Source organism: Panulirus ornatus, chromosome 66, assembly GCF_036320965.1.
Source record: "Panulirus ornatus isolate Po-2019 chromosome 66, ASM3632096v1, whole genome shotgun sequence".
In the NCBI taxonomy this organism is placed as follows: Eukaryota; Metazoa; Arthropoda; class Malacostraca; order Decapoda; family Palinuridae; genus Panulirus; species Panulirus ornatus.
The window spans coordinates 18,540,723-18,612,811 of record NC_092289.1 but is presented as its reverse complement, the minus strand read 5'-3'; the positions used below and the strand labels follow the sequence as shown (position 1 = coordinate 18,612,811).

The 72,089-nt window shown below is 42.2% G+C and overlaps 2 long non-coding RNA genes across 2 annotated transcripts; both read right to left on the bottom strand.

Moving 5' to 3' along the window:
- Nucleotides 1-14,058: 14,058 nt before the first annotated feature.
- Nucleotides 14,059-19,057, bottom strand: LOC139746733 (uncharacterized). Its single transcript, XR_011712210.1, has 3 exons — nt 18,904-19,057; nt 16,085-16,160; nt 14,059-14,699 (listed from the first exon to the last, which is right to left on the bottom strand). It is a non-coding gene; the product is annotated as an uncharacterized lncRNA (long non-coding RNA).
- Nucleotides 19,058-26,787: 7,730 nt separating this feature from the next.
- On the bottom strand, nt 26,788-33,286 carry LOC139746713 (uncharacterized). Its single transcript, XR_011712203.1, has 3 exons — nt 33,209-33,286; nt 29,377-29,452; nt 26,788-27,356 (listed from the first exon to the last, which is right to left on the bottom strand). It is a non-coding gene; the product is annotated as an uncharacterized lncRNA (long non-coding RNA).
- Between the last annotated feature and the right edge of the window lie 38,803 nt (nt 33,287-72,089).

Sequence of the window (72,089 nt, the reverse complement as noted above, 5' to 3'; positions counted from 1 at the left end):
GAGCAAAGCTTTACACGCCAAGGTTGAAGCTTGGCGCTAACCCCTCCTTATACACACACACACACACACACACACACACACACACACACACACCCGACGTGAGCGTGAGAGACAAGCAAGGAAAGTGTGAGAGCGCGGGTGAGAGGAGGAGGAGGAGGAGGAGGAGGGAAGGTGTGGTTGACGTGAAGGTGACACCAAAGCGTGAAGATGAGGGTGAAGGGGGTGATCGAGAAGATGAGGGAGGGGAGGGATGGGGGTTTTGAAATTGAAGGGGATGGACACACCACCGGGGGAATGACGCAGCATCGTGCTGTTCAGGAACCGTGCTGTGATGGTGACTCGGGCCGATGGAACAGCAAGCAGTGCAGCAACTAAAGGTAATGTTCTGAAGGTGACAAGGGCGAAGCATGAGGACACGGCTGCACAGGAGGGGAACAGCAGTGCAGCAACGAAGGCCACCGCTGCACAGGAGAGGGACAGCAGTGCAGCAACGAAGTACACCGCTGCACAGGAGAGGGACAGCAGTACAACGAAGTACACCACTGTGCAGGTGAAGCCCGTGCAGCAGTAGCTGTGTCAGGAAATATATATGTATATATATATATATATATATATATATATATATATATATATATATATATATATATATATATATATATACACACACACACACACACACACACACACACACACACAGCTGTTCCACTCCCGCTGAACACGTTGTTTTGGAATAAAATTTAAATCGCTTATGTTGCCGGTGCACGTGTGGTGAAATGCTCAGCGCTCTCTCTCTCTCTCTCTCTCTCTCTCTCTCTCTCTCTCTCTCTCTCTCTCTCTCTCTCTCTCTCTCTCTCTCTCTCTCTCTCTCTCCAACTCGTCTGGTCTCCTTCCATATCTCCTTCATCCTATCTTCTTTACGTTCTCGCTCCGGACCCATTTTCTACTGGGTTCGAGTCCCATTCTTTCAACCTTTCCATTCTCCTCCCACTCTCCTCTTTTCATCACTGCCTCACCAGCTCGAAGACATTCCAAAAGTCAGAAGGTAATTCCAAAATATTTTTCGGCATTTTAAAGACGTTTTAACGTTATTGTGGAGTTTGATTTATAAACTCTCGAACGTTTTTGATGGAGACGTTTTGAAACGTTTTGAGACTCGCTTGGTTAGCTGCTGTTGTTGTTTTTCTTTTTTGTAACGCTCTAACCAAATGGTGTGGCATGTAACACTGCCGGGTCATGAGACGTTACACCATCACGTGATGATAAGGCGTAACGCCATCACGTGATGATGAGACGTAACGCAATCACGTGATGATAAGACGTAACGCCATCACGTGATGATAAGACGTAACGCCATCACGTGATGATGAGACGTAACGCCATCACGTGATGGTTTGTTTACGCTGCTGGATGATATGAGGCAATAACTCCACCGCTGCCAGATGAGGCCTTGCAACACTGTCGGGCGATGCCCTGTGCAATGTGGGACGATGCGTTGCAACGCTGGTAATAAATGAGCTGCATTATAACTTGGGATGACAAGCTGTGTGCGCTTAGCGATGAAGCGTAACACAGCCAAATATTTGATCTGAGTGAGTTCTGAGTGTCGTATGATGGGTTTGTAACACTCGCAGATAACGGGGGTTGTAACAATGTCGAATGATCGGTTGTAACGTCACCAAATGGTGCCTTGCGACCGTTGGAGCGTGCGTTGTAACATCATAGAAGGATGTATTTTACCAGTGCTGGATGATAAGTTATTTTTATCTCCATTTGTTGAGTGTATGAATATATGATGATGAGTTTGCAACACTGCCGGAGAAGATCCGCTGTGATTGGACGAAGATTTGTAACACTGACGAATGCCATGTTGTGTACCATCCTAATATCAAATCATCAACAACGTACAGAAATATGTCAGGACTTCAGTATATTTCATTCCGATATAACCCAGAAATAACCAATTCCGATATAACCCAGAAATAAGTATCTTCGATGGAACCTAGAAATAACCAGTATAACCAAAATAGTAAGATGGAAGAGAAATTTGAACTCATTACCCAGGCTAGCGAGTGAACTGTACGGTTGCCGCGTCTCGCCACCGCCAACAACCATCCCGAATTGTCCGGGAACTTTCACCCTCCTTGTCCCACTGGTGCAGATTTGAAAAACTTTAGATTACAGGTCTGGTGGGTGGATTTGCAGCTTTGGTCTCGTAAGTCTCGAGGGAAAGTTGCCAACATTTATATGTAAAGTTTTGTACCTCATATCTTCACAGAATCGAGGAATCTGGGGGTATTTGGAAACTTCCAATGCATTCCACGTTATAAATCTCGTTGAGGAGTTTCATCTCTTAGTATGTCATAAGCTCTGTTGATGTTGCAGGATCGTACCTTTGAGGAGAAACGAGTAGAACTCGACTCAAGACAAAGGTATTCGATTACTTGTACTCGCTCATTCGTTACCTTATTATAAGCTCCATAATCGAGATATTAGAAGCATTTTGGGGTGCCAAAATAAGTGGCAGCGGTTCGAATCCTTGCCGTAGGAAGGCATTGTTTGTCCTATGGATGGATGAACAGCTTGCTCGACTGTGGACCCACTCCCGCAATCAGGAATCGAACCTATGCGCTCGATCTTGGGCGGCCCGCGAATGCGTCACGGTCAGGAACGCAGCTAACTTTAACGTCGCTTTATATAAAGATCTATGATGACCCTTGCTACATATTTTTTTTTAGTAACTAATTATTTTGATGAGTTATATCGAAGGGAGGAGAAGGAGGAAGGAGGAGAAGGCAGGGAGGAAGGCCTTCCCTCATGTTCCAGCATCTTGGTTACGCTGAGTGGCGGGGGGTGGGTGGTTAGGTGGTTGGTTAGGTGGTCCGGGCCAGGACCCAAGGGGGTTGGACACTGGACGAAGTGATAGTCAAATAAATCACTGTTGGCTTGAAGGGTGAAGGCGTTAACTGTGAGTGTGTGTGTGTGTGTGTGTGTGAGAGAGAGAGAGAGAGAGAGAGAGAGAGAGAGAGAGAGAGAGAGAGGCAGAGGCAAAACAGTATCTGTACGCGGAATATAGAGGGAATAATTAAAACATTAATATTCATAGTTTTTAATTGTTTTACTGTATTGTGGGGGAGGGAGGGGAGAGAGGAAGAGGAGGAGGAGGAGGAGGAAGAGGAGGGATGGGGAGGATGTGTGGTGGAGGAGTGGGGTGGGGGAGAGAGAGAGAGAGAGAGAGGGAGTAACTAATGGAGGGGATGAGTAGGGGGTAAGTCAGGGGTGAGTGTGTCTTCAGGGGAAGAGAGAGAGAGAGAGAGAGCATGAAAGAACAGACTCACGACCCGCGACTTTTCAGATCCATCCCACAGGTGTAGTACCATCCCACACACACACACACACACACACACAAACACAAACACACACACACACACACACACACACACACACCTCACTCTTTTACCTCGTACCTTGATTCTACATTAAGGTCTTCATAGGTATATATATCAAAGTCGAGGGAGATCATCATTCGATTTAGCGTAATGTGTGAATAAGATTCTTTCCTTTTTCTTTCTCCTCCTCCTCTTCCTCCCCAGCAAAGTGTCTATCACACAAGACATGGGCAGGGGGAGTGTGTGTCTCGGTCGAGGTCTGAGGACAAGGGAGGGGACACAGTGATCGGCCGAACAGGTGCCAGATTTGTGACTTCATGTCCTTCAGTGAGGCGGAGTCCGGGGGCACGTGACCACTACACACACACACACACACACACACACACACACGTACATCCGTCTTGACGAAGTCGTAATGTTTGTCGTATATTTGGGAGCGTCAGCGTCTACCAACGTTGCTTTGTCCCTCCCGTTTTACACCTACGTCAGCTGACGTCGTACACCTTCCCCTCCTGTTACACCCACATCAGCTGACGTCCTCTTCCTGACGTTAGTTACCTCTTCTGGACTACTTAGCCGCCCCATCACCCCCCCCCCCTTCCCCCTTACGTCAGCTGACGCACGCACCACCGTCCGTCCTCTTGCTCGTCGTAATGTGAAGATCAAAGGGCCAGTGTCGCCCATCCTCGTTCACCTTGACCGTCTGTACACCCAAACCCTCCCACCACATCAGACACTGAACCTATCTTGCTCTCAGGGACACGAATATTCGTGTGAATGTGATTCGTTTTAAGATTTGAACCCCCATCATATCCGACACTGATCTCGTTCTCAACATCACTGAACCTGTCTTGCTCTCAGGGACACGAATATTCGTGTGAATGTGATTCGTTTTAAGATTTGAACCCCCATCATATCCGACACTGATCTCGTTCTCAACATCACTGAACCTGTCTTGCTCTCAGGGACACGAACATTCGTGTGAATGTGATTCGTTTTAAGATTTGAACCATCAGTCAGACGCTTGCTTCGTTCTCTGATCATTTTACAATCACGTCAATAGTGTGCAAGTACTGGGAAACAGTCATTGGTATGTAGTTGTACTGCGGATTATGAACTGGTTTATCTCAGTGAATAACCAGTTGTAATTATGGGTTTTTTTTTTGTAAAGAGTTATAATTGATTTATGCCATGTGGTTTAGTGTTTCCATTATAGTGAGTTGGAATCAGCTTTGAACACCACTTATTCCAAATAGGTCAAACGTGTGATTTTATCTGGTCCATTATCTCATATATCTTATATGTAGTTATATTATTTCACATACCATATATTTAGTTAGTTCCAATAGGTCAGACATGTTGAGTTAGTATATCTGATGCATAATTTCACAGACCATATACGTAGTTATTTTCTCTTTATGAGAATTATGGGATTAGATTCTTTGTTAGTGTAAGTATATAAGAGTGAGATACTGTGGCGTTGAAGGAGTGGCAGTTTCACGTACCTCAGATGTCGTGTGCTAGAGTATCAACTGACCAATTCTCTCACTTAGATAAAGTTAGCTGAAGTTACTCTGAAGTTCTGTGATAATTTCCACATTGTAGAAATGTAGAAATAAACCCAGGATAACACAAATAGTTAGTGTGGTTGTAGGGAGAAAGTATGTGTTAGTCTTAAACTATTTGTATAGATATTTTGGCTCGTTTATGTAGTTACGAACACCACAAGAGACTTGGACAAGCCTCGCCTGCAGTTACTGTGTTGCTTTGTGACGTGGTATACCAAACTACCTTAAGTCGTCATTGTTAAATGGGTTGTATGTACAGGTGGGGGGGTAACTGCAGATGGTCGTGTTCTACAGATGGGAGAGGAGAGGGTCTTCGCTCTGGTCACCATCTGCTGCCATAGCTCCATTACCTGATGAGCAACAATCCCTCCCATTGGTCAGGCTCATGAGTTCCACCAATGAGCTGCAGTTTCAAGCTCACGACTCGCCAATCAGCGTGCAGTTTTTAAGAGTCTTAAAAGAACGGGCTGATCAGGGAGGCCATTTGTAAGGTGATATATCAAGTCTGCTTTGTTGACAGAGGCGGGACAAATCCCTCTGGGATTATCCCGGGGATCGACTTAACCGTAGGGAGTTACTCAAGGGGGGACTCTTAGATAACATCCGTCTAAGGGAGGAGGAGGAGTAGTCGAGTGGCAAGGATGGAAATGTGATTGGAAGTCTTGGTTACATAAGGCACGTCGGTACAGACGATCTTGGGGTAGATAGAGGGAGACAGAAAGACAGACAGACAGCTAGAGGTAGAAGAAGAGAGAGAGAGAGAGAGAGAGAGAGAGAGAGAGAGAGAGAGAGAGAGAGAGAGAGAGAGAGAGCATAACAAGAAAGGAAAGAAAAGGAATAGAGTAAGAATAGGGTGGTTTAGGCTAAGAAGGAGAAGAGAAAAAAAAAAAGGGAGAGAGGAAACTCTTTTAGAGGGAAGAGCACTTTGCGTCAATCGCCCTCATTCACAGGAGTTTGAATTACTACTGTCGTCAAATTTTCAGCCAGCAGGGGAGGGGCCGAGAGGCATCCACGCGCGCGTACATCTTCGTCTCCTCTGGTCTTCCACGATCCAGACACGACGCTGGAAGAGCATCACGCATCTTGTCGACCGAACTGGAAAGAAGACATTCTTTAATTTCCAGATGTGGGCATTATCTTCAACTCAGGAGGGTTAAAAGAAAAAAGAAAAGAGATTAAATGGTCTTTGGTTGGGCGTAAGGTTCGAGGTACTGTCGAAGTAGGAGGGGAGGTTTGACCGGAGCTCTGGGAAATACGCCATGGATGAAGCAAGGAGCTCGGAGCGTTTCGTGGGAGCGTAGGAGATAAAGACGATACAGAGAAACGAACGGGGGAGAATCTATGTCCTCAGGTATTCTACCAGTTTTATGTTGTAGTTATCAAAGGACAAAGAAGATAACAAGAGAAATTCTCTCCTCTGGCGAAGGCCACAGACGTAGCGCAGCTCGACAGATGTTGTGTGTGTGTGTGTGTGTGTGTGTGTGTGTATGTATGTGTTTATGTATGTGTTGGGGGGGAGGAAGGGAGACGGGAGACCACATCTTGTCAATATTTTAATTGAAGATTTCCTTTTAATGTCTTTTCCAATAGCTTCCCAATATTGTCTTGTGGATTACCTCCCACAAATATTGGAAAATAAATGAGCAATCTGACTGATAAATTTAAGGGTGTGTGTGTGTGTGTGTGTGTGTGTGTGTGTGTGTGTGTGTGTGTGTGTATGTGTGTTCGTCTAGGGTGAGGGGAGGAGGAGGAGGGTGACCGACGTAGAGTGAGGGAGGCGAGGTAGCACCTCCCTGTGTCGTAGAGTGAGGTAGGCGAGGTAGCACCTCCCTGTGTCGTAGAGTGAGGGAGGCGAGGTAGCACCTCCCTGTGTCATAGAGTGAGGGAGGCGAGGTAGCACCTCCCTGTGTCGTAGAGTGAGGGAGGCGAGGTAGCACCTCCCTGTGTCGTAGAGTGAGGGAGGCGAGGTAGCACCTCCCTGTGCCAATAGGTCAATCCAACTTTAAGTGGTCACAGCTGATGGTGGCGAATAGTGCCTCGTTACCTGGGATTATGGGAGGCGTCTCGGTGGCAGAGAGGGAGAGGTGGAGGTGGAGGAGGAGGAGGGAGGAACATTAGGGGGAAGGTGAGTGTGGTGGGTGGATGAGGGAGCAGAGAGCACAGGGTGGTGAGGGAGACGATATACTGTGGCAGGAACAGATGGTCGACGCGTCTCCCTCAGAAGATGTGCAGGAGGGCCGACTCAGGTGTGCAGGGGAGGTAGAGGTGAGTCAGGTGTACAGGTGAGGTAGAGGTGAGTCAGGTGTACAGGGGAGGTAGAGGTGAGTCAGGTGTACAGGGGAGGTAGAGGAGAGTCATGTGTACAGGGGAGGTAGAGAAGAGTCAGTTATATATATATATATATATATATATATATATATATATATATATATATATATATATATATATATATATATATATATATATATATATATATATATATATATATATATATATATATATATATATTATATTCGTGCAGTAGGGGTAACTAGGGGATATATGTAAACAGCTGTTGTTCTCATTTGGTCCCTGCCCGCCAGGCTCTCCCGCCTCCCGATGCGATCCAACCGCTTTGTTTACGTTTTGGTAGGGCGTCGGTTCCCACTGATTACTCTCGTTTGCACCGGTTCTCCTTCCATTGCTGTCGATAACTACGTCCTCTGGGTGTATCAAAAACAGCTTCCCCGGACAATGGAAGCGTGGGAAGCGTAAGAATGGGGACCCACCCTGGGCCTCAGTAATGGTCGCACTAGGTAGGTATTGAAACACTCCTGTTTTATACAATCGCATCCAAACAATTGCCCAGGACAGGTATTGAAATCCTGTGATGGTCTCGCATAATGTTTCCCAATAGAAATGGAGCCCTGGAGGATATAAAGCTTGGCAGAGCTGTTTAGAAAAGAAGTAACGAGGAATTTCTGCTGATTAAAAGGAAGTTCTCTTATGTTTAGATCTTCAGTTATGAGACGAGAAATGTACACTGCTTTACTCTCTCTCTCTCTCTCTCTCTCTCTCTCTCTCTCTCTCTCTCTCTCTCTCTCTCTCTCTCTCTCTCTCTCTCTCTCTCATACACGAGCTATACGAGAAGTTCTCATATGTTTAGATCTTCAGTTATGAGACGAGAAATGTATACTGCTTTTCACTCTCTCTCTTGGAACGGTAATTGTCCAAGACAATCAATTGTTAACCAAATGGCGTCCTAGCTACGTCTCTTCGTTGTATATCAACTGACTTATATTTCTCTCCTGTGCCTTCCCTGGTGATGTGATTATTCCACGAAAGTGCACTTGGGAACTTATCGCGTTTCATTTTCCCCGTGGACTCATCGGAATATACTTGATCATTTCGTCGTTAAGTCCGCCTCGAGTTTTTCTACCAATCCTCTTTGTCTCGCAGAGGTTCACAGACTACACAACACCTGCCTGCTGGGGGTGTTGATGGCAATAATCTGGGAGGAGGTGGAGTGTTACAAGGCTCGAATCCCCTCCCCCAGTAAGGCTCTCATTGTGTGTGTGTGTGTGTGTGTGTAATGACCTTCCCCTCCCCCCTTACCGAAAGAGCTCCCCATCCCACATCAGCTGAGGATTACCCAAAGACAGAGACACACACGAAAACATCCGCTCCTCGTGTCGTCTCGTCTCCTCCTCCTCCTTCTGCTCCTCCTCCTCCTCCTCCTCCTCAAACCCAACATCATCGACGGCCTCAGCTGGTCCCCTGGACCTGATGAGTGGAGAGGATGTTTGCCCCAGCGAGTATTACCTCACCGACCACTATGATATCTGTGCCTAGTCATCTTGGGAATCCGGAGGATACAGGTGGCTGGTTACCCATCTTGAAGCGGTGGCACCCGACGCCCTGTTCATCTATCTACCTATCTATCTATCTATGTCTATCAGTCTATCTTTCTGTGTGTGTGTATATATATATATATATATATATATATATATATATATATATATATATATATATATATATATACGAATAATGTGTATATGAACGCGCACCTTCATAGAACATACAAACCTCCAACAGCTAGGATCGAACCTGGGACCCCTTGTGCAAGAGGCAGGCATGCTAACCGCTAGGCTAAGGGACTGTATAATAGGAAACAACTATTCGAAATACTAAGTACTCGAATACCCTTCGTCTCACAATGGTGAGCAACGGGGTCTATCGGTTGTTTCCGAACAGAACACATAGCCAGCTGATAGCGTTTTACCGAACCTGACTGTACAACGCGGAGTTATATGAATACGAATAAAGTGTATATGAACGCGCACCTTCATAGAACATACATACTGTATGTTCACTGGATCATTGCAAACGTCATTAAGTTTCTACGAGGTCACTGGATCACTGTAGGATGTCACTAAATCACCTTGAGGTCACTGGTTCACTGCAGACGTCACTAGATCAAGGAGTCATCACACATCACTCAGTCACTGTCATGTCACTGGATGACCACAGACGCCAGTCAGTCCCTGTTATGTCACTGGATCACGACAGACATCACGAAGTCACTGTTATGTCACTGGATCACGACAGACATCACGAAGTCACTGTCATGTCACCGACCGTCACTGGAACACAACTGGTGCCACTGAATCACCGCAAAATCCCTCGTGGGAGGAGGTCACTCACGTCACTGGCGAGGTCCGCGCCAACTGACAGGCCACCTTACGTCCCTCCTCTTCCTTCGTCAGACATGCTTGCCTCAACCGCACACGGCACTGCAGATCACCCCCGGACGAGACTGTACCATCATCCAGGGTAACCTTAAGGCAAGCGATTGGGCTGAGAGCGACGAGGTTCGACCGGAGCAGACAGCATCCGACGGCAAATGAGGAGGAGGAGGAGGAGGAGGAGGAAGAGGAGGAGGGGCGAGCCAACAGCACCGACAGGATCCGACAGGCTGAGGTGTAAAAGGGCGTCCCTTGGCGTTTCCATGGCTCTGGGGGTAAAAACCCCACCCTCCTTCAGGCAGGCTTGCTGAAGACGGAAGCACGCCCTTAGGGCATACCTTGCGTTCTTAAGAGGGTGTCTTGGAACACTCGTTACTGCCATGTTTGAGCCAATATCGGAGAGAGACCCAAAACACAACATGGCTCCTGTGTTAGGGTAGGTTGATATTGAGTAAGACTGGCTTACGTGAAAACAAGATACCAACGCCTCCGTGCCCGTGTAGGGGGGTGGGGGGGGTTGTCACGTGATCGACCACCACCCTCGCTGGATCCAATGACTTCGAAGGACCCTACGGGCCAGACGTCTGCTATTGGCTGGTGCCCATATGGTGACCACAGAGTGACCCTTCAAAACAAAGGGAGGGAGGGTACGCAATGACGGTGAGACACGGTATCACTCACGATAGAAAAAATGTAATATAGACGAGTCACTCGTCCCTTCGAATATATAGAATCGGAGGAAACTGGCAACTAAGAAATGAATGGGAAAACCTCCCCCAAAGATGGTTTCCTGATGCCTTAAGTCCAAGACACTACTGGGTAAAGAACGATTACCCTCGTACCTCTGGATGTTCTGATTTATCAAAAAATCTTTTCTCTCTCATATTTCATTCTTGCTCCTCCTCTTCTTTGTTCTAATGTAGTCATTTCCATCGTTCTTGTATCTTTCAGATGTATCCTTTTTATCCTCTGTGTTTTGTATATAGCTTAGAGAGAGTGTGTCCGTGTTCCGTTGCTTTAATCCATCTCATAAACTCTCAGTGTTTTTCTCCACCTCAATCTCTCTTTATGCTATTCTTAGAACATAATTCTCTCTGCCTTTGATAGAGATTTAGAAGAAGAAAATAAAGGAGTCTTATGTTATCATTGTTTTACATCTAGGTTATGGGATGATTCAACCTATTAGCCATTTTCTTTCCTTCATGTATGTAGATGACCGAAGTTAATAGTCAGCTATTTTACGCTCTCTTATGTCTTGGATCGAAAACTGTTCGTCTTTAAGGACTGTTATACTCAGAAATGCATCTCAAAGATATTCATTCTTTCAAAAAGATAAAAAGAAAAGAGAAAAAAAAAAAGAGAAATGTCCAACGGTAAAGTATTCATTTCCAGATCTTCGATGCGTGATACGTAAATCCAGTTCTGATGACACATTCGCTCCTCTAGCCTCAGTGACCTTGTGAAACTTTAGTGACCCCTGGAACCTTAGTGACCTCTGGAACCTTAGCGACCTCTGGAACCTTAATGAGTTCTGGAACTTTAGTGACCTCTGGCACCTTAGTGACCTCTGGAACTTTAGTGATCCCTGGAACCTTAGTGACCTCTGGAAGCTTAGCTCTGGAACTTTAGTGATATCTGGAACTTAAGTGACCTCTGGAACCTGAGTGACCTCTGGAACCTTAGCTCTGGAACTTTAGTGATCTCTGGAACTTAAGAAGTGACCTCTGGAACCTTAGTGACCTCTGGAACTTTAGTGACCGCTGGGAGCTAAATGACTCTGGAATCTTGGTAAGCTCTGGAACTTTAGTGACCTCTGGAACTTTAGTGACCTCTGAGGAAATGATGACAAAAAAGTTCACCCTCGTGTGGATCTCAGCCATTCCAAATCTGTTTCCAGACTAGAAGTAAACACAAGCTTTGGAATGGGTGATTACAAGTCCCTGATTGGAGGTCAAATTCGAGCAAGATAAATTACGAAATGATCAATAGTAACTTGAATTATATGATCACTAATAACTTAATTATACTACTTGATGTCAACACGGTGGACAAGATGTGAAAAATACTTGCGATGACAGAGTGCTGACCAAAATGAAAGCGTATCAAGAATAATAGGAAATAGCCAGTATAAACTCAATATCAGCCTGGATGACTCAAACTGATGATTTAACCTTCATATACATCAACCACAAGGACTGTTTCCAGAATCTGGAGACGGGGAAGCGGAATTACTTAACACAACCAAATTTAACCCAAATGTGGACTTGTAACCTAGTAGTAACACCACCCCATCCACCCACCCACCCCAAAAGAAAAAAATATTTGAAGTGGGTCACAGATGGCGACCGATGCACTTCCTGTAAGCAAAATTTTTGTGAATCAAATAAAGAAAGGTGACGTATCTGTCGACGTGAGATTGGCAAAAGGGAAAACACCTCTGTCACTCTAACTATAAGGAAGGAGATAAGAAATGTGTCGTATCTTCTGTACATTTAGCCTCACGTTTGCTCTAAGAAGAACGTTGGATGAAATTTTGAGACATCTGTCTTGTTTCGTAGTCTTCTGGGTAAAATATCTTGTCTAACAAACTTAGTAATATTGTTTTTTTCTCTTAATTTCACATTTATATGATAACCAAAACTCAAAAGGATCCTCTGATCTAATAGGCGTAGAATGTCAAAAAAGGTATTTGATCTAGGACTGCATACATACATACGACTACCTTGAGATTGAAAACCACAAAAGTACAGAGAAGGAACTCCGTGCATTGTGGATGGTGGCCTGCTCACCGATGGAAACTGAGCGTCGTGCTGAAATGGAACGCCCTCATACCAAAAACTAGGCCTCGTTTCTCTGATACCTCACATCTGTAGATGCCACAAAGCTAGAAAACTGTGAAAGAAAGACTTTCGAATGATTCAGGTAGATCATAACAAAATGGCAGAGAGTGATCACATAAAAAGGCAGATGCCATTCAACGTATACACGAATGAAGACTTGTGCAACCTTTGGAGGAGATAGGTCCATATGGAAATCATAGATTGGGAATCTACCGATTGAAATACAGAAAGAGAGGGAATCTATAAGCTATCAACGGTAACAGCCAAATGTGTGCTGGTGTCCAGGTGTCTAACAAACAAGTGAAAATACAACGTAGAACACTTGAAGACCATCGTATACAAAACGTTACAGGTAGTCTATATAACTTGAAGATGCGGTCCATATTTGGTCCCCCAAACTACGAAGAAAAGAAAATTGTTAGGGAAAGCTAGAACATGTACAGAGAAGGGTGACATAACTTATTCCAACTCTCAAGAACCTAGTGTATGCGGAGAAAAGAGGATGGTGCTTTTTCTTCGGAAGTGTAAACTTGATTGTGATCCAACACAAGTTTTGAGAAATCTGAATGAATTTGACGATGTATATCACAAAGATCATCTCGAGATACAAGAAAATACAGTTACTAAGACGAACACCTTTTGAAATACGAGAAAATACAGTTACTAAGACTAACACCTTTTGAAATACAAGAAAATACAGTTACTAAGACTAACACCTTTGAAGATATAAGAAAATACAGTTACTAAGACAAACACCTTTTGAAATACAAGAAAATACAGTTACTAAGTCAAATACCTTTTGAAATACGAGAAAATACAGTTATTGAGACAGATATGAAAGTTAGAAGAGGTTACACATTACGCAGGGAAAGATTTCTTTCCAGATAAATGCCTTGAACACTCTGATAAGTTAACACTGGCCTTTGTTAATGCACAGACTAAAACATGCCTTCATAACCCAGCGAGATGTATATTGTACGAGTTACGGGAGAACTTAATGAACGCAAGAAGGAAAAAAAAAAGATATTACACATACATTAATTTCATCATATCTTGTAGTACAGGAGAGGGTAAGGTAGTAGACTTCAGAATTTGTATGAGTTTTCTCATGTCTTTTTTTTTCCTTTTCGTTCTATTTTGTTAGATTCCACACAGGCTTATTTCACAAATGCGTGGTTTATCTACTACTTTTATCTTTTTTTTTTTTCCCCTTGCCGACTGTATTCTTACTTCACATTCTTAGAAGAGAGAAAGGAACAGGTAAAGAAAATTCAAAGCAGATAACTCAAGGGCCAAAGTGGTTTCTGTTACCTTGCCACTCCCATCTATACACATAGACACGTCTCTCTCTCTCTCTCTCTCTCTCTCTCTCTCTCTCTCTCTCTCTCTCTCTCTCTCTCTCTCTCTCTCTCTCTCCCTTATTGAACCCCCCAAAAATCATCCATGTTGAAGGTTTTGCCGTAAATGACAATGATTATCATTGTTACTGGCACCATCAATTATCCTTAGCATTATCATTATCGTTACTATAGAGGCCTGAGATGGTTCCAATTTATTTCAAGAAAATTCTCGTATACAGGACGTCAGTAAGATATTTTTTTTCATCATCATTAAGCATTGAACAGGAAAAAATGCAAGCAGTTTGAATTTCTAAATAAAGTGCCGAACATCATAATATATAACTTGAGCTGTACATAGGAGCGACAGAAAACATGAGATTAAAGAAGCTTTTTGTTCTGTGAACGTAAATATGCAAAACAGATCAGACACCATGATCATCAAGTTGTCCATGTTGGGTCATCAGAGGAAGTTACCAGTACCGAGCGAAAGAGCCAAGAAGACTGTTGAGGGTTCAGAACATTCGTGGTGAACCATCTCCATGAAGAATGGCAATAATGGAACCTCACGATACAGCTGATCTGAAGCGTGTCTTCCATGACTTCAGACTTCATGAAGGATCACGAGATGTCATGATGTAACAGATCTTGGTTCGTTGATCAAGCTTTTGTTTTCTTGCTTTTTTTTAACCCCATATTTCGTGCGATGGAATTTTCTTGCAACAGTAATGATCTCTGGGGCAGGTGGCGGATCTCGGGTATCCGATGCACTTCCGAGACTTATGCACACAAGTGCCACTTTCATAGAAGCATGTGTATCTAAGTCGTCTAGGTACAGGTTCACCTGCGGAGGAAGAGAGAAAGAGTGCGGTTACCAGGCGTGCAAAGTAAGAAGAAAGGGCGTGCAAAGCATGGGGCACCTCTGGTCTCTTTTTCCCTTTTAAAGGAAAAGAAGAAAGGGAGAAAATGATGTTAAACGGTCCCTAAGATGGGGAGCCCCCCTGGCTGATTGTGCCACCTTACCTTTGGAGAGAGAGAGAGAGAGAGAGAGAGAGAGAGAGAGAGAGAGAGAGAGAGAGAGAGAGGGGTCAGGATGCCAGTGGCTGGACAATGGTTACAACAGTTTTATAATTTGCCCCTCCGTCTCTTTAAACTTTATTGACTACCATACGACTTTTCAAATTCATATAATCTTCACGTATTTATATTTTTCCCCTTTTCCACTGTCAACATAGTCTCTAAGCTGTGAATTAACTGGTTTATTTCAGGCCTAGTTCATTTCAGTCACTGACTTCGTTATCTTCTGTTGAACCGCCAGACATCAAGGGCTGTTTTTTCAAGCAGTGAGGTAACTATAACAAAACAAGAACCACTCGTTAAGTAGTTAAGGTCACTCACCATGCATAAAGAGGTATTCGTGAAGCAGTTTAAGGTCACTCACTATGCATAAAGAAGCAGTTAGCACTTAATGTCACTTACCATGCACAAAGAAGCACTCGTTAAACAGTAAGGTCATACAATGGGCACTGAGGCCACTCGTTAAACAGTAAGTACATGCAATGGGCACTGAGGCCCCTCGTTAAACAGTAAGGTCATGCAATGGGCACTGAGGTCACTCATTAACCAGTAGGGTCATGCAATGGGCACTGAGGCCACTCGTCAAGCAGTAAGGTCAATGACCAGGTGCTAAGGACCGCACGTCATGTAGTAAGGGTGACTTACTCAGCGCTGAGAAACATTTATCAAGAAATAAGGTCACACTCTAAAGTAAAGTCATTGACTAAGGACCCTTCCTCATGCAGTAAGGTCGCATTCTGTGCACGCCAATGACCTCTCGTCATGCAGTAAGGTCCCATTCTGCGTACAAAAAATGACCTCTCGTCATGCAGTAAGGTCACATTCTGCGCACAAAAAATGACCTCTCGTCATGCAGTAAGGTCACATTCTGCGCTCAAAAATGACCTCTCGTCATGCAGTAAGGTCACATTCTGCGCACAAAAAATGACCTCTCGTCATGCAGTAAGGTCACATTCTGTGCACGCCAATGACCTCTCGTCATGCAGTAAGGTCACATTCTACGCACAAAAAATGACCTCTCGTCATGCAGTAAGGTCACATTCTGCGCACAAAAAATGACCTCTCGTCATGCAGTAAGGTCACATTCTGCGCACAAAAAATGACCTCTCGTCATGCAGTATGGTCACCCAACATTCGCTTAAGGTCACTTACCTTGCACAACGGTCACCGCCACCATTGCCAGCAGCATCAGCATCACAATGACCTTGGTCCTCATCTCGGGCAAAAACTGTTGGGGCGAAAGGATCATTAATTTCCCAGTGGCTAACGCCATTACCGTCTGACAATTATCATGGGAATATCGACCTATGTGCTTCTGCCACTACTTCCAGTTACATTCCTTCGCCCAGACACACACACACACACACACACACACACACACACACGCGCGCACACAAACACGTGTATATATATATATATATATATATATATATATATATATATATATATATATATATATATATATATATATATATTCCCATGAGTCCACGGGGAAAATGAAACACAGTAAGTTCTTAAGTGCACTTTCGTGTGATAATCACATCATCAGGGGAGATTCAAGAGAGAAATATAACAGTCAGTTGATATACGACGAAGAGACGTAGCTAGGACGCCATTTGCTAAACATGTGATTGTCCAAGACAGACAACGAGTGTATCATAAACCTATTATGTGGACAAGAAGGCGAATTGTTTACAAATTTTATTAACTGTAAAGCTATCCAATTTGTATAGACCTTCACTAATGTTAAGATTATGATTCTGTGTATTTAATGATATAAGATTCAATGATATCTCTCGTGGTACTTGCGTTAGAGTTAATAACTGAGATGGCATTACTTCACTCAGTACAATGATCATAGTTTTTAACGTGATTAAACAAGGCATTGGATTTTTGTCCTGTTCTTATTCTATATTTATGTTCCTTAAGTCTAACAGAAAGATCCTAACCAGTCTGCACAACATAAAACTTATAACAATTTCTACATGGCACTTTATAGTTGCATCCAGGAGAATTTTCTGGAGAGTTCCTGATTAAGATATTCTTTATAGTATTATTCTTGCTGAAGGCAGCACTTAAATTAAAGGATTTAAGCAACATGGGAAGTAAAGTAAAATTATTATGAAAAGGGAGAACTAAAAGATTCTTGGTGTCAATGGGAGATTTGGGCTCAATGATTTCATTGCTAACCTAAGAGATTTATCAATGAAGGATCTAGGGTACTTTAACTTAGATCCAACAGAATATATCTTCTAACTCATCATCAATATACTCTGGACTGCAAATGCGTGATGCCCAAAGGGGCTTAGACTGAAATGATAATTTAACTCTGCCATATTGAGATGAGTAATAATGGATATATGAGCGTACAGTGGTAGGTTTTCTGTATATAGTAATCATATACTTGTTTCCTTGCCTTTGGATCATGCAGTCTAAGTATGGTAACATACCATTATTTTCATTTTCTACAGTAATTTTGATGGAAGGTACTAAATTGTTAAGTAAGCGGAGAAATGTCTGTAAATTTTCCTTTGTTAGCCAGACACAAAGAACATCATATCATTTAGCCAACAAATGAAAATTTACAGACATTTCCCCCTTATGTATATATATATGTGTGTGTGTGGTATACTGGGGTCCACGTGCTGTCAGTAGATTGAACCACGGCATGTGAAGCGTCTGTGGTAAACCATGGAAAGTTTTGAGGGGCCTAGTTGTGGAAAGGGAACTGTGGTTTCGGTGCATTACACACGACAGCTAGAGACTTCACTGTGAACGAATGTGGCCTTTGTTGTCTTTTCCTAGCGCTTCCTCGCGCGCGCGCGGGTGGAGAGGGGTGCCATTTCATGTGTGGCGGGGTGGCGACGAGAATGGATGAAGGCAGCAAGTATGAATATGTACATGTATATATATATGTGTATGTCTGTGTATGTATATGTACGTATACGTTGAAATGTATAGGTATGACTATGTGCGTGTGGGGGCGTGTATGGATATACACGTGTATGTGGTTGGGTTGGGCCATTCTTTCGTCTGTTCCCATGCGCTACCTCGCTAACGCGGGAGACAGCGACAAAGTATGATGATAATGATAAAAATAATATATATATATATATATATATATATATATATATATATATATATATATATATATATATATATATATATATATATTTTCTTTTTCACACATATTCACCATTTCCCGCTGTAGCGAGGTAGCGTTAAGAGCAGAGGACTGAGCCTTAGAGGGAATATCCTCACTTGGCCCTCTTCTCTGTTCCTTCTTTTGGAAAATGAAAAAAAAAAAAAGACAAGAGGGGAGGATTTCCAGCTCCCAGCTCCCTCCCTTTTAAACGCCTTTTACGACACGCAGGGAATACGTGGGAAGTATTCTTTCTCCCCTATCCCCAGGGATTATATGTATATATATATATATATATACATATATATATATATATATATATATATATATATATATATATATATATATATATATATATATATACATATAATCCCTGGGGATAGGGGAGAAAGAATACTTCCCACGTATTCCCTGCGTGTCGTAAAAGGAGTTTAAAAGGGAGGGAGCTGGGAGCTGGAAATTCTCCCCTCTTGTTTTTTTTTTTAATTTTCCAAAAGAAGGAACAGAGAAGGGGGCCAGGTGAGGATATTCCCTCAGAGGCCCAGTCCTCTGTTCTTAACGCTACCTTGCTAACGCGGGAAATGGCGAATAGTTTGAAAGAAAAGAAAGAAAAAGATATATATATATATATATATATATATATATATATATATATATATATATATATATATATATATATATATATATATATATATATATATATATATATATATATAGGTGCTACCGTACTCCGCCTGCTAATTACTTCTGACACGTATATGGACAAGAAATTACTATGTATATATTGCTCTCGAAAATACTCTTCAGTATTCTAAAGATACCGACTGACCTAGTGGCGTGACTGGAGAGTTGGCTGGAGCTAAGCTGAGGAGCGGATGTAAACATGCTCAGGTCTGTCCTGTCTTATATCATCTTCTCCTCCTCCTCCTCCTCCTCCTCCCTGGTGGATGACGCCTTGAGAGGTTTTAACTTCGACTTGAATTATCACGAACCGGCGGCGACACACGAACCGTCCCTTACCTCTGGGGAATTTCCAAGGTAAATCCCAGTAATGAGAGTGTGTGTGAGAGAGAGAGAGAGAGAGAGAGAGAGAGAGAGAGAGAGAGAGAGAGAGAGAGAGAGAGAGAGATGGGATCATCAGAGATGCCCCACAGTCGCGGGACCTTGCATCACGAAGGGGAGATAGATCCAACCTCCCCCTCCCTCCTCCCCCTCCCTCCCACCCCCCACTCCTTGGGCCAGAACCCAAGGACTCCCACACTAGGGCCAACCCAAGGCTGTGCGCTACATTCAGCGGCAGGGAGAGGATTAGACTCCTTCGAAGCCAGTTGTACTGTCGAAATTGTAGTCTTTTCGTTATCTGACGATTATGCAGACTGGCTTTAGGATGACCTCATACTCGCGGTAGAGTCTCAAACAGGCGGAGTATGGTAGCATTTTTACACAGACACACGCACACACACACACACACACACACACACACACACACACACACACACACACACACACACATGAGCATCGCCGGAGACACACCTGTTGTTGTCAGGTGCGTTAAATGTAGCGACGGGGCAGCCCCAACCAAACCTACTATCTGCCCTTGGTAAACCCGACCTCTCCATCCATAGTCAACAAGGGAAATACCCAGATGTTATTTGGTAACTCTGGGATTTCAAGGATCTCTCCCAAGCCCGAAGTCGACGCTTTCTCTTTCCATATTCTGGGGTTAATCTCCCCCAAAACTCCACCACCACCACCCTTCCCCTTCCCCCTCCATTCCGATGGTCAACCCAAAGCTGTCTCGCGTAATTTCACTATAGGGACCATTTACAGACGGAGAGCCTATAAGACAGAAGAACCATAAGACAGAGAGACCACAAGACAGAGAACGAGACGGTGAGACAGAGTAAAACAGACACAGGAACCTTAAGTCAGACAGGGGAATCATAAGACAGATTGGGGGACCCTGAGACACACAGGGGAACCTTAAGACAGACACAGAGACCATAAGACAGACAATGGGGCCGTAAGACAGACAGAGGAACCTTGAGACAGACAAAGGGTCCATAAGACAGACAGAGGAACCTTGAGACAGACAAAGGGTCCATAAGACAGACAGAGGAACCTTGAGACAGACAAAGGGTCCATAAGACAGACAGAGGAACCTTGAGACAGACAAAGGGTCCATAAGACAGACAGAGGAACCTTGAGACAGACAAAGGGACCATAAGATAGACAGAGGAATCTTAAGACAGACAGAGGAACCATAAGTCAAATAAGAAGGACGATAGGACAGAGGAGCCAACTAAAGCATAATGGAAATAAAAAGATGAGGGGGTTAAATAGCTGGATCCAAAACGATAAGGAAGTAAAGGAACTGGATCCAAAATGATGAGGAAGTAAAGGAACTGGATCCAAAACGATAAGGAAGTAAAGGAACTGGATCCAAAGCGATAAGGAAGTAAAGGAACTGGATCCAAAACGAGAAGGAAGTAAAGGAACTGGATCCAAAACGATAAGGAAGTAAAGGAACTGGATCCATTAAGATATTACACGTAAAATCGCAAGATAATAACGATGAAGAAGAGACTTACTCAGGTACAAGGAGATTAGATGGTCCGTAGAAGGCATGGGAGAAAGACGAACCCACCAACACACCATGAAATAAACAGGCACCAGATCGAGACAGAGAGGACTGAGGACGTACAGAAACGCACCGAAAGTGAAATCGATGCGGAGAAAACAATGGAGGAAGGAAGACGGAGACGATCTCGGCCGACTTGTTGGTGCAGAGGAACCCCCTCACCCTGCGCCCACTCGCTCACTGATAGGTGATGGCGCCGCCCTGGTGTTACATGGTGTGGGCAGGGTTGGTTGGTGGGTGGGAGTTAACGATGCTATAATCGTCTGTTAGTCCTGTATCTTCACACCCGACTGCCTGAGAAAGACGACTTGGGTTGGATGAGGGAAGTGATGGTGTGTGTGTGTGTGTGTGTGTGTGTGTGTGTGTGTGTGTGTCTAGGCTGGGGTGAAGAGTTACAGGGTAGCTGGGGGACACTAAGGACTTGAGATGATGATACTTCTCTGGAAAGGTGCTTATATATGGGTTATTGTGAGGGACGGAGGCCGGTGATAGGAAGCTGAATGTAGCAGGGAGGTAGTATTAATTCACTGATCAACTACCCTCATCATCAAGGGCCAGGAAGGGTTGAGGTACAAGTAACTATTTACCAGCAATAATCCACCTAACCCAAGGGGGAACTAAAGACTCCATATATATATATATATATATATATATATATATATATATATATATATATATATATATATATATATATATATATATATATATATCATCCCCTCCTTGTATTTTAACTTTCTAAAATGGGAAACAGAAGAAGGAGTCACGCGGGGCGTGCTCATCTTCCTCGAAGGCTCAGATTGGGGTGTCTAAATGTGTGTGGATGTAACCAAGATGTGAAAAAAGGAGAGATAGGTAGTACGTTAGAGGAAAGGAACCTGGATGTTTTGGCTCTGAGTGAAACGAAGCTCAAGGGTAAAGAGGAAGAGTGGTTTGGGAATGTCTTGGGAGTAAAGTCAGGGGTTAGTGAGAGGACAAGAGCAAGGGAAGGAGTAGCACTACTCCTGAAATAGGAGTTGTGGGAGTATGTGATAGAATGTAAGAAAGTAAATTCTACATTAATATGGGTAAAACTGAAAGTTGATGGAGAGAGATGGGTGATTATTGGTGCATATGCACCTGGGCATGAGAAGAAAGATCATGAGAGGCAAGTGTTTTGGGAGCAGCTGAATGAGTGTGTTAGTGGTTTTGATGCACGAGACCGGGTTATAGTGATGGGTGATTTGAATGCAAAGGTGAGTAATGTGGCAGTTGAGGGAATAATTGGTATACATGGGGTGTTCAGTGTTGTAAATGGAAATGGTGAAGAGCTTGTAGATTTATGTGCTGAAAAAGGACTGGTGATTGGGAATACCTGGTTTAAAAAGCGAGATATACATAAGTATACGTATGTAAGTAGAAGAGATGGCAAGAGAGCGTTATTGGATTACGCGTTAATTGACAGGCGCGCGAAAGAGAGACTTTTGGATGTTAATGTGCTGAGACGTGCAACTGGAGGGATGTCTGATCATCATCTTGTGGAGGCGAAGGTGAAGATTTGTATGGGTTTTCAGAAAAGAAGAGAGAATGTTGGGGTGAAGAGGGTGGTGAGAGTAAGTGAGCTTGGGAAGGAGACTTGTGTGAGGAAGTACCAGGAGAGACTGAGTACAGAATGGAAAAAGGTGAGAACAAAGGAGGTAAGGGAAGTCGGGGAGGAATGGGATGTATTTAGGGAATCAGTGATAGCTTCCGCAAATGACGCTCGTGGCATGAGAAGCGTGAGAGGTAGGCAGATTAGAAAGGGTAGTGAGTGGTGGGATAAAGAAGTAATATCATTAGTGGAAGAGAAGAGAGAGGCATTCGGACGATTTTTGCGGGGATAAAATGCAAATGAGAGGGAGATGTATAAAAGAAAGAGGCAGGAGGTCAAGAGAAAGGTGCAAGAGGTGAAAAAGAGGGCAAATGAGAGTTGGGGTGAGAGAGTAACATTAAATTTTAGGGAGAATAAAAAGATGTTCTGGAAGGAGGTAAATAAAGTGCGTAAGACAAGGGAGCAAATGGGAACTTCAGTGAAAGGGGCTAATGGGGAGGTGATAACAAGTAGTGGTGATGTGAGAAGGAGATGGAGTGAGTATTTTGAAGGTTTCTTAAATGCGTTTGATGATAGAGTGGCAGATATAGGGTGTTTTGGTCGAGGTGGTGTTCAAAGTGAGAGGGTTAGGGAAAATGATTTGGTAAACAGAGAAGAGGGAGTAAAAGCTTTGCGGAAGATGAAAGCCCGCAAGGCAGCAGGTTTGGATGGTATTGCAGTGGAATCTATTAAAAAAGGGGGTGACTGTATTGTTGACTGGTTGGTAAGATTATTTGATGTATGTATGATTCATGGTGAGGTGCCTGAGGATTGGCGGAATGCTTGCATAGTGCCATTATACAAAGGCAAAGGGGATAAGAGGGAGTGCTCAAATTACAGAGGTATAAGTTTGTTGAGTATTCCTGGTAAATATATGGGTGGGTATTGATTTAGAGGGTGAAGGCATGTACAGAGCATCAGATTGGGGAAGAGCAGTGTGGTTTCAGAAGTGGTAGAGGATGTGTGGATCAGGTGTTTGCTTTGAAGAATGTATGTGAGAAATACTTAGAAAAGCAAATGGATTTGTATGTAGCATTTATGGATCTGGAGAAGGCATATGATAGAGTTGATAGAGATGCTCTGTGGAAGGTACTAAGAATATATGGTGTGGGAGGCAAATTGTTAGAAGCAGTGAGAAGTTTTTATCGAGGATGTAAGGCATGTGTACGTGTAGGAAGAGAGGAAAGTGATTGGTTCTCAGTGAATGTAGATTTGCGGCAGGGGTGTTTGATGTCTCCATGGTTGTTTAATTTGTTTATGGATGGGGTTGTTAGGGAGGTGAATGCAAGAGTTTTGGAAAGAGGGGCAAGTATGCAGTCTGTTGTGGATGAGAGAGCTTGGGAAGTGAGTCAGTTGTTGTTCGCTGATGATACAGCGCTGGTGGCTGATTCATGTGAGAAACTGCAGAAGCTGGTGACTGAGTTTGGTAAAGTGTGTGAAAGAAGAAAGTTAAGGGTAAATGTGAATAAGAGCAAGGTTATTAGGTACAGTAGGGTTGAGGGTGAAGTCAATTGGGAGGTAAGTTTGAATGGAGAAAAACTGGAGGAAGTAAAGTGTTTTAGATATCTGGGAGTGGATCTGGCAGCGGATGGAACCATGGAAGCGGAAGTGAATCATAGGGTGGGGGAGGGGGCGAAAATCCTGGGAGCCTTGAAGAATGTGTGGAAGTCGAGAACATTATCTCGGAAAGCAAAAATGGGTATGTTTGAAGGAATAGTGGTTCCAACAATGTCTTATGGTTGCGAGGCGTGGGCTATGGATAGAGTTGTGCGCAGGAGGGTGGATGTGCTGGAAATGAGATGTTTGAGGACAATATGTGGTGTGAGGTGGTTTAACAGAGTAAGTAATGTAAGGGTAAGAGAGAGGTGTGGAAATAAGAAGAGCGTGGTTGAGAGAGCAGAAGAGGGTGTTTTGAAATGGATTGGGCACATGGAGAGAATGAGTGAGGAAAGATTGACCAAGAGGATATATGTGTCAGAGGTGGAGGGAACGAGGAGAAGTGGGAGACCAAATTGGAGGTGGAAAGATGGAGTGAAAAAGATTTTGAGTGATCGGGGCCTGAACATGCACGATGGTGAAAGGCGTGCAAGGAATAGAGTGAATTGGATCGATGTGGTATACCGGGGTCGAAGTGCTGTCATGGATTGAATCAGGGCATGTGAAGCGTCTGGGGTAAACCATGGAAAGTTCTGTGGGGCCTTGATGTGGAAAGGGAGCTGTGGTTTCGGGCATTATTACATGACAGCTAGAGACTGAGTGTGAACGAATGGGGCCTTTGTTGTCTTTTTCTAGCGCTACCTCGCACACATGAGGGGGAGGGGGATGTTATTCCATGTGTGGCGAGGTGGCGATTGGAATAAATAAAGGCAGACAGTATGAATCATGTATATGTGTATTTATGTATATGTCTGTGTGTGTATATATATGTGTGTACGTTGAGATGTATAGGTATGTATATTTGCGTGTGTGGACGTGTATGTATGTACATGTGTATGGAGGTGTGTTGGGCCATTTCTTTCGTCTGTTTCCTTGCGCTACCTCGCAAACGCGGGAGACAGCGACAAAGCAAATAATATATATATATATATATATATATATATATATATATATATATATATATATATATATATATATATATATATATATATATGGCAGTATGCATGCACTCCGCCAATCCTCAGGTACTTCAACATGGTTCATACGTATATTGAATATCATTACCAACCAGTCAACAATACAGTCACCCCCTTTTTTAATAAATTCCATAGCAATAACATCCAAACCCGCCGCCTTGCCGGCTTTCATCTTCCGCAAAGCTTTCACTACCTCTTCTCTCTTAACCAAACCATTCTCCCTGACCCTCTCACTTCGCACAACACCCCGAACAAAACACCCTAAATCTGCAACTCTTTCACCAAACACATTCAACAAGCCTTCAAAATCTTCACTCCATCTCCTCACTTCATCACTACTTGATATTGCTTCTCGCTTGCCCCTTCCTCCAATGTTCCCATTTGTTCTCTTGTCTTACAAATGTTATTTACCTCCTTCCGAAACATCTTTTCATTCTCCCTAAAATTTAATGATACTTTCTCACCTCAACCCTCATTTGCTCTCTTTTGCACTACTTCCTTGCAAGTATCGTCTAAACGTCTTTTTCTTTTTCACTAAAATCTTTACTTCTTCATCCCACCACTCACTACCCTTTCTAATCTGCCCACCTCCCACATTTCTCATGCCACATGCATCTTTTGCACAAGTCATCACTGCTTCCCTAAATACATCCTCATTACTCCCTTCTTGTCATTTGCTCTCACCTTTTGCCATTCTACGCTCAATCTTTCCTAATACTTCCTCACACAAGTCTCCTTTCCAAGCTCACTTACTCTCACCACTCTATTTTCCCCAGCATTCTCTCTTCTTTTATGAAAACCTTTACAAATCTTCACCTTCGCCTCCACAAGATAGTGATTAGACATCCCTCCAGCTGCCCATCTGAGCACATTAACATCCAAAAGTCTTTTTAATATGCCTATCAATTAAAACGAATCCAATAATGCCCTTTGACCATCTCCCCTACTCACATGCGTATACTTATGTATATCTCTCTCTTTAAACCAGGTATTTCCAGTCACCAGTCTTTTTGCAGCCCAAAGCTCCACAAGCTCTTCACCATTTCCATTTACAGCCCTGAATACCCCATGTGCACCAATTATACCCTCAACTGTCGCATTACTCACCTTCGCATTTAAATTTCCCATCACTATAACCCGGTCTCGTGCATCGAAGGTGCTGACACACTCACTCAACTGCTCCCAAAACACTTGCCTCCAATAATCTTTCTTCTCATGACCGGGTGCATAAGCACCAATAATCACCCACTTTCAGTTTTACCCAAATCAGTTTAGAATTTACTTTTTTTACACTCTGTCACATACTCCCACAACTCCTCTTCAGGAGTAGTGATACTCCTTCCTTAGCTCTTGTCCTCTCACCAACCCCTGCCTTTACTTCCAAGACTTTCTGAAACCGCTCTTCCTTTTTTACCATTGAGCTTCGTTTCACTCAGAACCAGAACATTCAGGCTCCTTTCCTCAAAGATACTACCTATCTCTTCTTTTCTCTCATCTTGGTTACATCCACACACTTTCAGGCACCCCAGTCTGAGCCTTCGAGGAGAATGAGCACTCCGCGCTTGACACCTTATGTTTCCCTTTATTATCATTATTATTATTATTATTATTATTATTATTATTATCATTATTATTATTATTATTATTATAATAATAATTATTATCATTATTATTATTATCAATTATATTGTTATCATTATTATCATTATTATTAGTTATAGTAATATGATCACTATTATCGTCACTGATGTTATTTTCTAATAATCTTGACGAGGCTGCATTTCAAACAAAGAAAAATCACATGGAAAATATTAAGGAGAGTGAGAATATGCATTGATGGCAGTTTTATTGATCATTGAACAGAAGACATGCAAGTATATTGAATTTCTAGGTTAAGTTCCGAACATCACAGTATATTAACTGGAAGTACATAAGAGCAACAGAAAACATGAGATTAAAGAAGCTTTTTGTTCTGTGAACGTAGATATGCAAAACGGTTCAAACTCCATGATCATCAAGTTGTCCATGTTGGGTCATCAGAGGAAGTTACCAGTACCGAGCGAAAGAGCCAAGAAGACTGTTGAGGGTTCAGAACATTCGTGGTGAACCATCTCCATGAAGAATGGCAATAATGGAACCTCACGATACAGCTGATCTGAAGCGTGTCTTCCATGACTTCAGACTTCATGAAGGATCACGAGATGTCATGATGTAACAGATCTTGGTTCGTTGTTCCATACGGTTTTACTTGACTTCTTATTTCTATCCAGATATTGGAATGCAGCAGAAGTGATTTGAAGGGCACGTGCCATAAGTCGGGAAACCGACGCAAACCGAATTTGGCACCATACACACGCCTGCAAGACTGTAGCAACTGGGTCTATCCGGAACGAAAGGACTACCTGGATAGGAAGGAGAAACGTTTGTGGTTAATCGTTGTACGAACATCAGTCATTTCTAATCCCTGGCATCCATAAAGGCAAAAGATAGAACAGGAAGGATCACGATTTAAACTCCATGGAAGAGTCGGTCCCTTGACTACTGTGGCTTTACCTTGCCTGTGGACAGAGAGGAGGACCAGGGAAGTTACTGGCTGGACACTGGCTACTGTGACACCAGCATCCTGCCACCTTACCTGTGGACAGAGAGGAGGACCAGGGAAGTTAGTGGCTGGACACTGGCTACTGTGACACCAGCATCCTGCCACCTTACCTGTGGACAGAGAGGAGGACCAGGGAAGTTAGTGGCTGGACACTGGCTACTGTGACACCAGCATCCTGCCACCTTACCTGTGGACAGAGAGAGGGGACAGGGAAGTTGGTGGCTGGGCACTGGCTACCTCAGTTTTGTACTTTGCCGCTCCGTCTCTTACACTTTCTTTGCTACCACACAACTTTTCGAATTCATTTAATCTTCTCGTATTTATATTCTTCCCTTTTCCACTGTCAACATATTCATAGCCTCTAAGCTGTAACTTGTCAATTTCAGGCACCATCTTTGCTATCTTCAGTTGGACCTTCCCTGACAGAGCTGTGTGTTTCGTCAAGCACCGCTACCAGACGTTAGATGATTTAGGTCTAATATATGATGTAGATAGTAAATTGAATATACCCTTATCTATTTACCTCACTGCTATTTGGATATTAAACAACATTTTACTACTTTCCTTCGCAAATAGGTTTCCTAATGTAGCATTAATTCTGTGAGCTGGTTACTGTTCGCTACACAAGTACCTTTAGCATACACATTCATGTAATTCATCTTTTGAAAGGCTATACTCATACCTGGCTCTCCTCTCATTTTCTCATATCATCATCACTTTGAATTCAGTCTGGTCCAACAGAGTCATCTCTATATCACGCTAACTCTGGCTCCTGACCAAGTCCTATTTGAACCTGCTGTAGTTCCTCATTTCACTCCTAACTTCTCGCATTATCCGAAAAGAAGATGAAAGAAAAGAGGGGGATCTTGAATATGGATCTTGAACATGACCCCAGACCTTTTGGGGAAGACATTGATGCCGGTGAAAGATAACCTAAGTGGGCCCCAGGAGCAAAACCTGGTGTACGCCAGCCGCTGACTCTCGCTCGCTGACCAATGACAGCTTCTACGCGTGTCCTTGAGAATCGTCCGTGTATCTTTAGGTTCTCGATCCCTCGAGGGCAATAGCCCTCAGCGGGAATAGCCCCCACCAGGCAACCTGAAGATGCAGTGTGTGTGTGTGTGTGTCCCCCTTATCTTCAGCCTATCTGGTATGTCTTCACCTCTCTCTCTCTCTCTCTCTCTCTCTCTCTCTCTCTCTCTCTCTCTCTCTCTCTCTCTCTCTCTCTCTCCCGCCTTATGACGAAGGAAACACGTCGACGCGTCACGACCCCCGCCGACGTGCACGAAGGTTTGACTTGAGGTTAAGACAGAGAATGCTCAACACACGCGCCCTGAGGTCACTCTTCATAGCCTGAAGTCAACTCACCAAGCCACTGATTGCCACTTGGCATGCAGTGAGGGTCGAACTCTTTGCACCAAAATAACCTCTCGTCATGCAGTAAAGTTACGTTCTGCGCACCAAAATGACCTCTCGTCATGCAATAAAGTTGCGTTCTGCGCATAGAATTGACCTCTCGTCATGCAGTAAAGTTACGTTCTGCGCACCAAAATAACCTCTCGTCATGCAGTAAAGTTACGTTCTGCGCATAAAATTGACCTCTCGTCATGCAGTAAGGTCACATTCTGCGCACAAAAATGACCTCTCGTCATGCAGTAAGGTCACATTCTGCGCTCAAAAATGACCTCTCGTCATGCAGTAAGGTCACATTCTGCGCTCAAAAATGACCTCTCGTCATGCAGTAAGGTCACATTCTGCGCACAAAAAATGACCTCTCGTCATGCAGTATGGTCACCCAACATTCGCTTAAGGTCACTTACCTTGCACAACGGTCACCGCCACCATTGCCAGCAGCATCAGCATCACAATGACCTTGGTCCTCATCTCGGGCAAAAACTGTTGGGGCGAAAGGATCATTAATTTCCCAGTGGCTAACGCCATTACCATCTGACAATTATCATGGGAATATGTGCAAACAAGACGTTGTTCTCATGTGGGTAAAACATGAATGGATTCAGTTTACACTTTCGTGTAATAATCGCATCATCAGGAGAGACACAAGAGAGGAATATAACAGTTGATATACAACGAAGATACGTAGCTAGGACGCCATTTGGTGTATATATATATATATATATATATATATATATATATATATATATATATATATATATATATATCCTCAAACATCTCATTTCCAGCGCATCCACCCTCCTGCGCACAACTCAATCCATAGCCCTCGCCTCGAAACTATATAACATTGTTGGAACCACAATTCCTTCAAACATACCCATTTTTGCTTTCGGAGATAATGTTCTCGACTTCCACACATTCTTCAAGGCTCCCAGAACTTTCGCCCCCTCCCCCACCCTATGATTCACTTCCGCTTCCATGGCTACATCCGCTGCCAAATCCACTCCCAGATATCTGAAACACTTCACTTCCAGTTTTTCTCCATTCAAACTTACCTCCCAATTAACTTGTCCCTCAACCCTACTGTATTTAATAACCTTGCCCTTATTTACATTTACTCTCAGCTTTCTTCTTTCACACACTTTACCAAACTCAGTCACCAGCTTCTGCAGTTTCTCACACGAATCAGCCACCAGCGCTGTATCATCAGCGAACAACAACTGACTCACTTCCCAAGCTCTCTCATCCACAACAGACTGCATACTCGACCCTCTTTCCAAAACTCTTGCATTCACCTCCCTAACAACCTCATCCATAAACAAATTAAACAACCATGGAGACATCACACATCTCTGCCGCAAACCTACATTCACTGAGAACCAATCACTTTCCTCTCTTCCTACACGTACACATGCCTTACATCCTCGATAAAAACTTTTCACTGCTTCTAACAGCTTGCCTCCCACACCATATATTCTTAATACCTTCCACAGAGCATCTCTATCAACTCTATCATATGCCTTCTCCAGATCCATAAATGCTACATACAAATCCATTTGCTTTTCTAAATATTTCTCACATACATTCTTCAAAGCAAACACCTGATCCACACATCCTCTACCACTTCTGAAACCACACTGTTCTTCCCCAATCTGATGCTCTGTACATGCCTTCACCCTCTCAATCAATACCCTCCCATAAAATTTACCAGGAACACTCAACAAACTTATACCTCTGTAATTTGAGCACTCACTTTTATTCCCTTTGCCTTTGTATAATAGCACTATGCAAGCATTCCGGCAATCCTGAGGCACCTCACCATGAGTCATACATACATTGAATAACCTTACCAATCAGTCAACAATACAGTCACCCCCTTTTTTAATAAATTCCACTGCAATACCATCCAAACCTGCTGCCTTGCCGGCTTTCATCTTCCGCAAAGCTTTTACTACCTCTTCTCTGTTTACCAAATCATTTTCCCTAACCCTCTCACTTTGCTCAGCACCTCGACCAAAACACCCTATATCTGCGACTCTATCATCAAACACATTCAACAAACCTTCAAAATACTCACTCCATCTCCTTCTCACATCACCACTACTTGTTATCACCTCCCCATTAGCCCCCTTCACTGAAGTTCCCATTTGTTCCCTCGTCTTACGCACTTTATTTACCTCCTTCCAAAACATCTTTTTATTCTCCCTAGAATTTGATGATACTTCTCACCCCAACTCTCATTTGCCCTCTTTTTCACCTCTTGCACCATTCTCTTGACCTCCTGCCTCTTTCTTTTATATATCTCCCACTCATTTGTATTATTTCCCTGCAAAAATCGTCCGAATGCCTCTCTCTTCTCTTTCGCTAATGATATTACTTCTTTATCCCACCACTCACTACCCTTTCTAATCTGCCTACCTCTCACGCTTCTCATGCCACGAGCATCATTTGCGCAAGCCATCACCGCTTCCCTATATACATCCCATTCCTCCCTCACTCCCCTTACGTCCTTTGTTCTCACCTTTTTCCATTCTATACCCAGTCTCTTCTGGTACTTCCTCACACAAGTCTCCTTCCCAAGCTCACTTACTCTCACCACTCTTTTCACCCCAACATTCTCTCTTCTTTTCTAAAAACCTCTACAAATCTTTACCTTCGCCTCCACAAGATAATGATCAGACATCCCTCCAGTTGCACCTCTCAGCACATTAACATCCAAAAGTCTCTCTTTTGCGCGCCTATCAATTAACACGTAATCCAATAACGCTCTCTGGCCATCTCTCCTACTTACATACGTATACTTATGTATATCTCGCTTTTTGAACCAGGTATTCCCAATCACCAGTCCTTTTTCAGCACATAAATCTACAAGCTCTTCACCATTTCCATTTACAACACTGAACACCCCATGTACACCAATTATTCCCTCAACTGCCACACTACTCACCTTCCTGCATTCAAATCACCCATCACTATATACAAGTATATTAAGCATACTTGATCGCCTCTCTCCCTCCTGCATGTTCAGGCCCCGATCGCTCAAAATCTTTTCCACGTCATCCTTCTATCTTGAATTTGGTCTCCCGCTCCTCCTTGTTCCCTCAATTTCTAATATATATCCTCTTTGTCAACTTTTCCTCGCTCATTTTCTCCATATGTCCAAACCATTTCAATACACCCTCTTCTGCTCTCTCAACCACACTCCTTATATTTCCACACATCTCTCTTACCCTTTCATTATTTACTCGATCAAACCACCTCACACCACATATTGTTCTCAAACATTTCATTCCCAACACTTCTAACCTCCTCCGTACAACCCAATCTTTAGACCTTGCCTCGCAACCATATAGTATTGTTGGAACTACTATATCTTCAAATATACCCATTTTCGCTCCCTGAGATAATGTTCTCACTTTCCACGCATTCTTTATCGCTCCCAGAACCTTCGCCCCCTCCCCCACCCTATGACTCACCTCCACTTCCATGGTTCCATTCGATACTAAGTCCACTCCCAGATATCTAAAGCACTTCACTACCTCAATTTTTCTCATTCAAACTCACATCCCGGATAACTTGTCCCTCAACCCTACCGAATCTGATAACCTTGCTCTTATTCACATTTACTCTCAACTTTCTCCTTTCACACACTTTTCCAAACTCAGTCACCAACTTCTGCAGATTCTCTTTCGAATCAGCCACCAGAGCTGTATCACCGGCGAACAACAACTAATTAACTTCCCAGGCCCTCTCATCCCCAACAGACTGCATACTCGCCCCTCTCTCCAAAACTCTTACATTTACCTCCTTAACCACCCCGTCCATAAACAAATTAAACAGCCATAGGGACATCACACACCCCTGCCGCATACCGGCATTCAACTAGGAACCAATCACACTGTATATCATACGTATTACTGGAGTTCTTACGTAATGACCCTAAGGAGTTATTAGTACTCATTAGCTCTAACAGTATACATACAACCTTAAACTTACATTCAAACACACAGCCTTCACAAAAATCACGATCCTAAGTACATGAAATCAAGTTTGGTATGGTCACAAGAAACAAGTGTCTTTCCAACATTCCCGAAAACCCATTAAAGTCGAAATAGATTATTCATATATCTAATATACTAGATATCTCAAACACTCCCAAAGTATATGATAGATAAGTACGTGTCTTTCTCGACAATACTTATCATTCCTGGATTGCTGGTAGGGGCGTGGCTGCCTAACCTGGTGGAACAGGAGACTGGACAGAGTGGTTGCCTTGACTGATGAGAGAACAGTAACGAAGCCGTGTGTGATTACCTCCTTTTATATGATGGGCTTATGACATGCTGAGCGTTGACAGCTCGGGGGATAATGTTGGCTGTGGTGTCTGTGATTCGTAACTCAAACGTATTCTGGGAAATACCGGGGGGAATTGTCGTATGACGTCTGAGAGAGAGAGAGAGAGAGAGAGAGAGAGAGAGAGAGAGAGAGAGAGAGAGAGAGAGAGAGATCACAGTTTTATCAAAAAGGCTGGTGGTTTTTCTATGACAAGTTCTATCATTAAAAAAGAAAAAAAAATGTCTCTGTATACTATAAACCCTTCCGTATGTTTACCTTTACAGAAATAATAGCGAAAAAAGGTAATAGATGATCAGTCAGTGACATCCATGACTTACCACACACACACACACACACACACAGACACACACAGACACACACAACACACACACCTGTACATTAGCTGCTGACGCCATGATCATAAAAACGGAAGTCTGGATTGTGTCCAGGGTTGTCAGAGGCAGGACTGGAAAGAGGTCCAGGCGGGGGTCACAATCCCATGAGGAGGTCCAGGCGGGGTCAGTTTCAACCCAAGGTCAGTGTCATTCAACCAGGCTGGGTCAAAGACCACCAGGACGGAACTGTGGAATGGAAATCTGGACGATGACCCACGTGACGAAAGTCTATTCCTAGATGATCACATCAGAAGGGTTGTTCAACGAAGCCAAAATACTCATCAGCGAAAGGCAGGCAGTCATCGCCCTTATGAAAACGGCTATAAGGAGGACCATCCTATGCAAGGATTACCACATGGAGAACCAATGGGTACAAGAGCAGCAGTCTGATAGCTTCTCACATCACGGAGCCGAGTTACTTGTTCAAATAGGTCGTGAGGCGAGTCAGCTATACGACTTGGCATTACCCACGTTATGATATTGGGAAAGGAGAGGAGAGAAGGTGGTGTGGCGGAGACGCTCAGGTCTCTTGATGACGGAGACAAAGAGACTTTTATTCAGACTGAAAATGGCAAGTCGACGAGAATTGTCTCTACACGTAAGAAGCAAAGAAAGAGAACTGTGGATGCAGAGAATACAAATGAATTCAGAATACTGAATGGTGCCTACGATCGTTTAAGTGACGGGCCCCCCATAAGTGTGGAACTCCCTTTCTTGTACAAAATGGATGAAATAGAATGACTGAGGACGGTGGCTAATGCAGACATACATAAATCTACGAAGTTATACAATACTAGAGAGTGTTCAACAGATGGAAGGGGGCCCCACGAGATGAAGGGGGGCCCCAAGAGATGGAGGGGGCCCCACGAGTGTAAGACTCCCTCTCTCCTCGTACGGTATGCATTGTTGGTAAATGAAAATAAATTAATGACTCGAGCGCGACCGAAGACGCATCTGTTATTGTTGTCAATGTAAGGCGGTGATCATAGCGACAGGGCCTGTTCCACACACACTTTACTTCTACCCCTTGGTAAGCCAGCCAGACTCGTCCACTGTAATCAAGTAAGAATTCCCCATATGTCCTTACATCACCTTGGGATTTTACCGATTCTGGTTCCTACCCAACTCCTTATTCCCGTTGTAATTTCTTGTAATAGGGTGGTTCGAGGGGAGAAAGAAGAGGTGGGACAGGGGAAGGAATAGTTTGAAATGGAAGAGAAAATTAATATGTGTACGGGTGTATGGTATTTGATGCGCATGGTTATTATCTGTATATGGGTTTTTCTGTACCTAATTCATAATCCTCCGGCAGACTTGGAGGGGAGGCTGGTGTGTGCATGTATTCATATTGAATCTTTGGGTATTTGAAAGGGGGATTCATAGAGCTAAGGTGAGCATCGTCCATGGTGAGCATCGGTGGATGACTCGAACCTATCTGAAGGGGATTCATAGAGCTAAGGTGAGCATTATCCATGGTGAACATCGGTGGATAACTCGAACCTATCTGAAGGGGATTCATAGAGCTAAGGTGAGCATTGTCCATGGTGAGCATCGGTGGATGACTCGAACCTATCTGAAGGGGATTCATAGAGCTAAGGTGAGCATTGTCCATGGTGAGCATCGGTGGATGACTCGAACCTATCTGAAGCGCTTGGAGGCATCGAGGGAGCCAAGTGTATTCCGTATTCGTCCGGTTGTCGAGATCTTGGGTTTAGCCCGTCGTCTGGATCAGCGTCGTCCTCAAGTCTCTGCCACACAACCCTGTTTCCAGTGTAGGAGGCTGGATGCTTCTCCCTCAGCTCCGGGTCAGCCAATTGGTTATATCCTCTTCCGTTGTCGTGGTGTCTCCTGTTTTTCTTTCAGTCGTAGGCTCCGTCTAGTGTGTTCTCCCCATGCGTTCATGAATCCTCTTGTCATGCGTTGCTCACGACCAGTTATTGTTACTGACTCCTGGATTCTTAATGTTATCTCTAGGAGTCCAACTCCCGGCCAGAACGTTTGAGGGTCACTATGTTCCGGCGTGTGGCTAGGTTCTCCTCCTCCTCCTCCTCCTCCTCCTCCTTCTCTAGTTTGTTCCATTAAGGTCGGATGAGGTGGGGGGGTCTTTCACCACAGGTCAACTCACAACCTGATGGAAAGGCGAGATAAGATGAAGAGATAGATGACACATATATGTCCCCTTTGTCAACCTTTCCTCACTCATTCTTTCCATATGTCCAAACCATTTCAACACATCCTCTTCTGCTCTCTCAACCACACTCTTTTAGATTACCACACTCCTGGGCAATATTATTATCACTCGTAGATAATGATTGAAAATGCGTAGGCTAATAATACATCATTCTACATAATTGCAAACTCGCAGACAAGCATTTTGTTGCCAGTGAAGCAGTTCTTTACTTTTTTTTCCACAGGATGGCAAGCTAAAGGAAGGATTTACAAATTTTAGGCGAAAGCAACACTTTAGATGCGTTTTGAAAAAGGTCATACACAATTTCAGAAATACAGAGATTATAGAGACGGATAACATAGATGGATTATACATCTATTTGGAATAGGTTCGGATTATATAAATGGATTACATACACGTTCTGAAACAGACAGATTGCATAGAGGGATTATACAGACGACTAAAAATATAGACTGATTATACAGATTGATTAAAATTTCAGAAACATGGATTATAAATATGTCCGAATATGGGATTCTGTTCCTTGTTATTGATATTTCTGATTGACTTAAGTATTCGTTCCATTCCACATTCCATTCTGTTCCATCTTATTAGCTTTGTCATCCCACCTAGATGCACATCACCACTCCATCATATTGATTGTTTCGATCTAATGTCACAGAGCCAGTCCATCAACGTAGATGGAGTTTATCAACGTTGAATAATGCGACAGTTTCGTTCCATCTCATTATATAGGTTCATTCCATGGACGTCAAGGTTCCACTCCATCGAATTAATCAATATTCAGTAGTTCCACTCCATCTACTTAGAATTTTCTACTCCATCTGATTAGGCCATCTTACTCCACCTGAAGAGGCGTCTCCACTCCCTCTGATTAGACACCCTACACCCCCTCCTCCTCCTCCTCTCCCACCTAGATCCATCCAATCAGCGGTTCCACTCCATATAATTCGTCGATCATGTCTGCCCCGCTGTGTAGGTGCTGGAGGGAAGGGGATCAGAGAAAGGCTTCCCGATGTGCATTTGTTTCTAGGAGAGACGATTGTACCCTTCCTCTCTTGTTTTTCTCCACCACCTCCCTCTCTTCTTTCTCTTATTCTTCTGCTGGTGCTGCCACCCCCCTATAGTGCCTCCTCTACTGTTGAACCCAGCGATAGACTATCATACATTACTCAGAATAGCAAAGACAGGAGAGAGAGAGAGCCACTTATGTAGTGAGTTTATGTATAGATCCATGAGATATCACGAACACCTGAAGATGTTGACGATTGGTGTTGAGTGCCTTAGCGACTCCCAGTCGTCAATAGACCTAGAATCGAAATCTCCAGTGGGAAAACCAGCTTGGTAAACACACACACACACACACACACACACACACACACACACACACACACAACCTAGCTTGAGTCAGGTGCCCATTTATCGTACAGCCCCCGAGGGAAGGATGAACACCTGGGTTGTCTTTGGTCTGAAGACCCAGTCCTGGATTAGAACCTATGCAAGCATAACCCCAGGAGGGCCCGTGCTAACTCATGGTCAGTAAAGCTGACCATCGTACCACGGAGGCCCATGTGTGTTGGTTTTATGGGTCAGCGTTACTGTACATAGGTCAGCCAAGGTTGGATTTGCATGGGTTTGTCATGGGGTAAAAAGAAGCTTTGAAAAAATGGGGTCTCTATGGGTTATACAGAAACCTCTTCCCACTGTACAAATAGGTATGATTACGAAGAGGTAATGGTAAATAGGTCATTGTAAAAAAAGGTAATTACGATTGGGTTTTTAAGAAGAGGTTAATTGTGAATAGGAAATTACGAATGTGTAATTACGAATAGGTAATTGTAAGTAGGAAATTTCCACGAAGTGATTATGAATAGGTCATTACAATTGGGTGATGCCACACCTCGTACACACACACACACACACACACACACACACACACACACACACACCCAGATCTCTCTCGACGGAAAAAATCTTCAGCTGGGAGATGAAGAGGAGAACCCAGCAGGGAAACTGTGCGTTTTCCCTGCTGGGAACTGTGCGAACTCCCGATCCGAGTTCCAATGTTCGACGCCCCTCGGGGGAAATACATTACCTCCTCTTACGAGCGTCGAATGAGGAGAACCTAACGACCCCGTTTGCTCTCGCGAGCCTTGGGCCCGTTCGCAGCTGGTTGCTCTCTCTCTCCACGGGGCGTTGTGGTGTGGTCCAACTTCCTCGAAATTCGGTGGGTGGTGGGTCGGGGGAGGAGGGGAAAAGGACCAGTGATGAGGAAGAGTCTCACAATAGATACCGTACTGTTATTGGCAGACAAGCTTTGCAACACTTCCAGGCTCGCGCTTTGATTAGGCACGGGGCTTGGTTTCGAGTACTTTCAAAGCCAGTGGGTTGTTATCATCATTGTGGGTTGTAAAATGGTTCTGATTTCGTATCTTAACTATGATCAACACCTACTAGATCTCCATTTTGAAAGGGTTCATCTGGATTTCCCTTTTTTTTGAGAATGTCCTGTTGTTTCCCATACTTTTTTTCCCCCCACCCTTTAAAGGGTCGTCCCTGCAGTTAGTTCTAAGGCTGCGCTGGCATCAGGAGCTGGGACAGGATGAAATCCTCTAAAGCGAGAAAGACTACACTCTCGTGAACTGACGACGATGCTCAAACCTAATAGAAGCTTAGTTGTTAAGTCTGATAGACACAGACGTTCAGCTAAACATATAAGCTTTCTTCGAATGTTATCCCATCGCATCGGTCGCTTTACCTGATGAGAGACTGCGTTAAGCATTCATTTATCCATTATTTCCCCCAGCATCTTCTCGTAGGTACTGGCTACTGAGGCGGTGTATTGTGGTTTCGAGTAAGTTGCAAGTCGAGCATAATGAAATGGTAATGAATGTTTGTGGTTGTTAAGTAGACGATGATTGCACCGAGTGATCTCTTCGTGGTTTTAAAACCTTGTTATTATTTTGTCTTTGACGGGGTGGATGACCAGGTAGGTGAGGCGTGGTTTAGGGTGGAGCAGATGAAGTGAACGTCGACAGTACTAAAGGGTTCTTTCATTTGTCCAAATCTGGTGTGAGTCAGTCTTCTGATAGCGCTAAGTTTGCTTTACGGCCTCATTGTTGGTATTTGTAGTGTGGGGAGTGAATGGCATGTGTGTGTGTGTGTGTGTGTGTATACGCACATAGGCGTAGAGACATGGTAGATGTACACGAGGTTTAAGAGACCGGGGGCAACACAAGTGTAAAACTCTCCTCCCGTAACAGACAGGCAGTAAGCACACGTTGGGTCACACAACCTGTGGGACTCCAGTGTTAAATCCCAGCTAATTGGGTGATCTCATGGCCAAGTATCCCCCCCCGACCAATCCCAGGTGGGGGATATAAAGGGATTATCTTTAATTAGGGGAACAATATTGGCCAAGCTGGCCCATCCTGGCCTGACTGGCCTATCACAGTCTCAGACCGACTGGCCCACCACATCCTCTGTTATCTTTGTAACAGTCACCAGGGAGACGGGCAACCCTTCCCCTGTCATCATGACAGTCACCAGGGAGACGGGTAACCCTTCCCCTGTCATCATGACAGTCACCAAGGGGACGGGCAACCCTTCCCCTGTCATCATGACAGTCACCAAGGGGGGAACAAGGCACGAACCCAAGTTTAAGATTGAAAAGTCTCCCTCGGAGACTCGTCCCATCTCTATGTTCTCCTTCGACTTGCAAAAAAATTGGAAGTGTCTGGGAAAAGAAAAGTTTACGTCTCTTTTTCACAATGGACAGAGGAAAAAAAAAATATATATGTTGGTATTGAGAATGAAGAATGGTGAAGGAGACGGGGGGGGGAAAGAGAAAATCATAGAAAGTGTATATTCTGTGCATCTTTTGTGGGGGGGGGAGGGTTTCGTCTGTCGAAACTGTTTCGTCTTGACATTTCATTTGATCTCGCCTGTTAGATCTCTCTCTCTCTCTCTCTCTCTCTCTCTCTCTCTCTCTCTCTCTCTCTCTCTCTCTCTCTCTCTCTCTCTCTCTCTCTCTCTCTCTCTCTATCTATCTATCTATCTGATATTTCAGTATTAGGAGGGGCATATATATATATATATATATATATATATATATATATATATATATATATATATATATATATATATATATATATATATATATATATATATATATGTATATATATATATATATATATATATATATATATATATATATATATATATATATATATATATATATATATATATGTGTGTGTGTGTGTGTGTGTGTGTGTGTGTGTGTGTGTGTATACAGCAGCGCGTACTTCAGTGCCACAAACAGTAACATCAGCAACTAGATGTTAGATGGTTGTGGGCGTTGGTAACAACGTACGATATACAAGGCCATTAACCCTCCTCTTAACTGCCTATTGCCCAGCAGTTTAACTTCACGGCCCGCCAACCTCGCCTCTCAGCTAGGCTAGGTTTCCTTGCTAGCACAGCCTCTCTCTCTCTCTCTCTCTCTCTCTCTCTCTCTCTCTCTCTCTCTCTCTCTCTCTCTCTCTCTGGCCGAACAGTACTTCAGTTTCGTGTCCTGAAATATTAGCTTTCGCTGCCCTGAAGGTATGGATCTAACTCGACTTAATTGTCTTTGTAAAATACGGAACCTCCCTTCCATAAACAGGTTTATATACCAGAGCTAATTCATTTATCTAACTTTACTTTTTTGAAGGTGTCTCCCCAGTTTGTAAAAAGACGTGTATCAAATCCTTTAATGTTAAACCTTTTCTTCTTTCTTTTTTTTTTCCTTCCAGTTTTCAAACTGTTGTATATACGCAATCCCTGTTATTTTCAAACTGTTGTATATACGTAATCCCTGTTATTTTCAAACTGTTGTATATACGTAATCCCTGTTATTTTCAAACTGTTGTATATACGTAATCCCTGTTATTTTCAAACTGTTGTATATACGTAATCCCTGTTATTTTCAAACTGTTGTATATACGTAATCCCTGTTATTTTCAAACTGTTGTATATACGTAATCCCTGTTATTTTCAAACTGTTGTATATACGTAATCCCTGTTATTTTCAAACTGTTGTATATACGTAATCCCTGTTATTTTCAAACTGTTGTATATACGTAATCCCTGTTATTTTCAAACTGTTGTATATACGTAATCCCTGTTATTTTCAAACTGTTGTATATACGTAATCCCTGTTATTTTCAAACTGTTGTATATACGTAATCCCTGTTATTTTCAAACTGTTGTATATACGTAATCCCTGTTATTTTCAAACTGTTGTATATACGTAATCCCTGTTATTTTCAAACTGTTGTATATACGTAATCCCTGTTATTTTCAAACTGTTGTATATACGTAATCCCTGTTATTTTCAAACTGTTAAATATACGTAATCCCTGTTATTTTCAAACTGTTGTATATACGTAATCCCTGTTATTTTCAAACTGTTGTATATACGTAATCCCTGTTATTTTCAAACTGTTGTATATACGTAATCCCTGTTATTTTCAAACTGTTGTATATACGTAATCCCTGTTATTTTCAAACTGTTGTATATACGTAATCCCTGTTATTTTCAAACTGTTGTATATACGTAATCCCTGTTATTTTCAAACTGTTGTATATACGTAATCCCTGTTATTTTCAAACTGTTGTATATACGTAATCCCTGTTATTTTCAAACTGTTGTATATACGTAATCCCTGTTATTTTCAAACCTTTTTTTGGCTAGTGTATGTAAACTGTGATGCAACAAACCACCTTGTTTCCTAACTACCTTACCTTGAATTGTAATTTCAGGGTCAACTTAGGACAATACTAATTGGTTATGATAGTTATATCTATATACATTTACCAGGTTATGACTGGTTATGATGTTTATATCTATATACATTTACCAGGTTATGACTGGTTATGATGGTTATATCTATATACATTTACCAGGTTATGATGGGTTATGATGTTTATATCTATATACATTTACCAGGTTATGATTGGTTATGATGTTTATATCTATATACATTTACCAGGTTATGATTGGTGGACGAGCTACCCCACCACGTCCTTCCTAATGAAGTCGTAAGTTAAATCTTCGTGTTTCCTGTGTGGTTGGGTTGGCTCATCGACCACAAGTGACAGGATGAGGGATAATGTAGAGTGTGATAAGGAATAATGAAAATGAGTCGTGACCGGAAAGAACCAGGTCTGTTTAGCCCTTGAAGCACGACGGTACGACCCCTTGAGCACGACGGTGCGACCCTTGAGCACGACGGTACGACCCTTGAGTACGACGGTACGACCCCTTGATCACGACGGTACGACCCTTGAGCACGACGGTACGACCCCTTGATCACGACGGTACGACCCTTGAGCACGATGGTACGGCCCTTGAGCACGACGGTACGACCCTTGAGCACGACGGTACGACCCTTGAGCACGACGGTACTACTCCTGAACACGAAGGTACGACCTTAGACCATTGGGGTACGTCTCTTGTGTATGTGTAGTCTTTACCATTCTCCTTCTCGTCCCGCCACTTCGTCCAATTATTGCATCCATAGATAAATCATTTTTCACTTAACAATCGCATTATCAAAGGAATTCTTACCATCTATTCCTATTCCGTTCGTCTCTCGCAGTATCGAACCCGTGAAACAAAAGGCGAGGACTTCATTTCGAAAATGTTCTCAGGGTGTTTCTCGAAGCCACGAAGCTCCTCGTCCGTTTTCTGTGAAAGCGCCACCCCTCTCTTAACCCACCTCCCCAACAAACCCACTATCCAGGTTATATATACCACTGGTGCTCTGTTAACCCAATTAGCGGAAGGATTTGTTGACTGACGTTCTAGTCTTTCTCACTGGTCGATTAACTGGTGTCTAATTGGCCTTTAAAACTCAGGGGGCTTGAACTGGTGGATTACCTCATGGGAAAAGCGGGTAACCGCTCTCGAGGTATGTATTTTCCCCCCTCCTCCTCCTCCTCCTCCTCGCTCTCTCGTCCTCCTCCTCCTCCTCCTCCTCCTCCTCCTTCTTCTCGCTCTCTCTTAGGCGCTATCTACCCAAAGCGGGAAACGGTGATCAAGTACGGGAAAGAGAAGATATCTATATGTACTTCATGTGGGTTCTTATTATATACTTCATGTTGGGTCTTAACCTTCTCCAAGGATCATTTCTACATAGGTTCAAAAACTGGTCTCGGCAGCTGGCCCACAGGTCACCCAGCTGTTCATCCTTTCCCTAGTGGCTGGTCGACAAAATGGGTATCTGGCATGAGCTAGTGTGTGTGCGTGTGCGTGTGTGTGTGTGCGTGTGTGTGTGTGTGTGTGTGTGTGTGTGTGTGTGCATAAAGAGGAGTAGAGAGACATTGTACATACATACAAAATTAAGAGACAGGGAGGGATGGGGGCAACACGACTGTAAAACTCTTTTACCCTTAACACTCGGATAGCCATCCCATTTCCACTGCTGATTTGAATATCATACTGAGCCATTTCCAAGCTATGTGTATGTCGGTTTCACATACCGCGTCATCCCCCTTCCAATCTTTTCAAGAGCTGTGGGAACATAATGGAAATTTACATATCTAAAATCCTTTTATCTTTATATTTCATCATGACCGAGAGTTACATCAAAAGATAGCTTGTCTGTGATCCCCTGTACTGAAACCCCCTTCTCCAAACAGGATCGACGAGTGATCCATGTCCACAGCCACAAAACTGGATCCTTTGTATTCACGTCACGAGTTGGTTTCTTAACCAATTGGATTAAGGCATTATAAGGTGCAAGTGTGATAAGCCCACCACCTCCCCCACTACCTACCGGTAAAAGGGGGTTGAACCCCACATCGTTATTGGTACGATAACAATAAGGGAAGAGGGAAGAGGGGGGGTTTGAACCCCACCCTCGTTACTGATGTAATCTCCTTTGATATTTCAGTCGTGTTCGTTAGAAGATTTTCTTCCTAACATGACGAAGAAGAATTGTCGAGTGCAGGTGGGATTTAGGCCCCTTGTGAACTCATTTACTATATATATATATATATATATATATATATATATATATATATATATATATATATTGGAAAGGATCACAATATTGCGCGTGATCAAGATATTCCTTTGAGTCCACTGGGAAAATGAAACACGAAAAGTTTCCAAGTACACTTTCATGTAATAAGTTCCCAAGTGCACTTTCATGTAATAATCACATCATCAGGGGAGACACAAGAGGGAAATATAACATGTGTCTCCCCTGATGATGTGATTATTACACGAAAGTGCACTTGGGAACTTTTCGTGTTTCATTTTCCCCGTGGACTCAAAGGAATATATATATATATATATATATATATATATATATATATATATATATATATATATATATATATATATATATATATATATATATATATATATATATATATATATATATATATATATATATATATATATATATATATATATATATATATATATATATATTATATATATATATATATATATATATATATATATATATATATATATATATATATATATATAATTGGTTTCCCATTTTAGAGAAAAGGGAAACAGACGAAAAATGGCCCATCCATATGAGTGGATGGGCAATTCTTCGTCTGTTTCCTGGCGCTACCTCGCTGACTCGAGAAACAGCGATTAAGCATAATAAATAATGAATATAATTGGTGTTTACATCATAAATGAACCATTATGTTTCTTCTTTTCTCTCACTGTGGCGTTCAATCTAACACCATTGATTTCTCAGATACTCTGTACTTGTCATTGACCCCACCTTCGTTTTCTTTTGTCCCAGGTCTAATCATGTCCCTTTTAATGGCTTTGGATGTACGTTTTACTCGAAAAGTCTGATTTAAAACGGCTGAGTTGGATTAAGACAGCGACAGGGAAGGCGACACAAAAGTCATGCATATAATTTGAGACGCGTTCTCCCCCACAGTGAGCGGTCAAGGCAATAGAGTGAGTTCCAATTCTTGTATGGCGTGGTTTGTCGTGTGTTGGGAAATTACTTTATTCAAACGCTGCAAAATGTTTGAACGGAGATACGTTTTTTTTAATTAAGAAAAAACATTTAAAAATCCTATCCCGGTGTTTTTTTTTTTTTTGTTTTGTTTTTAATATATATCATAACAGTCGTGTGTTTCAAGTAATAGTCTCAAAATTAATTTCTAAATATAACGGCACTGCATTGGTATAACAGTACTGCTCTGTTATAACGGCACTGTTCTGTTATAACGTCACTGCTCTGTTATAACGGCACTGCTCTGTTATAACGGCACTGCTCTGTTATAACGGCTCTGCTCTGTTATAACGGCTCTGCTCTATTATAACGGCACTGCTCTGTTATAACGGCACTGCTCTATTATAACGGCACTGCTCTGTTATAACGACACTGCTCTGTTATACCGGCACTGCTTTGTTATAACGGCACTGCTGTTATAATGCCACTGCTCTGTTATAACGGCACTGCTCTGTTATACCGGCACTGCTTTGTTATAACGGCTCTGCTCTGTGATAACGGCTCTGTTATAACGGCACTGCTCTGTTATAACGACACCCGTTCATGGTGTAACAGCGCTGCTTTAGTTTCACAGCACCTCCTGGATATGTCGCCATCATTTCAGTATACAGTAGGAAGAAAAAAAAGAAATATTCGTTTTGTCAGATTCCTTTAATCACATTTTATCATCATCAGAGAGAGAGACAGAGAGAGAGAGAGAGAGTGACTGAAGAACGTCCGGGCTTGGTTGCATGCACCTGAGACGCGAACTCTAAGCTCACTGCCTCGACCTCCCTCGATCCTTTCGTCCTTCCAGACGACCACACATAGCTGAAGTGAGTCTACATGCTGCTCTCGTGGAGCCTCGGAGGCTTGGTGAAGCTCGCGTCGCTGCTGTGGACAAGATAAGACTCCCAGAGAGACGGAGGTGAGGGGGTCCAGTCGCTGTTGTGGACACGTAAGACTCCCCCACTGAAGAAGACAGACGCAGCGACTCTCTCTCTCTCTCTCTCTCTCTCTCTCTCTCTCTCTCTCTCTCTCTCTCTCTCTCTCTCTCTCTCTCTCTCTCCTTGGTGGTGGGAGCGTCCGTGATGGCAGTCTGGGACAACCTGTCCGATGGGTGAATTCCATGAGAGGGAGAGTTATTGCAGTGAAGAAGTGTGGACGACCTAGCGGGCAGCTGTGGTATATGACCACCGCCCGGAGCCTTACCTCGTCGACGTCGCCAGCAGGAGGAGCAGGAGGAAGAGGAAAGGATATGGCAGACGCTAACGCCACCCTTGTCAGGAGAGTGTAATAACATCTTTCCGGTCTTCTGGACTCGTCTGAAGGACATAGAACAAGTTCAAATGACAAAAGAAGAGCGTAAAAGCCAGGAACCAGCAACGTCAGAAGACCAGGGAACAGCGAGGAACCCCAGATGGAAACGTCAGAAGACCAGGGAACAGTGGGGAACCCCAGATGGAAACGTCAGAAGACCAGGGAACCGCGAGGAACCCCAGATGGAAACGTCAGAAGACCAGGGAACAGCAAGGAACCCCCACTTCCAGATCTCAGGGACCAGGGGATGCAAGAGAGGGGTCGGCCACCATCGACCAGGGTCGGGTCTTTCTCGCGTTGATGATGGCGAGCTGAAGGCTCGTGTGTAGCGAGGCTATTGTGTCCCAGGAACTCCTGTCTTCCTCGCCTGACGTCTGAGTGGCAGGCCTCAAACTCACATACACTACGCGCTCTACGTCACTGGGGGGCGCCAGGCTTACATTACTATATTCTACTACGCGCGCTCAATTTGCCTCCGACAACCATACTTTAAAACAGCGCCTCTGCGCGCGGTGTGTGTTGCTGCTCAGAAACCCGGGCAACATTTCATACCTCCTCCCCCGTCTCCTCCAGTTTCCCCCCCACACGAACCCCAAAGTCTGAGGCACTTTCTATGTTACGTAGTGGACTACGTAACAACATTATTTAAATACATAGCCTTAACGCCTTCAGTTTAAACAACGCGTACTCTGCGCCCTGTCGCTTTAGGTTACGCATACTAGCCATTTCCTCGTCCTCGACATACACAAACAAACTTATCATTAGACTGAGAGAGCGCGAACGCTCTTGCCTATACACCTTCGATCTCTCAAATACCCGTCAAAGCCACAGTTGTTACGGAATCTTTAGGTTCATCGAGCCAGATTAGAGAGATAGGGAGATGGAAGAACGCGAGATGTAGTGGGACGTGGATACCAGCTTCTAGGCAGCCTTTCAAGCCTAGCCTTTTGTGTCTTATTTTTCTGCGGCTCATCGGCTGGCGTAAACAATGTTGCTAGATATTGATTATCTGTGAGTTTTGTTTTCCTCTCTGTGACCAAAACTTGGGTTGGAGTAAGGGAGTCTTGCCTTTGTTTCTGTTCCAGTTACTCTTCTGAAACTGAAACAGTGGTGGCCGACAGCCCTGGCTGGATCTGTCTGGGGAAGAGCATCAAAAAAAATTGTTACGTTTTCTATGATGAATGAGGAGGACAACCTTAAGTAAATTAAGGTAATTGGGTATCGAATAATTATTAAGTCTCAGAGGTACAATACTCATTAATGAGAGGAAAGCTCTTATAAACGATATTGTAATTCCTTTACGCCGAAGACTTTATGGAAAGTAAATGCCCGATTTCTTATATTTTTAAACAAAAATGTTTTTCTGTCATTCTTATTTAGGGTATTTTGTTGCCTTTTTGGAGTATTGCTTTCCTTTTCAGAAATACTAATAGGAATATAACAAATACTCTTAAAGCTATAGAACCCTTAAAACACATTTCACTGTATTTCTGATACATTTATATTTAACTAACTTTTCAGTCACTTTTCCGTGAAAGAACTTATATAATCATATTTCGTTGTTTTTTTTTTTTTTTACACTGTAAGATGTTTTCCCTCCCGTCCCGAGTCCGTCAGCCATTGAATATGAGTTTTCTTTATGTTGTTCAGTGATTAGATTATTGATTGGCTGCGAAAGCTTATTAACATAAAGATGATACACATTTCAAGGATTTGAAATTCGTTTGTAGTTCGTACGCATTGATACAGGTATTATCAAAAACGTGTTAAAAAAAAAACATTGCTTTTTCTAAAGAAAAAAGATCTACCATTTAAATTACAATATCGGAGACAGCTAGTCGTACATTTTATGCTAGGCTAGTATCGAATTAGTGAGAAACGGACGGTAAACATGTCATATAGTTGTTAATACGATCAATAGATGGCGGTGGTAAACGAGTCCGAAAAAATGCGTAGAATGTTATGATGAAGCTTTCTTGTATTCTTAATATTCTATTGTTTTGATGCTAATCGTCTACAGGGAAATGTTTTGCCAGTGACTAGAGAGAAAAATATTCTTTTATTTCGGTGAATTATTCAAGCATTCGTGTCATTGTGAGAGAAAATATGTATATAAAGCAGTGACGGTGTCTGGGATCGTCTCGTCGTGTGGTAGGTACATTACTGTAGTGGTTCATTTTCTATACAAACTCTTCTTCCCTGAGCATCCTTAGAACATAGGGCGCATTACATGGCTGTTATGATTACAATCTGTATATATATATAATACCATATTTCACATTCAGCTGTACCACGAATGTAAGGTGTTCAGGTTAATTCTACCAGATGTGAAATGGGCATAAGAATCGAATAATCTTAATATGTTTATATTCCGTAACCAGTTTTTAAAAAAGGTTCCAGATGTAACCCAAGATCTCTCAGCAACTTCCAGTCGCAGGGAAATATGAATTCATCTAGAGTATAAAGTAACCTAACTGCAGTATTAGTATCGTATCAAGCATCGTATTGCAGTGTCTTTGCAATGTGTGACATGGCAAACTTTCCACACTGCCTAAAATTGTCAGGCAATTTACACATTCCCTTGGAATTGCATTCTAAGTTCTTATTTAACCAACCTGGCTACATTATTCATAAATACCATTCTGAAAACAGTTAAAAAAATCTAAAGGTGAAACAATAAGATTTGTTTTCCCTAAACTTCAGTTCACCTGATGATGCAGAAGGTTATCAGGTCCTTACGTTTCACTGGAAAACTGACCCACAAATTATATATATTCCATTGGTATTTTCTTATTATTTATTCGATGTCAGATCATTATCTTGTCGTGGCGAAGGTGAAGATTTCTAGGGGTTTTCTGAAAAGAAGAGAGAATATTGGGGTGAAGAGAGTGGTGAGAGTAAGTGAGCTTGGGAAGGAGACGTGTGTGAGGAAGTACCAGGAGAGACTGAGTACAGAATGGAAAAAGGTGAGAACAAAGGAGGTAAGGGGAGTGGGGGAGGAATGGGATGTATTTAGAGAAGCAGTGATGGCTTGCGCAAAAGATGCTTGTGGCATGAGAAGCGTGGGAGGTGGGTTGATTAGAAAGGGTAGTGAGTGGTGGGATGAAGAAGTAAGATTATTAGTGAAAGAGAAGAGAGAGGCATTTGGACGATTTTTGCAGGGAAAAAATGCAAATGAGTGGGAGATTTATAAAAGAAAGAGGCAGGAGGTCAAGAGAAAGGTGCAAGAGGTGAAAAAAAGGGCAAATGAGAGTTGGGATGAGAGAGTATCATTAAATTTTAGGGAGAATAAAAAGATGTTTTGGAAGGAGGTAAATAAAGTGCGTAAGACAAGGGAACAAATGGGACCTTCAGTGAAGGGGGCTAATGGGGAGGTGATAACAAGTAGTGGTGATGTGAGAAGGAGATGGAGTGAGTATTTTGAAGGTTTGTTGAATGTGTTTGATGATAGAGTGGCAGATATAGGGTGTCTTGGTCGAGGTGGTGTGCAAAGTGAGAGGGTTAGGGATAATGATTTGGTAAACAGAGAAGAGGTAGTAAAAGCTTTGCGGAAGATGAAAGCCGGCAAGGCAGCAGGTTTGGATGGTATTGTAGTGGAATTTATTAAAAAAGGGGGTGACTGTATTGTTGACTGGTTGGTAAGGTTATTTAATGTATGTATGACTCATGGTGAGGTGCCTGAGGATTGGCGGAATGCTTGCATAGTGAGTGAGTGAGTGATCAAATTACAGAGGTATAAGTTTGTTGAGTATTCCTGGTAAATTATATGGGAGGGTATTGATTGAGAGGGTGAAGACATGTACATGGCATCAGATTGGGGAAGAACAGTGTGGTTTCAGAAGTGGTAGAGGATGTGTGGATCAGATGTTTGCTTTGGAAAAGGTATATGAGAAATATTTAGAAAAGCAAATGGATTTGTATGTAGCATTTATGGATCTGGAAAAGGCATATGATAGAGTTGATAGAGTTGCTCTGTGGAAGGTATTAAGAATATATGGTGTGGGAGGCAAGTTGTTAGAAGCATTGAAAAGTTTTTATCGAGGATGTAAGGCATGTGTACGTGTAGGAAGAGAGGAAAGTGATTGGTTCTCAGTGAATGTAGGTTTGCGGCAGGGGTGTGTGATGTCTCCATGGTTGTTTAATTTGTTTATGGATGTGGTTGTTAGGGAGGTGAATGCAAGAGTTTTGGAAAGAGGGGCGAGTATGCAGTCTGTTGTGGATGAGAGAGCTTGGGAAGTGAGTCAGTTGTTGTTCGCTGATGATACATCGCTGGTGGCTGATTCATGTGAGAAACTGCAGAAGCTGGTGACTGAGTTTGGTAAAGTGTGTGAAAGAAGAAAGTTGAGAGTAAATTTGAATAAGAGCAAGGTTATTAGGTACAGTCGGGTTGAGGGTGAAGTCAACTGGGAGGTAAGTTTGAATGGAGAAAAACTGGAGGAAGTAAAGTGTTTTAGATATCTGGGAGTGGATCTGGCAGCGGATGGAACCATGGAAGCGGAAGTGAATCATAGGGTGGGGGAGGGGCCGAAAATTCTGGAAGCCTTGAAGAATGTGTGGAAGTCGAGAACATTATCTCCGAAAGCAAAAATGAGTATGTTTGAAGGAATAGTGGTTCCAGCAATGTTGTATGGTTGCGAGGCGTGGGCTATGGATAGAGCTATGCTCAAGGAGGGTGGATGCGCTGGAAATGAGATGTTCGAGGACAATATGTGGTGTGAGGTGGTTTGATCGAGTAAGTAATGTAAGGGTAAGAGAGATGTGTGGAAATAAAAAGAGTGTGGTTGAGAGAGCAGAGGAGGGTGTTTTGAAGTGGTTTGGTCACATGGAGAGAATGAGTGAGGAAAGATTGACCAAGAGGATATATGTGTCGGAGGTGGAGGGAACGAGGAGAAGTGGGAGACCAAATTGGAGGTGGAAAGATGGAGTGAAAAAGATTTGGAGTGATCGGGGCCTTAACATGCAGGAGGATGAAAGGCGTGCAAGGAATAGAGTGAATTGGAACGATGTTGTACACCGTGGTCGACGTGCTGTCAATGGATCGAACCAGGGCATGTGAAGCGTCTGGGGTAAACCATGGAAAGTTCTGTGGGGCCTGGATGTGGAAAGGGAGCTATGGTTTCGGTGCATTATTACATGACAGCTAGAGACTGAGTGTGAACGAATGAGGCCTTAGTTGTCTTTTCCTAGCGCTACTTCGCACACATGAGGGGGAGGGGGTTGTTATTCCATGTGTGGCGAGGTGGCGATGGGAATAAATAAAGGCAGACAGTATGAATTATGTACATGTGTATATATGTATATGTCTGTGTGTGTATATATATGTATACATTGAGATGTATAGGTATGTATATTTACGTGTATGGACGTGTATGTATATAGATGTGTATGTGGGTGGGTTGGGCCATTCTTTCGTCTCTTTGCTTGCGCTACCTCGCTAACGCGGGAGACAGCGACAAACCAAAATAGAAATGAAAGAAATATTATTCGATGTGTCTTCATGTAGTTGAATATGACTAGTTGCTGTATTTTTTGCAGAGTAAGTAAACTGATTTCATCACTGTATTAAGTTGCATTTTGTTTCGGGAGGTTCTGCAGGAAGATGACTCTGAAATAGTTGAGGTAGACGAATTATTCTAGAAGGTCGTATGATTAAATTAGTTAGATTAGACGAGATGATTATGAAGGATGGACAAGGTAATTGGCCTAGTTAAGGTAAGGGTGATTGAAGTGAGTATTTACTTTCTTGTAGATTAGCTGGTCATTTAAGTACAGAATGCTGTAGTGGAAAGTGTTTGTTTATATTGCAGAAGGTAGATGTTTATATTGCAGAAGGTAGATTTTTCCATCGAATGTTAGATTTGACTGACTGATATATGTTAAATCGTATATCTTATTTTACCTATAGCCATTTTAGTTTTGTAACAGCTGTTCTATTCGTCAACAGCATCGTTCAGCTGATGGGAAACCAGCTGAATGATAACATACAAAGCGACTGAAGGCACGCTAGACCCAGGTGTGATTGAGCTTCCTTGGTTTTAACTTAAGGTTGCCCAAAAGTCACAACGACGAAGCAAGCCTATATGAATCAAGACATCCAGCTTCTGTCAAGCCAACTTGTGTATGACTGCGCACATTTCGGTGAGTATTTAAGCTTTCATTTGGTCACCTACCACACTAGGCTGTTTCCTGTTTGCTTTGGAGCAAAAACCTTATAGACGTAGTGAGAGAAGGCAGGAAAGAAGAGGGGTAGGAAAATAAGGAAAGAAGGAAGGATTAAGTTCATGGTACCGTTTTGAAATAAGTAAGAAGATGCAGGGTTCGATTCGGTTCATCTGATACCTTGCAAGGCTGTCCCTAACTAAGGGAGGAACTGAGGCAACCCAGTTCCATTGCTGCTTCTTCGGCCTCTTTAACTTACAAGCACGTAAATGAGACGATTAAATTTTCTCGTGTACATATCCAATCTTGCTTAGCTTTATTAAAGGAGATGATGTTCAGTCTATTGCGTGTATTTTTTTTTATAAAAATGTTTTGCTTGTAATTTCCCGTTCTGAATAGTAACAAGGCCAGCAGAGTACAGAATATTTCCATTTTATTCAGCTAGGCTTGGGGTCATCATTGGACCCTCTGTTGACGAGTTGGTTTGTATGAACTAGCCTACATATCCTGTTGGAGCTTCTGTTAACGCTTTGGCTTATGTACACTAAGCTATAGGTCCTGTTAGAGCTTCTGTTGACGTTTTGAAATAGAAATGTGATTTCATCTGATGATGCTGAAGGTTATCAGGTCCTTAGGTTTCATTGGAAAACTAACCCACAAATTATATATATTCCATTGGTATTTTATGATTATTTGCTCGACGATATGTCAGCATGTAGTTAAATATGACTATTTGCTCTATTTTTTTTGCAGGGTAAGTGAATTGGATTACTTGATTTCATCACTGTATTGAGGATTTTGTTCGGGAGGCTGTGCATGAAGATGACTCTGAAATAGTTGAGGTAGACGAATTATTCTAGAAGGTTGTATATGATTTTATTTGTTAAATTGGGCGAGATGATTATGAAGGATGGACAAGGTAATTGGCCTAGTTAAGGTAAGGGTGATTGAGGTGAGTATTTACTTTCTTGTAGATTAGCTGGTCATTTAAGTACAGAATGCTGTAGTGGGAAGTGTTTGTTTATATTGCGGAAGGTAGATTTGCCCATCGAATGTTAAATTTGACTGACTGATATATGTTAAATCATATGTTATGTTTTACCTATAGCCATGTTAGTTTTGTAACAGCTGTTTTATTCGTCAACAGTATCGTTCAGCTGATGGGAAACCAGCTGAATGGTAACATATAAAGCGTCTGAAGGCACGCTAGACCCAGGTGTGATTGAGCTTCCTTGGTTTTAACTTAAGGTTGCCCAAAAGTCACAACGCCGAAGCAAGCCTATATAAATCAAGACACCCAGCTTCTGTCAAGCCAACTTGTGTATGACTGCGCACATTACGGTGAGTATTTAAGCTTTCATTTGGTCACCTACAACACTAGGCTTTTTCCTGTTTGATTTGGAGCAAAAACCTTATAGACGTAGTGAGAGAAGGCAGGAAAGAAGAGGGGTAGGAAAATAAGGAAAGAAGGAAGGATGAAGGTCGTGGTATCGTTGTGAAATAAGTAAGAAGAGGCAAGGTTCGATTCGGTTCATCTGATACCTTGCAAGGCTTTTCCTAACTAAGGGAGGAACTGAGGCAACCCAGTTCCATTGCTGCTTCTTCGGCCTCTTTAACTTACAAGCACGTAACTTAGACGTCTAAATTTCCTCGTGTACATATCCAATCTTGCTTTGCTTTATTAATGGAGGTAACGTTCAGTCTGTTGCGTGTATTTTTATTCGGAAAATGGTTTGCTTGTAATTTCCCGTTCTGAATGGTAACAAGGCCAGCAGAGTACAGAATATTTCCCTTTTATTCAGCTAGGCTTGGGGTCATCATTGGACCCTCTCTTGACGAGTTGGTTTGTGTGAACTAGACTACAAATCCTGTTGGAGCTTCTGTTAACGCTTTGGCTTATGTACACTAAGCTATAGGTCGTGTTAGAGCTTCTGTTGACTTTTTGAAATAAAAATAGGATTTCTTTTCACCTGATGATGCTGAAGGTTATCAGGTCCTTACGTTTCATTGGAAAACTAACCCACAAATTATATATATTCCATTGGTATTTTATGATTATTTGCTCGACGATATGTCAGCATGTAGTTAAATATGACTATTTGCTCTATTTTTTTGCAGGGTAAGTGAATTGGATTACTTGATTTCATCACTGTATTGAGGATTTTGTTCGGGAGGCTGTGCATGAAGATGACTCTGAAATAGTTGAGGTAGACGAATTATTTTAGAAGGTTGTATATGATTTTATTTGTTAAATTGGGCGAGATGATTATGAAGGATGGACAAGGTAATTGGCCTAGTTAAGGTAAGGGTGATTGAGGTGAGTATTTACTTTCTTGTAGATTAGCTGGTCATTTAAGTACAGAATGCTGTAGTGGGAAGTGTTTGTTTATATTGCGGAAGGTAGATTTGCCCATCGAATGTTAAATTTGACTGACTGATATATGTTAAATCATATGTTATGTTTTACCTATAGCCATGTTAGTTTTGTAACAGCTGTTTTATTCGTCAACAGTATCGTTCAGCTGATGGGAAACCAGCTGAATGATAACATATAAAGCGTTTGAAGGCACGCTAGACCCAGGTGTGATTGAGCTTGGTTTTAACTTAAGGTTGCCCAAAAGTCACAACGCCGAAGCAAGCCTATATGAATCAAGATCCAGCTTCCGTCAAGCCAACTTGTGTATGACTGCGCACATTACGGTGAGTATTTAAGCTTTCATTTGGTCACCTACAACACTAGGCTTTTTCCTGTTTGATTTGGAGCAAAAACCTTATAGACGTAGTGAGAGAAGGCAGGAAAGAAGAGGGGTAGGAAAATAAGGAAAGAAGGAAGGATGAAGGTCGTGGTATCGTTGTGAAATAAGTAAGAAGAGGCAGGGTTCGATTCGGTTCATCTGATACCTTGCAAGGCTGTTCCTAACTAAGGGAGGAACTGAGGCAACCCAGTGCCATTGCTGCTTCTCCGGCCCCTTTAATTTACAAGCACGTAACTGAGACGACTAAATTTTCTCGTGTAGATATCCAATCTTGCTTTGCTTTATTAATGGAGATGATGTTCAGTCTGTTGCGTGTATTTTTGTTCGAAAAATGTTTTGCTTGTAATTTCCCGTTCTGAATAGTAACAAGGCCAGCAGAGTACAGAATATTTCCCTTTTATTCAGCTAGGCTTGGGGTCATCATTGGACCCTCTGTTGAAGAGTTGGTTTGTGTGAACTAGCCTACAAATCCTGTTGGAGCTTCTGTTAACGCTTTGGCTTATGTACACTAAGCTATAGGTCCTGTTAGAGCTTCTGTTGACGTTTTGAAATAGAAATGTGATTTCACCTGATGATGCTGAAGGTTATCAGGTCCTTAGGTTTCATTGGAAAACTAACCCACAAATTATATATATTCCATTGGTATTTTATGATTATTTGCTCGACGATATGTCAGCATGTAGTTAAATATGACTATTTGCTCTATTTTTTTGCAGGGTAAGTGAATTGGATTACTTGATTTCATCACTGTATTGAGGATTTTGTTCGGGAGGCTGTGCATGAAGATGACTCTGAAATAGTTGAGGTAGACGAATTATTCTAGAAGGTTGTATATAATTTTATTTGTTAAATTGGGCGAGATGATTATGAAGGATGGACAAGGTAATTGGCCTAGTTAAGGTAAGGGTGATTGAGGTGAGTATTTACTTTCTTGTAGATTAGCTGGTCATTTAAGTACAGAATGCTGTAGTGGGAAGTGTTTGTTTATATTGCGGAAGGTAGATTTGCCCATCGAATGTTAAATTTGACTGACTGATATATGTTAAATCATATGTTATGTTTTACCTATAGCCATGTTAGTTTTGTAACAGCTGTTTTATTCGTCAACAGTATCGTTCAGCTGATGGGAAACCAGCTGAATGATAACATATAAAGCGTCTGAAGGCACGCTAGACCCAGGTGTGATTGAGCTTCCTTGGTTTTAACTTAAGTTATCCCAAAAGTCACAACGCCGAAGCAAGCCTATATGAATCAAGACACCCTCCTTCTGTCAAGCCAACTTGTGTATGACTGAGCACATTACGGTGAGTATTTAAGCTTTCATTTGGTCACCTATAACACTGGGCTGTTTCCTGTTTGCTTTGGAGCAAAAACCTTATAGACGTAGTGAGAGAAGGAGGGAAAGAAGAGGGGTAGGAAAATAAGGAAAGAAGGAAGGATGAAGGTCGTGGTATCGTTGTGAAATAAGTAAGGAGATGCAGGGTTCGATTCGGTTCATCTGATACCTTGCAAGGCTGTTCCTAACTAAGGGAGGAACTGAGGCAACCCATTGCCATTTCTGCTTCTCCGGCCCCTTTAATTTACAAGCACGTAACTGAGACGACTAAATTTTCTCGTTTAGATATCCAATCTTGCTTTGCTTTATTAATGGAGGTAATGTTCAGTCTGTTGCGTGTATTTTTGTTCGAAAAATGTTTTGCTTGTAATTTCCCGTTCTGAATAGTAACAAGGCCAGCAGAGTACAGAATATTTCCCTTTTATTCAGCTAGGCTTGGGGTCATCATTGGACCCTCTGTTGAAGAGTTGGTTTGTGTGAACTAGCCTACAAATCCTGTTGGAGCTTCTGTTAACGCTTTGGCTTATGTACACTGAGCTATAGGTCCTGTTAGAGCTTCTGTTGACGTTTTGAAATAGAAATGTGATTTCACCTGATGATGCTGAAGGTTATCAGGTCCTTAGGTTTCATTGGAAAACTAACCCACAAATTATATATATATTCCATTGGTATTTTATGATTATTTGCTGTGCATGAAGATGACTCTGAAATAGTTGAGGTAGACGAATTATTCTAGAAGGTTGTATATGATTTTATTTGTTAAATTGGGCGAGATGATTATGAAGGATGGAGAAGGTAATTGGCCTAGTTAAGGTAAGGGTGATTGAGGTGAGTATTTACTTTCTTGTAGATTAGCTGGTCATTTAAGTACAGAATGCTGTAGTGGGAAGTGTTTGTTTATATTGCGGAAGGTAGATTTGCCCATCGAATGTTAAATTTGACTGACTGATATATGTTAAATCATATGTTGTGTTTTACCTATAGCCATGTTAGTTTTGTAACAGCTGTTTTATTCGTCAACAGTATCGTTCAGCTGATGGGAAACCAGCTGAATGATAACATATAAAGCGTTTGAAGGCACGCTAGACCCAGGTGTGATTGAGCTTGGTTTTAACTTAAGGTTGCCCAAAAGTCACAACGCCGAAGCAAGCCTATATGAATCAAGATCCAGCTTCTGTCAAGCCAACTTGTGTATGACTGAGCACATTGCGGTGAGTATTTAAGCTTTCATTTGGTCACCTATAACACTGGGCTGTTTCCTGTTTGCTTTGGAGCAAAAACCTTATAGACGTAGTGAGAGAAGGCAGGAAAGAAGAGGGGTAAGAAAATAAGGAAAGAAGGAAGGATGAAGGTCGTGGTATCGTTGTGAAATAAGTAAGAAGATGCAGGGTTCGATTCGGTTCATCTGATACCTTGCAAGGCTGTTCCTAACTAAGGGAGGAACTGAGGCAACCCAGTGCCATTGCTGCTTCTTCGGCCTCTTTAACTTACAAGCACGTAACTGAGACGACTAAATTTTCTCGTGTAGATATCCAATCTTGCTTAGCTTTATTAATGGAGGTGATGTTCAGTCTGTTGCGTGTATTTTTGTTCGAATAATGGTTTGCTTGTAATTTCCCGTTCTGAATAGTAACAAGGCCATCAGAATACAGAATATTTCCATTTTATTCAGGTAGGCTTGGGGTCATCATCGGACCCTCTGTTGACGAGTTGGTTTGTGTGAACTAGCCTACAAATCCTGTTGGAGCTTCTGTTAACGCTTTGGCTTATGTACACTAAGCTATAGGTCCTGTTAGAGCTTCTGTTGACGTTTTGAAATAGAAATGTGATTTCACCTGTTGATGCTGAAGGTTATCAGGTCCTTAGGTTTCATTGGAAAACTAACCCACAAATTATATATATTCCATTGGTATTTTATGATTATTTGCTCGACGATATGTCAGCATGTAGTTAAATATGACTATTTGCTCTATTTTTTTGCAGGGTAAGTGAATTGGATTACTTGATTTCATCACTGTATTGAGGATTTTGTTCGGGAGGCTGTGCATGAAGATGACTCTGAAATAGTTGAGGTAGACGAATTATTCTAGAAGGTTGTATATGATTATATTTGTTAAATTGGGCGAGATGATTATGAAGGATGGACAAGGTAATTGGCCTAGTTAAGGTAAGGGTGATTGAGGTGAGTATTTACTTTCTTGTAGATTAGCTGGTCATTTAAGTACAGAATGCTGTAGTGGGAAGTGTTTGTTTATATTGCGGAAGGTAGATTTGCCCATCGAATGTTAAATTTGACTGACTGATATATGTTAAATCATATGTTATGTTTTACCTATAGCCATGTTAGTTTTGTAACAGCTGTTTTATTCGTCAACAGTATCGTTCAGCTGATGGGAAACCAGCTGAATGATAACATATAAAGCGTCTGAAGGCACGCTAGACCCAGGTGTGATTGAGCTTCCTTGGTTTTAACTTAAGGTTGCCCAAAAGTCACAACGCCGAAGCAAGCCTATATGAATCAAGACATCCAGCTTCTGTCAAGCCAACTTGTGTATGACTGCGCACATTACGGTGAGTATTTAAGCTTTCATTTGGTCACCTATAACACTGGGCTGTTTCCTGTTTGCTTTGGAGCAAAAACCTTATAGACGTAGTGAGAGAAGGAGGGAAAGAAGAGGGGTAGGAAAATAAGGAAAGAAGGAAGGATTAAGGTCGTGGTATCGTTGTGAAATAAGTAAGAAGATGCAGGGTTCGATTCGGTTCATGTGATACCTTGCAAGGCTGTTCCTAACTAAGGGAGGAACTGAGGCAACCCAGTTCCATTGCTGCTTCTTCGGCCCCTTTAACTTACAAGCACGTAACTGAGACGACTAAATTTTCTCGTGTAGATATCCAATCTTGCTTTGCTTTATTAAATGAGATGATATTCAGTCTGTTGCGTGTATTTTTATTCGGAAAATGTTTTGCTTGTAATTTCCCGTTCTGAATAGTAACAAGGCCAGCAGAGTACAGAATATTTCCATTTTATTCACCTAGGCTTGGGGTCATCAAGGGACCCTCTTTTGACGAGTTGGTTTGTGTGAACTAGCCTACAAATCCTGTTGGAGCTTCTGTTAACGCTTTGGCTTATGTACACTGAGCTATAGGTCCTGTTAGAGCTTCTGTTGACGTTTTGAAATAGAAATGTGATTTCACCTGTTGATGCTGAAGGTTATCAGGTCCTTACGTTTCATTGGAAAACTAACCCACAAATTATATATATTCCATTGGTATTTTATGATTATTTGCTCGACGATATGTCAGCATGTAGTTAAATATGACTATTTGCTCTATTTTTTTGCAGGGTAAGTGAATTGGATTACTTGGTTTCATCACTGTATTGAGGATTTTGTTCGGGAGGCTGTGCATGAAGATGACTCTGAAATAGTTGAGGTAGACGAATTATTCTAGAAGGTTGTATATGATTATATTTGTTAAATTGGGCGAGATGATTATGAAGGATGGAGAAGGTAATTGGCCTAGTTAAGGTAAGGGTGATTGAGGTGAGTATTTACTTTCTTGTAGATTAGCTGGTCATTTAAGTACAGAATGCTGTAGTGGGAAGTGTTTGTTTATATTGCGGAAGGTAGATTTGCCCATCGAATGTTAAATTTGACTGACTGATATATGTTAAATCATATGTTATGTTTTACCTATAGCCATGTTAGTTTTGTAACAGCTGTTTTATTCGTCAACAGTATCGTTCAGCTGATGGGAAACCAGCTGAATGGTAACATATAAAGCGTCTGAAGGTACGCTAGACCCAGGTGTGATTGAGCTTCCTTGGTTTTAACTTAAGGTTGCCCAAAAGTCACAACGCCGAAGCAAGCCTATATGAATCAAGACATCCAGCTTCTGTCAAGCCAACTTGTGTATGACTGCGCACATTACGGTGAGTATTTAAGCTTTCATTTGGTCACCTATAACACTGGGCTGTTTCCTGTTTGCTTTGGAGCAAAAACCTTATAGACGTAGTGAGAGAAGGAGGGAAAGGAGAGGGGTAGGAAAATAAGGAAAGAAGGAAGGATTAAGGTCGTGGTATCGTTGTGAAATAAGTAAGAAGATGCAGGGTTCGATTCGGTTCATGTGATACCTTGCAAGGCTGTTCCTAACTAAGGGAGGAACTGAGGCAACCCAGTGCCATTGCTGCTTCTTCGGCCCCTTTAACTTACAAGCACGTAACTGAGACGATTAAATTTTCTCGTGTAGATATCCAATCTTGCTTAGCTTTATTAAATGAGATGATATTCAGTCTGTTGCGTGTATTTTTGTTCGGAAAATGGTTTGCTTGTAATTTCCCGTTCTGAATAGTAACAAGGCCAGCAGAGTACAGAATATTTCCATTCCATTCAGCTAGGCTTGGGGTCATCAAGGGACCCTCTGTTGACGAGTTGGTTTGTGTGAACTAGACTACAAATCCTGTTGGAGCTTCTGTTAACGCTTTGGCTTATGTACACTGAGCTATATGTCCTGTTAGAGCTTCTGTTGACGTTTTGAAATAGAAATAGGATTTCTTTTCACCTGATGATGCTGAAGGTTATCAGGTCCTTACGTTTCATTGGAAAACTAACCCACAAATTATATATATTCCATTGGTATTTTATGATTATTTGCTCGACGATATGTCAGCATGTAGTTAAATATGACTATTTGCTCTATTTTTTTGCAGGGTAAGTGAATTGGATTACTTGGTTTCATCACTGTATTGAGGATTTTGTTCGGGAGGCTGTGCATGAAGATGACTCTGAAATAGTTGAGGTAGACGAATTATTCTAGAAGGTTGTATATGATTATATTTGTTAAATTGGGCGAGATGATTATGAAGGATGGACAAGGTAATTGGCCTAGTTAAGGTAAGGGTGATTGAGGTGAGTATTTACTTTCTTGTAGATTAGCTGGTCATTTAAGTACAGAATGCTGTAGTGGGAAGTGTTTGTTTATATTGCGGAAGGTAGATTTGCCCATCGAATGTTAAATTTGACTGACTGATATATGTTAAATCATATGTTATGTTTTACCTATAGCCATGTTAGTTTTGTAACAGCTGTTTTATTCGTCAACAGTATCGTTCAGCTGATGGGAAACCAGCTGAATGATAACATATAAAGCGTCTGAAGGCACGCTAGACCCAGGTGTGATTGAGCTTCCTTGGTTTTAACTTAAGGTTGCCCAAAAGTCACAACGCCGAAGCAAGCCTATATGAATCAAGACACCCAGCTTCTGTCAAGCCAACTTGTGTATGACTGCGCACATTACGGTGAGTATTTAAGCTTTCATTTGGTCACCTACAACACTAGGCTGTTTCCTGTTTGCTTTGGAGCAAAAACCTTATAGACGTAGTGAGAGAAGGAGGGAAAGAAGAGGGGTAGGAAAATAAGGAAAGAAGGAAGGATGAAGGTCGTGGTATCGTTGTGAAATAAGTAAGAAGATGCAGGGTTCGATTCGGTTCATCTGATACCTTGCAAGGCTGTTCCTAACTAAGGGAGGAACTGAGGCAACCCAGTGCCATTGCTGCTTCTTCGGCCCCTTTAACTTACAAGCACGTAACTGAGACGTCTAAATTTCCTCGTGTAGATATCCAATCTTGCTTAGCTTTATTAAATGAGGTGATATTCAGTCTGTTGCGTGTATTTTTGTTCGGAAAATGGTTTGCTTGTAATTTCCCGTTCTGAATAGTAACAAGGCCAGCAGAGTACAGAATATTTCCATTCCATTTAGCTAGGCTTGGGGTCATCAAGGGACCCTCTGTTGACGAGATGGTTTGTGTGAACTAGACTACAAATCCTGTTGGAGCTTCTGTTAACGCTTTGGCTTATGTACACTGAGCTATATATCCTGTTAGAGCTTCTGTTGACGTTTTGAAATAGAAATATGATTTCACCTGATGATGCTGAAGGTTATCAGGTCCTTAGGTTTCATTGCAAAACTAACCCACAAATTATATATATTCCATTGGTATTTTATGATTATTTGCTCGACGATATGTCAGCATGTAGTTAAATATGACTGCTCTATTTTTTTGCAGGGTAAGTGAATTGGATTACTTGATTTCATCACTGTATTGAGGATTTTGTTCGGGAGGCTGTGCATGAAGATGACTCTGAAATAGTTGAGGTAGACGAATTATTCTAGAAGGTTGTATATGATTATATATGTTAAATTGGGCGAGATGATTATGAGGGATGGACAAGGTAATTGGCCTAGTTAAGGTAAGGGTGATTGAGGTGAGTATTTACTTTTTTGTAGATTAGCTGGTCATTTAAGTACAGAATGCTGTAGTGGGAAGTGTTTGTTTATATTGCGGAAGGTAGATTTGCCCATCGAATGTTAAATTTGACTGACTGATATATGTTAAATCATATGTTATGTTTTACCTATAGCCATGTTAGTTTTGTAACAGCTGTTTTATTCGTCAACAGTATCGTTCAGCTGATGGGAAACCAGCTGAATGATAACATATAAAGCGTCTGAAGGCACGCTAGACCCAGGTGTGATTGAGCTTGGTTTTAACTTAAGGTTGCCCAAAATTCACAACGCCGAAGCAAGCCTATAAGTCAAGACACCCAGCTTCTGTCAAGCCAACTTGTGTATGACTGCGCACATTACGGTGAGTATTTAAGCTTTCATTTGGTCACCTTCAACACTAGGCTGTTTCCTGTTTGATTTGGAGCAAAAACCTTATAGACGTAGTGAGAGAAGGCAGGAAAGAAGAGGGGTAGGAAAATAAGGAAAGAAGGAAGGATGAAGGTCGTGGTATCGTTGTGAAATAAGTAAGAAGATGCAGGGTTCGATTCGGTTCATCTGATACCTTGCAAGGCTGTTCCTAACTAAGGGAGGAACTGAGGCAACCCAGTGCCATTGCTGCTTCTTCGGCCTCTTTAACTTACAAGCACGTAACTGAGACGACTAAATTTTCTCGTGTAGATATCCAATCTTGCTTAGCTTTATTAAAGGAGATGATGTTCAGTCTGTTGCGTGTATTTTTTGTTCGAAAAATGTTTTGCTTGTAATTTCCCGTTCTGAATAGTAACAAGGCCAGCAGAGTACAGAATATTTCCAATTTATTCAGCTAGGCTTGGGGTCACCATCGGACCCTCTGTTGACGGGTTGGTTTGTGTGAACTAGCCTACAAATCCTGTTGGAGCTTCTGTTAACGCTTTGGCTTATGTACACTAAGCTATAGGTCCTGTTAGAGCTTCTGTTGACGTTTTGAAATAGAAATGTGATTTCACCTGATGATGCTGAAGGTTATCAGGTCCTTAGGTTTCATTGGAAAACTAACCCACAAATTATATATGTTCCATTGGTATTTTATGATTATTTGCTCGACGATATGTCAGCATGTAGTTAAATATGACTATTTGCTCTATTTTTTTGCAGGGTAAGTGAATTGGATTACTTGATTTCATCACTGTATTGAGGATTTTGTTCGGGAGGCTGTGCATGAAGATGACTCTGAAATAGTTGAGGTAGACGAATTATTCTAGAAGGTTGTATATGATTATATTTGTTAAATTGGGCGAGATGATTATGAAGGATGGACAAGGTAATTGGCCTAGTTAAGGTAAGGGTGATTGAGGTGAGTATTTACTTTCTTGTAGATTAGCTGGTCATTTAAGTACAGAATGCTGTAGTGGGAAGTGTTTGTTTATATTGCGGAAGGTAGATTTGCCCATCGAATGTTAAATTTGACTGACTGATATATGTTAAATCATATGTTATGTTTTACCTATAGCCATGTTAGTTTTGTAACAGCTGTTTTATTCGTCAACAGTATCGTTCAGCTGATGGGAAACCAGCTGAATGGTAACATATAAAGCGTCTGAAGGCACGCTAGACCCAGGTGTGATTGAGCTTCCTTGGTTTTAACTTAAGGTTGCCCAAAAGTCACAACGCCGAAGCAAGCCTATATGAATCAAGACATCCAGCTTCTGTCAAGCCAACTTGTGTATGACTGCGCACATTACGGTGAGTATTTAAGCTTTCATTTGGTCACCTATAACACTGGGCTATTTCCTGTTTGCTTTGGAGCAAAAACCTTATAGACGTAGTGAGAGAAGGAGGGAAAGAAGAGGGGTAGAAAAATAAGGAAAGAAGGAAGGATTAAGGTCGTGGTATCGTTGTGAAATAAGTAAGAAGATGCAGGGTTCGATTCGGTTCATGTGATACCTTGCAAGGCTGTTCCTAACTAAGGGAGGAACTGAGGCAACCCAGTGCCATTTCTTCTTCTCCGGCCTCTTTAACTTACAAGCACGTAAATGAGACGATTAAATTTTCTCGTGTAGATATCCAATCTTGCTTAGCTTTATTAAATGAGATGATATTCATTCTGTTGCGTGTATTTTTGTTCGGAAAATGGTTTGCTTGTAATTTCCCGTTCTGAATAGTAACAAGGCCAGCAGAGTACAGAATATTTCCATCTTATTCGGCTAGGCTCAATTGAGGTCCTTATTGGAGAATCTGTTGACGAGTTGGTCTGTAGAAACTAGAATCTAAATCCTGTTGGTGCTTCTGTTGACGCTTTGGCTTACGTAGACTAAGCTATAGGTCCTGTTAGAGCTTCTGTTGGCGTTTTGAAATAGAAATAAGATTTCTCTTCCCTGAACTTCAATTCACCTGATCATGCTGAAGGTTATCAGGTCCTTACGTTTCATTGGAAAACTAACCCCCAAATTATATAAATTCCATTGGTTTGTTATTATTATTTACTCGACGATATGTCGGCATGTAGTTGAATATGACTAGTTGGTGAATTTTATGCAGGATAAGTAAATTGGATTACTTGATTTCATCACTGTATTAGGGATTTTGTTCGGGAGGTTGTGCAGGAAGATGACTCTGAAATAGTTGAGGTAGACGAATTATTTTAGAAGGTCGTATAAGATGTTATTAGTTAAATTGGACAAGATGATTATGAAGGATGGACAAGGTAAGTGGCCTAGATAAGGTAAGAGAGATTGAGGTGAGTATTTACTTTCTTGTAGATTAGTTGGTCATTTAAATACAGAATGTCTGTAGAGGGAAGTGTTTGTTTATATTGCGGAAGGTAGATTTGCCCATCGAATGTTAAATTTGACTGACTGATATATGTTAAATCATATGTTATGTTTTACCTATAGCCATGTTAGTTTTGTAACAGCTGTTTTATTCGTCAACAGTATCGTTCAGCTGATGGGAAACCAGCTGAATGATAACATATAAAGCGTCTGAAGGCACGCTAGACCCAGGTGTGATTGAGCTTCCTTGGTTTTAACTTAAGGTTGCCCAAAAGTCACAACGCCGAAGCAAGCCTATATAAATCAAGACACCCAGCTTAAAGTCAAATTAAGTCAAGACATCCAACCTATAAGTCAAGACACCCATCCTATAAATCAAGACACCCAGTCTATAAATCAAGACACCCATCCTATAAATCAAGACACCCAGTCTATAAATCAAGACACCCATCCTATAAATCAAGACACCCATCCTATAAATCAAGACACCCATCCTATAAATCAAGACACCCATCCTATAAATCAAGACACCCAGTCTATAAATCAAGACACCCATCCTATAAATCAAGACACCCATCATATAAATCAAGACACCCATCATATAAATCAAGACACCCATCCTATAAATCAAGACACCCATCCTATAAATCAAGACACCCATCATATAAATCAAGACACTCATCATATAAATCAAGACACCCATCCTATAAATCAAGACACCCATCCTATAAATCAAGACACCCATCCTATAAATCAAGACACCCATCCTATAAATCAAGACACCCATCATATAAATCAAGACACCCATCCTATAAATCAAGACACCCATCCTATAAATCAAGACACCCATCATATAAATCAAGACACCCATCCTATAAATCAAGACACCCAGTCTATAAATCAAGACACCCATCCTATAAATCAAGACACCCAGTCTATAAATCAAGACACCCATCCTATAAATCAAGACACCCAGTCTATAAATCAAGACACCCATCCTATAAATCAAGACACCCAGTCTATAAATCAAGACACCCATCCTATAAATCAAGACACCCAGTCTATAAATCAAGACACCCATCCTATAAGTCAAGACACCCTGCTTCTGTCAAGCCAACTTGTGTATGACTGCGCACATTACGGTGAGTATTTAAGCTTTCATTTGGTCACCTACAACACTAGGCTGTTTCCTGTTTGCTTTGGAGCAAAAACCTTATAGACGTAGTGAGAGAAGGAGGGAAAGAAGAGGGGTAGGAAAATAAGGAAAGAAGGAAGGATTAAGGTCGTGGTACCGTTGTGAAATAAGTAAGAAGATGCAGGGTTCGATTCGGTTCATGTGATACCTTGCAAGGCTGTTACTAACTAAGGGAGGAACTGAGGCAACCCAGTGCCATTGCTGCTTCTCCGGCCTCTTTAACTTACAAGCACGTAAATGAGACGATTAAATTTTCTCGTGTAGATATCCAATCTTGCTTTGCTTTATTAATGGAGGTGATGTTCAGTCTGTTGCGTGTATTTTTGTTCTTGAAATGATTTGCTTGTATTTTCCCGTTCTGAATACAGTATTATCCCTGTTTGGAGTATCGGTTAATAGTTTATGACTATGAATTTAACAATACCAATTTAAGTTGAGGTTAAAACTTTAAACAAGCCAGAAACAAAAATTTAGATATCGAAACAGAGGGTTCTTTTCTTCTCTTCCAAGAGAGAAAAAGAGTTGAGGTTCTCGATCATATCCCGTTTAGCTTTTTGATTCCTAAACCTTTTGGGAAAGCTATAGGTCCTGTTAGAGCTTCCATTGGCGTTTTGAGGTATCGAAAGTTGGCTACAGGTCCTGTTAGAACTTCATTTGGCCCTTTGGCCCACCTGAAGGTGTTGATATGTAAATTGTAAAGTTTATGGCCAGATACATGGACACAGACCGTGAAAACACTAGAGCCTTTTAGGCTTGACTTCAGATAATCTTCAAGAAACGTCACACATTATCAATAACAATATATCTGAAATTCTAAAATCATATCCTATTTTGCATGTAACTGGCAAACGTACTGTATGAAAGACTGTAAGCTTACATAATGAGCCAACTTTGTTGCAATTTATGCAGTGATTATCTACTCACTGAGGTCTGACAAAGACCCTTTGTGACCTCTGTAATCCCTTTATGCTGCCGGTCGCGGGATGAGCATGTGGTCCGCCATAAGCTAGCCGCTTGACATGGCACAAATCAACCACCGAACAGCGACGCATTTGATTCATTCTTAGATGCTAATCTTTGTCCAACTTACCGAGCCTGGTTAGCCTTATTAGAGTAATTGAAGTGGTCAGTCTTCCTAATTTAGCCTTTCTTACTTGCCCCACCAGTCACTAAGAACATTATTGTTGTCATATCTCGCCTAAATATCCCAGCCTCTTGACAGCTACCTTGCCTCATCAATCTAATGTTTACACATAAGCCTAATTTGAGTGATTTAGGTTTGTGTGTAGGTAAATCTAAGGGAATTAGTTCGCCTCCCTAAACTACTTCATGGTGTCATCTGTACTGAAACTACTTTAGGCTGTTACTTTAATTTACGTAATCTAAACTATGGAAATTTCCATTTTCCATACCTAATCATACAGAGCCTTTCCCAGCCTGCCTAAAAACCAAATGAATACCTCCCGGAACATCCTTTACCCAGCTTGATGTGATAATTGTATTTAACTTGCGTAGCTCAAACAGATAGTATTACTTCAAGCAAAGTTAATTACCCCGGAAAACTGAGGCAACCATAAATAATTACTGTAACATTACCGAATCATATCCGAGTGAAATACCACCCTGTCTAGCTTAGGTAATGAATGTATATGACTTTCTCAAAGGTTAGGTGATGACCTTGTCTGATTTACTTCAACCCCAACGGAGGTTGGTCACCCCTTTTAGCTTAATATACGATCATATTATTCTCATACTAACCCACCGTGGCACAATGGCAGTGGGTATTGTTTTCTTGCTATTTCACGACAACGATTCGCAAAAAAAATTATGATAATAATATTGATAATAATGCGGCTGGGATGTTCTTCCTTGACATGTAGGGATGTGTTTGAGACAAGGGTGTAAGAAAGGTCCCAGGGACCACTCTAACACTCAGAGGCGAAGCCTACTGCCTACAGGGTTGTGGAATATGCCTTAAAGTAGCAGAGTTCATTGTAGGTATTCAATTCTGTACTGTTTATGTCCCCTCCCCACATCTCGTTGGTAGCAGTCAGCCAGTGACATCCGTAATTTACAGCATTGAGTTTAATTCATTGATTTTGATATTGGTATGTAAATATGATGAAAGTGACCGCCCTTTTTAGAGATATTGATCTATTTCACGTATAAAGTACGTGGTTATTTTCTCTCTATCTGGAAGGCAAGTACACGTACTTCAAGATATATAGATAGGACTACCTCTATCAAATGAGCAAGATTACAGATGACCTCACACCAGAGAGTTAATGGAAAAGTGAAACATTTTGATGTTGGAATGTAAGGTTGTGAGGATTTATCTTTTATTAAGTTTAGAAAATAGAAAAAGGAAAGAACATTTATTTTATTTTTGTGTAGTTCATGTGTTTTCATATATATATATTTTTCCCCACTAAATTAATCCACAAAATGAACAATGATAAATGGAGTTCCTTTTCATTTGTCAGAGTCGAGGTGGAATTAAGTGTGTAAGTGTGTCCTCTAAGATTAGAGACTCTTGCCTTATTAGCCCGGTAACAGCTGCATTCATTACCTGTATGATAACCACTGCTTCATTTCCATTAAGCTTTGTGGTCATACATCAGCTGGTGGAGAGAGACTGTGGCATGGTAATTAGCTGGGCTCTAGTTGAGGCTCATTATGCAAATAGTCACAATGGGCATTCTCCATTAGTTGCTCTCTCTCTCTCTCTCTCTCTCTCTCTCTCTCTCTCTCTCTCTCTCTCTCTCTCTCTCTCTCTCTCTCTCTCTCTCTCTCTCTCTCTCTCTCTCTCTGGTTCTGCCACACTTCCTAACCCCTTTTTTTCCAACAGCTTTTACAACGGAGCTTTCTCCCCTTTACCCCTCTCTTCCACACCCCCTTCTTCTTCTTCTTCTTCCTTTTTCTCCCCCTCCTCCTCTCTCCCCTCCTCTCCGTACCAGTCATATTGAATGTACACGAGGATTTTCTTTAATTCTTATTCTTTTTTTCCCCCAGGACCTTTCATAAGATGGTCGGCTGATGGATATACACGATAGAAGACTTGTACGCCAGGCTGGGGGAGCCCAGCCGGAGGTGGAACGTGAACGTGAAGTCTTGTAAGACGCCAGTGACTACTCACGTCTGCTGCCCTCGCCTTGCACAGGACACCTGTGGTCGCTGGGGGGAGAGACAGCCTCGCAGGCTTGTGCGTGGCAAACGTGCAGTCGGTCGGTCATCGGTACAAGTTACGCTGGAGCAGCTGAGCTAACTTCAGCCGACGAGGGAACGAGGCTTTCAACCATTCCGTCTTAATTAATCCTTCTCCGTGGCCAAGGCTGGCCGCTCTCTGGCCCTGGCTGGGAAAGGTGTCGTCTCCGAGTTCTGGGGGCCGAGGGATCGATTCCAGCCCGCTTGGTGGTGTGTCATGGAGTTCTGGGGAAACTCGCACTTCGAGCCCAGGGATTATGGAGTCGTTCATGGCGAAAACTCGTCTTACGTCGTCGTGGAGGACGATATGGTCGCACACCGCCCACAGGCCTCAGGTATTCCTCTTATTATTACTATTATTATTATTATTAAGTTGTGAATGGTATGCTCTGGTTTCTCTGCATTATACATGAGAGTTGGATAGTGGATTCATGAATTATACGGTAATTCTCACATATTACATGAATAAACGATATATATATATATATATATATATATATATATATATATATATATATATATATATATATATATATATATATATATATATTATTCATTTTACTTGATCGCCGTTTCCTGCGTTAGCGAGGTAGCGCCAACAGCATTTATTCTCCAGCTGCAATGCATTGAAACCACAGCCAGCCAGCCACAACCATCCTATCCGTCTTATGGGTTTGTGCAGTTGACTTTGGACACCATAAGGGATGACAGTAGAGACGTCTCAGGACACATCCTTGGACAGCCCAGGAGGTTGTAGAGGTGTCCTTGGAACACCTTAAGATGGTTGTACAAGTGTCTTTGGACCCTGAGGGAGCTTATAACGGTGTACGTTGATACATTAGGTAGTTTTGGAGGTGTCCCTGGACACCTCAGTGGGCTTTAGAGGTGTTTCTAGACACTCTAGGGCTTACGGAGGTGTTCCTGGACACTATAGGTGATGCAGATGTGTTCCTGGACACTCTTAAGGGCTTACAGAGGTGTTCCTGGACACTATAGGGGATGCAGATGTGTTCCTGGACACTCTTTAGGGTTTACAGAGGTGTTCCTGGACATTCTAGGAGGTTGCAGAGGTGTTCCAGGACACTCTAAGGGTTATAGAGTTGTTCTTGGACACTATATAGGGTTGCACAAGTGGTCCTGGACACGTTTAGGTGGTTGCTGAGGTGTTTCTGTACTCCATTGGAGGTTGCATGGGTGTCCTTGAACAATACAGGGGGTTTCAGAGGGCTTCTTGGGCACTGTTGAGGGTTGCAGATGTGTTTCTGGACACTGTAAGGGTTGCAAGGGTGTTCCTGGAAGCAGTAGGTTTTATCAGATGTGTTTCTGGACACAGGAGGGAGTTGTAGAGGTGTTCTTAAGAATTCCAAGAGGTTGGAAGGTGTTCCCGAACATTCTAAGGAGTTAAGAGGATATTCTTGGAGGTTGCAGAGGTGTTCCAGGACATTCTTGGGGTTACGGAGGTGTTCATGTACTCACTAGGGATTTGCTGATGTGGTCTGGACACTTTCATGGATTGCAGAGATGTTCTTCTAGACAGTCTAGGGGGTTGGACACGTGTTTCTGGACACTGGAAGGTTACAGAGGTGTTCGTAGACACACCTGGGGGTTTGCAGAGATGTTCATAGAAACGCTTGGGGGATTGGAGACTCGTTTCTGGCCATTTTATGTTGTTGCAAAGGTGTCCAATGATACTCTAGCGGGTTGGATAGTTGTTCTTGAATACACAAGGGGATTGCAGAGGTGTTCTTGGACACCGGAGGATATGCAGAGATGTTCCTGAACATTCTTAAGGGGATGCAGAAGTGTTCTTGGAAACTTTGGGATGTTGAAGAGGTGTCCTGAACACTCTAGGAAGTTGAAGATGTGTTCTTGGACACTATGGGGGATTGCAGAGATGTTCCTGGACACTCCAGGAACAGAGTTGTTCTTGGAAACTTTAGGGGGTTGCAGAAGTGTTCGTGCACACTCTTAGGGGGTTGCAGGGTCGTTCTTAGTCACTCATAGGGGTTGCAGAAGTGTTCCTGGAAGCTCTAGGGGGCTGCAGAGGTGTTCGTGCAAAATCTAGGGGGTTGCAGAGGTGTTCGTGCAAAATCTAGGGGGTTGCAGGGTCGTTCATGGTTTCTTATGGGGATTGCAATAGTGTTCCTGGAAACTCTAGGGGGGTTGCAGAAGTG